The sequence below is a fragment of the Ruditapes philippinarum genome, unplaced genomic scaffold (genome assembly GCF_026571515.1).
Source record: "Ruditapes philippinarum isolate M1 unplaced genomic scaffold, ASM2657151v2 ctg1211_1_1_1_1, whole genome shotgun sequence".
In the NCBI taxonomy this organism is placed as follows: Eukaryota; Metazoa; Mollusca; class Bivalvia; order Venerida; family Veneridae; genus Ruditapes; species Ruditapes philippinarum.
Window position 1 is genome coordinate 72,090 of NW_026866456.1, and position 59,057 is coordinate 131,146.

The window sequence follows — 59,057 nt, forward strand, 5'->3', positions numbered from 1 at the left end:
TAGGATAAAATTTGAGTATTTCGAGTAAAGTTTATGTGAAATGACGAAGAAAATATTGGTTTTATATATTTTTTGTAAAGAAATAAAAATATATAAAAAGTTCAAATTACTACCTTTTAAAATACATTTTCAAAATCCAGAGGCATGCTGTTTAAAACACAAAATTAAATAATAATTATGCTCACACATTTTCAATTTAGTATCTGATCAAAAATAAAGAAAAATAAATTGATTTGTTCAAAGTGTCAGCATATGGTTTTAATAAACACAAATAAAATAAAGTATTCATGGTCATAAGCTATTGGTGAAATTTCCGATCAAACAAATCAGAAAACATAATTATTCACAAGTTATTGATGCATTCCGTAAGACTAAAAGCGAAAAAATGTTCATGTATCATTTGAAGGATTATTATAATATCTCTTATTAAATGTTTCTTTTACTGGATTAAAGAATAGTGTGTAGAATATAGTATCCAATTGTTTCATATTACTTAAACAATGTTTATGTTTGATTTCTTTTTAGATGTATCGGATTATACCATAAGGACACAAGTGATGAATGTTACTTGATTAACGCTATTGAAAAAGAGGAAAATTGTGCCGACTTGGATTGGAATAGCTGGAAAGCATATATGAAAACTAAAGGTAACTATAACATATTTAAAGTTTGCCAAAGCTATTCCAAATAACTAAAGTCATAGTATTGTTATCCCTTATGTTTAATTTAAACATTGTTATTGCATCTAATACATGATAAATATTTTACAAACCTTTAAAAGTAATCATGGCAATTAGCGAAGAATAAACAATATAAGAAATAGATAACTAAAAACAGGAAGAGAATTACGAAGCTGAATAATAAGAAGATAAGGAAAATATTAATATTTGTCAGCTGACAATTTAGGATTTTACCAATCACAAATATAAACAGGATAATATTCATGATGATTTTTATTTTCTTCCCCTTAAGACCTCGGCGGTTGCAGCCAATATTTATTGGTGAACAAGAAAGGTCCGGCTCGGCTGAACTTTGTTCCGAGTGATAACGACGGTATTGGTGGTATTAACGTGACGGGCTCATATGCATTTGTAAGTCAGTCTATGTTACAAATATAAACGATATTGCTTGTTCTTACAATTTTGTAAAAATTATTCTGATTACTCGCCAAACATTTCAGATTAATAATGTTCCAATTTTGCTTGTATCATTTTCTCAATTTGTATGGTTACATGGAATATAACATAAAGCTGACGTGAAACACGTCGTTGTTTCCGTCATGAATTAATGACTTCTATTAATACAGTCTCCAATGTTTTCAGAATATATTAAGAATTGTACTTCATTTTTGCGGTTATTGTTTTGTTATAAAAAGTGATTTACTCTTCCAACACCACTGCAATAAAAAGCTATAACAAGCTACAAATACTTTAAATAGCACTATATCGACATCGTAACACACACATCGAAAGTCTTATGGTGATAACGTTTTGTACGACATTAAGTAGAAAATAATAGTTTATACATAGTTTCATACTAATAAGTTGTGTCCTACTATTCTAAAATGTCGTTTATTAATGTGTTTATGCTTCTTGTATTTGTTTATGTTATGTACATTTGTTTACAGATTGGTGTACCAAAATTGTCCAGAGTTCGGGGATTTGCCATTCAAGGAAGGTGGCGAAATGAAACGTTTGACTCTTGCTGTGATGAAAGGGTGACGTATTTCTATATATTTTGTAGTACTAACTACAAAAATTGGTTCTGGGCGGACAAAAAAGCAGTAAGTACCATTTGATTAATATGGTTCAATATTTGTTTTGAAGTTTACACCTTCCTGGTATATGTAAAAAAATCAAAGGATGCTAAATGGTTTAAACCATTTCATTTTGATAAAAATATATTAACATATACATTCCTTCATTTCTTTTACCGACATATGTGCTATAATTTTTAACAGATTAAGGGAAATCAGAAGACTGATTTAGATTCGTAGTTGTTTCAGTAATTTCCAGACCAGAGGTTATAATGTCATGTTTACAATGTTCTTTACAAGCAGCATTAGTCATTATCCGGTATGTCACATTGCTACTATTTATTTTGTTGTTTGTTATTTTATTGTACAGTGCAATATCAACCTAGCCTGCGAAAAATTCAGTTTTGTCGTTTTTGATCGTTCATTAGGGATTCTGTTTTCTCTATTTAAAAGAGGTGTGAAAATTAGTTTTATTGACTTTGACAGGTAAATTATTCAGAAAAAAATGCTGTAAGTGATTTCAACATATTAAAGAAAAAAATTAATTTCAATTTCCTACATGGATCAGGTGGGGAACTTAAAACTAAAAGACACGCAAAAGATAATGTAAATATATACTCAAAAATTAACTGAAATTAAAATTGTTGTGTTATTCTTAGCTCGATTTGAGTGAAAATCGTTTCAATTTTTGGTTATTTCTTAAAATAAAAACAAAAATCTGGAAAAAGTGTGATCGCTCGAAAGCATTTTTCACAACAAATTACAGTAAACTCCAACTGTATCGATATCGCTTGTAATGATATATCGGTTATATCGATACGTTTGTCTTGGTCCCTGCCAACTTCCATTATAACCTAACGGAAGCATCCTCGCATATATCGATATCGCATGTATCGATATTTCGGATATATCGATGTGGATTTTCAACCCCAACGCACATGTATTACCTCTTAAAACGATAATTTGCTGCACAAGTTTGTTGTGGAAGAGCGGTCTCGGTCCGCTCGTTTTAATGCATAAATATCTGCTCGATTAAATACAATGACGCGGAAACATGTTCTGTGCGTACGTAAACTACCGTTTTGTTCTCAATACAGGGTGAATTCATCTCAAAAAATAAAAGCATGTTTTGGTCCTTTTTATTGTTTCCTTTCAATTAACAATTTTTCGTTGTAAATAAGTTATACATGTACATGTAGCTAAAACAGTGAACATTCAAAAATCCTAGATGTTTTAAAAATGTTAAAAGTTTGCCGGTGATTACGAAGCTAATCGTCGTGCCTTGGATGAACACAGAAATTTTATCAGTTGGGTGAAAAACTTGACAAACGTATGACACGTGAGAAAAGATCTATTCTATTGTTTGTGATAATTTGCCCCGGCCCATCCGAAAATCGATGGGATTAAAAGCTGTAAAACTGTTTGTTTTTCCCACCTAACACTACATCTAAGTTACAGCCCTGTGATCAAGGGATTATCTTTTTCATTCAAAGGCATTAACAGGTCACGTGTCCTTGACCATATTATTTCATGTCTAGACAAACATATCGATAAACAGATTAACATTCTAAAAGCCATACAATGGTTTTATGCGGCATGGAAAGATGCAACACCGACGTGTATCCAGAATTGTTTTAGAAAGGCTGGATTTATGAATCAAGCACAGCATGAAATTAATGCCGGCTCGCCACGGCGAGCCGGTATTACGTTAGGATTTTACTGAGAAACAACCTAAAACTCCGAATCCATCCGAAAATTTAATCGAAGCTTGGCTTCCAGCTTTCTATAAAAATTTATCTATCAGGGCTAGGATCCAAAATTATTTAGCCAATCAAATTTAATCTTACACTAGCGTCAAAAACCTTCAATTTTCACGCCATATTTAAAAAGCAGCAAGTATTGTTTGAGCGCAAAGATATTATGATGATTAAAAATGTTTGTTTTTCATGTATTCTTTTCAATAAATCATATCAACACTGACTTTTGATTTAGCGATTTCACCTGTTCCTCTGTAGTAAGTTTCGTTTGGTTAATTAACATAAGTGTACACTGGTTGTGTGCATTTTTTTCTATTTCCTTTTTTTCCGGTCATTTTTATCCTTTCTGGTATTTAGTGTATATATTTACTGACCGGGATCCGGGACGCCCGGACTGGCCGGGATCCGGGATCGTATAAGATATAGAAGAAAAACTTATAAACTATATTTGTGTGATTATGTCGTAATGAAAGGCCATTAAACATTAAGTTTTTTTTATTGTATGTAATGAACGTTAAATTAATTAAACTTTGGATATAAATATATTTAGAGCTATTTATCAACAAACTTAAAAATCACAATACTTATAATTATATGCCTAATTAATTGGAAAAATCAAAGACTACATTCTTGAATTGGTCAAATCCCGGCATCCCTTTATGTTTTAATGCGATCCCAGCTTTTCTGAAAACTATTCTTGAACTGGCCAATCCCTTGGATCTCTTTAGACTTTAATACGATCCCGGCTTTTCTGAAATCTATATTCTTGAACTGGTCAATTCCCGGGATCCCTATATGTTTTAATAGGATCCCGGTTTATCTGAAAAGCATCTAAGACTGGTTAGTTCCCGGGATCCCTATATTTTTTAATAGGATCCCGGCTTTTTCTGGATGAATTAATTGACAACTTGTGTTTACTTTAGGACTTGTGTCTGTCACTCATTCCAATACTAAATATCATATTACAACTTAACTTCGTATAAAGAGACATCTTTATGAATTCTACCTATCTAACATTTATTTGGTCAAGGTCAAAAGGCATATAGTAAATGTGGTAGACATAGCGACTTCATTCTATCTGTTTACATGCATCTTCATATATACTCATATTCCTCTTTGTTAAACTGAGTGAAACTGGCTTCCATAACTTTATGTCACTTTTATTTTGATGTTCGCTGAAGTATCTTCAGCTAACAGAACTGTCATTTTTACATTTAAACGCACCCCTGGAAAAAAAATTACGAAGCGAGTCGGTACTAGCTTTTTTAAAAGCTAACCTTGTTTCGGTTTATGTCAGTTTTGTGTTTATTTTGATGTGCAACTGATTTTTTATGCATTCAACATTGATATGCATAAAAAGAATAAAGTTTTGTCGTAAGTACATGATTGTCACATGTCTAGTATATAATGCTACTGCTTATACATGTTGAACGATGCAGTGCATCGTCAGTAAGCTACACACCGTCAGAAATTCGGTTGTAACGATATTCGGATATATCGATATAGTTTTGTATGTCCCCTGAATATCGTTATAAGCGGAGTTTACTGTAACATGAAAATTTCAGACTCGGTTTGATTGAGTCTGTACATCATGAGAAAAAATAGAAGGTGCAACATCCCTTACGCCCTAGCACTGGCTTGAGCGGTACGCGATTATCACTTTGAAGTGTTGGAATCCATGATCCCAAAATACCAGAAAAATACAACAGCACTGAAATGAAGAACTGAAATGAAGAATTAAAAATCTTGAAAAAGTGTGATCCCTCGGAAGCATCAATCTGTAAAAAATTGCATGGAATTGCAAACTCAGAAAACTAGAAGACTCAGACTCAGAAACTTACATGCCATTGTGAAAAAAAAACAGAATAAGTAAATGATCTGAGATTTTGCACACAATTTATTGATCCAGAACTACATAAAATTTAATATCGATTTTAAGGAACTATTTCCAGTCGCATAATGTAAAAACAAAATCTTAGTGGAGTCCATTTAATGGACTTAACCTTTGACTGATTGACGCAATGGTTCTAAACCCAATATGACTCGATGACTCACACCATAATTAGTGTATTTTAACCTTTATTAGCAGTTAATCTCAGGTCGCCGATACCTTTATCAAACTTGCAATATTTATCTGAAAATAAATATTTTATATCGTTTCAGCGATTTGAAGGTAATGTGATTCCGGACGCCGGAAATGAGATAGTAATCAATGTGTTCCAGAACGCCTGTGGAAGCGCAGATACTTAGCGTTGTATCCCGCAGGTTTACCATGGACAAAAGATCATGCGTTTTGATGTTGATTGGTTGTGATTTATGACGTGACACATTTTAATAATCCTCTTATATACGGCTTGGGTGCTGGAAATATTTTCACTCCAACGCCTTTATACAAATCTAGTGTCGCTGTGCTACATTTGCTTACTTTATTACTAAGGCAGATGAATTGAATAACGACTTTTAAAAGTGCCATAAATGTTCTTTAAAAATGTGAAGTTTTCAAATTCAATAAAATGACATGAACGTATGCAATTATGTTATAGGTTAGTGTTCAATAGCAATTAGAAAGTTTGAGTTAAATTGGTCAAAGACATATCATAGACAATATCATAAAATTTTTAAATTTATTAAAAATTTGTAAACTGATTATAATGTTTTGAATAAACCCAAATAATTTAAATTGCCCATTGCGTCATTTGTAATTGGTTTTAGCATCAAATATAAACCTTTTTTTTTAATAAAACTGACTGTAAAATTTTCCTTTTTGTTTCTTAAGATAAATTTTAAAAACAAAAAGAGGGGGTTTTAAAACAAATTTTTATTCCTACAGCAAAAATGTAACTTATTAAAAACATCATTTTTAACACAATGGTATATTTAAATGAAAGTTTCTGTTTGATTGAAAAATTTTCTTATTTCATCAGGTATGCTTTAGCTTTTTCTCAGACTTTTAAATATGTTTGAATAAACTCGTATTGAAATCAAATTGTGTTGATACATTAACGGGCAAGGATTCTGGGAAAAAACGAAATTTGATACACATATTTTAAAATTTTAAATTTAAAAATTTTTTTGTTTTTTTTTTTTTTTTCCCCCAAAACTTTTCAGAACTTAAATTTTTTTGGGAATAACCCCAAAATTTTTACACTTTTTTTTAAAGCGTCCTTTTCCAAAGAACCCCAAATCTCTTTAAAAACAAGAAGAAATTTTCTTGACGTCATTTGGTATATTGGCTTTTTGATGTTGTGCTTGATATCGTGTAACAATACGCTTGATTGTTCTATCTGATTGATCGAGGAATTTTGTGAAGCGTGTTACAATTAATAAATATTTATGACTGATTAAAACGTATTGAATAAACCTTTTGACATTATTCTCAACTGAACAGCATTTTTTTCATTTATGTAATACCTAAGTAATATTTATAGCTACGTCATTTGTTTTGTTTTCAGCATCTACATGACTTTTTTATTCCTAGGCCTTAAATGACTTTTTGTGCTTCTTTAGATGCTAATAGGTACATTAACCCTCTTTTTTCCTCTACAATAATAACGTATTAAGAACATCTTACAGACACATTTTGTTAGCTAAAATGAAAGTTTCGGTTTGATTTAACGATTGTCTTATTTCATCAGGTATGCTGCTTGCTGGTTTTTTTTTTTTTTTTTTTTTTTGGTTTTTGTTTTGTTGTTGTTGTTGTTGCTGCTGCTGCTGGGGGTTGTTGTTGCTTTTTCTCATTTTTTCTCTTTATTAGATTTTTTTGTCAGACTTTTATACATATTTGAATAAACTCTTAATGAAATCTAATTGTGTTGATACATTAATATGGCAACCGTATTTTATAGACATAGTTTGTATGGACTGTAATTTTTGTTTCTATTTTTTCCCATGCCTATCCAAAACGTTTCAGAATTTAATACTTTTTTTAATAAGCACATGTATACATGTTTTTTTCAAATGCGTACATCAAAACATGTAATTAAAGAATCCCATCTCTGACAACGCTTATGTGACATCGTTAATATTCAAAATAAAATGCTTTTGTTTCTCCTTGTAACGCCTTTCTTGAAAGTCAAAAAGGACTCAAAGCGCTTATCTATTTGAAGTCCATCACTTCATAACCGTATTTATTTTCCTCTCCAGGACTAAATTGTTTTACAAACAATATATAACACACGAAGGAACGAACTTCTTAAAACACATAAAGTATGCTAAAACATGTTAGTTAATTAAAACGCTTACAAAAACATTTTGGAAACAGAACGCTACGAAGAACTGTGTGCAGATTATTGTCCAAACTAACATGATTAATTGCCCTTCAATTATAAATACAAAAGGTTCATTGAGCGTAGAAGAAGTTTTCCTGACGTAATTTTGGTTTATCGACTTTTGTATAACAACACACTTGATTGTTTTATCTGCATGATCGGTGAATTGTGTGAAGCTTTTTACGATAAATAATATCGATGACTGATTATAACGTATTTGAAATAAGGTTCAATTCTCTGAACTTGATAGGTGCTGTCTTGGAAGGCAGGTAAATACTTAATTTAGTGGTTTATAACCATTTAAATTAAAAGAAAAGCAATTAACATTAAATGTTAACCCTTCCGTATCATGTTGCTGTGTGTAGATTCATGTGCTGTCGTGATGTCTGTATACATTTTCAGGTTCTGTGGAAATTAAGTACAGCCGGATCGTCACAGCTCGAATTAGTTACTTGCAAGTGTAATTATTGTCTGACAAAAAAACTGTTTCTTTGTTTTAAACAATAGTTGACATGTTGCAGTCAGCAAAGTACTAGTAGGTATGCAGTTCTGCAGATAACATTCATAGGGCCCGATTTATGTTACACCCAGGGTTGGGCTCGTGTCTTGTTCCACATGTATAAATACTGTTTGTTGTTGTATATTTTTTGTGTTAAGCCATTTGTATTTTGCGACAGCTCAATCAACATGAGCAGTGGACAAGTTTTGCCAAACACTTAATAACTAATAATAAATATTAGATTAACAAGTTCTAGTATTTTTGAAGTTGGTCAATGGCAACTAATGTAATTAATATCCATTCTTTACCCATTAAGAACTCAAATGAAAACTCTGTGTCTGTTTTTCTTTGTTGTTTGTACTTCATACTGCCTTCCTCAATACTTTGTGATTAGTCTATGTCTGATTGTTTTTACTTCGTACGGCCTGTCCCAATAACACCTTTAAAGTCCGACAATAAGGACATGTAAACATATTATCTTTTATACATGTAAAATAGTCTTTAAACACTCAATGTTTTAGTAAACTTGTAAGCCTAACTTTTGAATAAGAATTGAATCCAGCTGGCTTCACAGAAATTTGTTCTCTCAATAACACGAAAAGGCCCCAAAAGAAGTCACCATATGACCTTTATAGATCATGTGTGCACTATAAAACCCCGTTTAGTAAAGCAGTAAGAAGTCATTAACTGGGTAGGTTGTTTAACTTTGAATCATTTTAAATAAATAAGACGGTTTTTTTTTTGGGGGGGGGGGGGGGGGGGGGGGGGAATGAAAAACGAAAAATATAATTTACCTTTCAGAATTTCTTAAATATTAACTAATTCTTATTTAGAAAATTTTCAAGCAGCCTTCAATTTTTTTGCATTTACAATAATGTTATGTTTTTAATGGAAAAAGTTCAACCCTTTGGAAAACAAACTCAGGAGTACTGCGGCAACCAGGCCTTTGCTTTTAGCAAAACTGTCTGGGTAGGTGCGTGTTCCATTTTCCTCAGTGCTGGACAATATTTATTCTAAAAGTTCTCAATAATATTGAAAATAAGTTTCAGAAAAAAGTGGCGTTCCTGTTAAAACTCATAAAGACGCATCCACATACAGAGTTAAAGGTACTAAAATAGAAATGATATATGTAAAGTCATTTGCACCTTGGGCTTTGATCCAAAATAAATATGGCGAGTAGGACTTTCAATGTGCATCTGTACATAAATTTTAAGGTTCCTAGCTCATTTTTTAGATTTTGATGATGAGAAGTTAAATGTTTTCATAATTACAGATCCCCAAATATCAAAACTTTTTATTTTTTACTAAACCTGTGTGAGTTTGATATAGATTAAAGTAATAAGGTACATTTGCCTTCCAAAACTTTTATTCCTACATGCAAAGACACTAAACGAATCTATGTCAATGTACTTTGATTTAAATTGCGAATTTTATATTAAATTTGTTATTTACAGGTCCTAGTGATCCTGCAAGATCTAGCTCATCACATGTACGTTCTCAAGCTCCTGTAACTTTTTATTATAGCTCCACGGATGTCTTTGATCATTAAGCTTTGTGTATTATCATTCTTGTAATTTGCATCATGCAGACATAATAACTCTGTTACATTTTCATAAATCAAATGTCAGGTGATGTGACACAGTCGTATAATTTTGTTGGTAAACAAATTATATTTCAGTTCTAGCTATTGTTTTAATGAAATAATAGATATTTAACGAAATCTTGTATTTCATTCATGCAGTTTATTTGAAGGGAGACAACCCTGGCATGACATAATGTTCATATGTATACTAGTTTTGCCCTTTACATACCAGGTGTCCTTGGAAGAATTTTAAGTTAATTTCTATCATAAAGTATATAATAAAAACTTGTTAACAGTCTAAAGTAAATTAGCCATAACGGTTTATGATATTATACATATATGTAACTGCTAATCGTATACTATTGTCAATTGTCTGGAATATAAAATGTTTTATACAGCCATAGACATAATACTGCCAAACCTATTTACCCTAAGTTAAGCATTTCTAAGAGTTATTTTTATTGTTCCCTGTGCTAAAAACTCACATATACTATACGTACATAACTATTCAAACATATTTTACTAAAAAAGGCACATATACATACATGTTAACACAGTTATAATACAATGGTATAACATATCTGGCAAAAGGGTGGACCCACAAGTTCTCTCAACATTTGCAACGGTTCTTCCTTAATGCAAAACGTTACATGAACATATTTTACAAGAATAACAAAATACACATATATAAATAGTGCTTAGTTTTCAAAAATTAGATTTAGGTTAGAAAAAAATAGAATATGATTGGTTATGCGTGTGATCTTGTTTGAATAGTATTGAACAATTGCTGACTGATTTTATATAATTTACGTTTCAATGGCTGAGGAAACATGTTCAATTGCCCAAAAATAACGAAAAACAAACAGAAGGCAACTAGAAATTAAGAAAATGAAATACATAAGGGGAAAATAATCTTGTCTGCCATTTTGCAAAGATGAAACAACAGTACATTGATATTTTTGACATTGTACTAGTTTGATTTTAAAATTTAAATTCAAAAAGCGTTCGGTTAATTTTATCAAATACTGAACAGTACAAATTATTTTAATATTATTTTCTAATAACAATTCTTCGCTTCTAACTAAAGGTAGATGGACATTTAGAGGATTATATAAACTTAATTCGTTAAAAAGACTAATTTTTCAATTCGATATTTCGGACAAGTAAACAATCAAATGTTAAAAATCAACTACAGTACAATTTGCATCATGGGACAAATGTGTAGAATGACTGAAAATTGAAGTTAAGTTACTGCATGCGTTTTTAGTAATAAAGCGAGTTTACCTTCACCTGTTGGATACCATTTTGGAGTGTGAAGGCAGAAAAGTTATCAGTGAGTTTTTAATAGATATTATTTAGATGACAAAGTTTGTACAAATCTTGTTTCTGGTTAAAAATCCTTCCATAGCAAGAAGACAAAGGCACAAAAGAAGAAGAAAATATATGAGTTCGTGTGTTTAAATTTGCAAAGATTCCTGACGTTCTTAGATCGTATGTTTTTGTGTTTTGAACTCTTTCCGGAAATATATTACTTTAATAATCAAGAACATCTCCGTTATGAATTCTACGTTTTAAACAAGTTTTTGATATGGGTTTTTCTATCTGATTGGGAGAGCAAATTAATTGCTTTATATTATACTTGAAAAAAACGTTAACGAGTTAGACCGCTTTCGATTCTGAGTACCCCATGCTGTATTTTATCTAGCGTATCATTTTAGTAATTTTCACCCATCCCATACTACAAGTGCTAAAAGAGGTCTAAGAAATGAAATATAAATTTGGTTTATGGCTTCTCTATTTTTCAGTTTTCTCAGTTTACCTAATAATTTAGAAGCAGATAATGTTATATTCTAATATAATCGTGTCATTTTCTAGTAAAATTAAATGTTAAACCTCAATGTTTGCGGCGATTTTTGTTGGGTGGTAAGTAAAAAGTTTTGTTAGGATTAAAATTAACAAGCCATTTTAGATCATAAGTTTATTAAAATTAAATAATAATTAATATTTCCGTCAAGATCGAAGAAGACGATGTTGTGCAAGACAAAGATGTGTAGTCTACAAAAAAAAGTGAATAATACATAATACATTTTCTATAACATTATAAACTTACTCAAGGAAAATAGATGCCCAAGTATTAACCCTTTGTGGACCCCTGCGTTAACAGTCAGTGGTTATGATATGGAAGACCCTACAAAGACTTTTTGACTTTACTATTTTGATTACTTTCCATCCATTTTAATAAATTACCTTTAATACCATCTTTTTAAAGTTCTAGAAGTGAAACCCTGCGCGATACTCTCTTAAATGCTTTTGAAATGTGACAAAAAAACTGCAGACTGAAGTAAATGTTCTATCAGCGACAGATTTAACTATTTGGTGGTATATATCTAATAATTGAAACATCGTTGAACAACCATAAAGAAACCACCACTGTTTCGACTAAATTAATTTGTTGGCTATTTAATAATTACAGATAGGTTTATAAACAATTCCTCCCATTAATTTCCTTTTACACTTTAATTATGAAATCGGACGATAATTTGATTTGAATTGCTATCACCTTTCCTAAAAAGAAGTATAACGATTGCGGATTTCCATGTGGAAGGGAATATACAATCAGCTAGGGACCGATTTAGTAATAAACAGAGATGTTTACAGGTAGTACTACATTTGTTTTAAGCACTTTATGACTACCTAGACCTTCTCCTACTGTCTTATTGATATCTAAATTCCTTATTTTATCAATTTTATTTCGTTTTCGTTTAAGTACTTACATACAGACACCAGTCAGATCAAGAGGTATCTTATTGTACTTACATCTTCAAAATACTATTACTTCATCGCGTACATAAAACTGTTAAGGGAAATTAAATCTATGTGGTTTTAAATTGGAAAATTTACTAACTCTTGGAATTCAGAAGTTTGCAACTATTACATGTTTTAAAGAGCTTACAGATTTCATTCCTTTTTATTTAAAATCATTCAAATTAGGGAAAAAGTATATAAACTGCATACAAATGCTACCTATTCCAGTGTATCAAGCAGGTGCAGATTTGAGGAGAGAGAACCCGGTGCTCGCATCCTTGAAATTTTCGAAGCCAAACCAAAATATTGCAACTCTGGAAGTTTAAAAGTTACTATGATTATTTTTCACACTTGTTTTTTTTTTTTTACTTTTTTAATATATTTGATCTTAAATTATTTTTATGCTGATTGAGCTCGTAAAAGTCAATAAACATATCACTTTATAAGCTATAGTTTTTTCAAATAGACAGAAACTGACATATTATAAAGACCAAAATCTTCGTGTTCTATATTCTAACCAGTAGTGAATCAGACAGATCATTTTATATATAATACTGTAAATTTGGTAAAATGTGAAGATAAGGTCAACACTATGTTACTCCTATTAAATGTAATAGAGAGAGATAAAAATCCCTAAAGAAAGCCCAACACGGCACAATTGAAAATGTTGCAGGCTCGGTTTGATTGAGCCTGTTCATGGACGGTACTGTCAAGTGCTAACTACCGTCCACGCCCCCTAGCACCGGCTTAAGCAGAATTCAAAATGTTTACATGAACTGGTAAAACTTAGAATTTTGAAACATCCGCAGATGTGTTCATACGGCGGCTATCATGGAACCTTCAATGTGACACGTTAGTGCCATTCCATGAAAAGAAGATGTGTTTAGTAAAATATTTAAGGGGTTGAGTACATCAAAAAAACTAAGATTCACTAGTATGCCCTTTGTGTACCTTCAGACTTCAATAGAGAAAACTAGAAACCCTTAAATACGCCAAAACGACAAAATTGAAACTGCTGCAGGCATGGACCATAGTAGTAAATGCTACTTAAATTATAGATTTTCATACCTTTAAGTGTTATTTCTCTATTGTTAATCTAATCTAATCACCAAATATGGTTGGTAATAAATATGTACTAACATGTTTTTGCTAATAAATATTTGGCATGACTTGATTTAGTACTGATTGAGACTTGGTACCTGTCTATGAAATAGGAAAAGTCAGCGTAATATCTTAGCGACAAACCTTATTTAATAATGACCTGCGTGCTTTCAACTGTGACAGTTTAATCATTTCCGTTCATTAGACTACATTATTTAAAGCAAGACTTTTAACATATCGTATCTTCATCAATTTTTAATTTTAATTTACAGAAAAGTAACAATGTCGTTAAAAATATATTATTAACACTTTATACACAAAGTCCCTGGCAAAATTGATTTGCAAGCCTGAGGTAATGTAACATCACCTAGCATTTTAATCAATTTAATTGGTTGGTAATAATTTTAGACTAAATTCAAAATTTTATGATTCAGGAGAAAACTAGCTTCGACTGAAAATATTCATCTTTTAATTTCGTTTTTATACGCCTTTTTAATGTGCAATGTAATATTTAGTATAGACGATATATAATGATATGATTTATCAAGACTCCATATCTTTTGATTGTTCATAAGTAGAATCCTTTCATTATAAAACAATATTCATCTTGAATCTATTGTGTCCACATAAGATTACTTTCTATGTAAGAGGTATCACTGTTGATACACGATTTGATGCTTGTTCTGCACTAATACGAGGTTTGACCCAAACGTTTGCATATAACTTTTCAAACATAAAACAGATCGTCAGAGCGTTTTCAAACATAGTCTCATACATGCTTCAGACATGGATTTACAAATTACAGAAGGCTGAAACTTTTCAATATAGAGATAGCGGAGCAAGTCACGACATCATTTCGACATCAAATCCATATAATCTTATACAAACAGCTTTATTTGTATATCTATTAAGGCCGGCACTACACTATTTTAATGCCCCAAGATACAAAGACATACATATTTATTTATACAAAAACCATTTTAAACAGGAAACATCACTTTGATCCTGAAACAAATCAAGTTTTAAGATGACTTCTAGATCACCAGCACTTAAGTAAGCTACTTTATTATTGCCTAGGTCGGTACTGAGGATGTAAGAGGATGTAAGATATGTTGCAAATCGTATAACCAAAGACATACCGTGTCTACAATTTCCATATATGTGTAGTGTATTGCATTGCTTGCGATGGAATTCTCCAATTTAATTATTTTTATTGCAGTGTGGAAACAGAAATAAGCGATGGAATTCTCCAATTTAATTATTTTTATTGCAGTGTGGAAACAGAAATAATTTTTGTCGTTATGGCATATTGTGACAGTCCTAAAAGTTGTGCCGTGGGGTTGCGTAATTGTTTTGGGAGCAGCAAGTATGTATTATTAAAACAAAACCATTAAGTTGTATCGTTCAAATAAATGCTATTAGAAATGTGTTGACATTAACTTTTAATTAATATTGAAGTTCAAACTACTAATTTATTTATTGGAAGAAGATATGTAGCGACCGACAATATATGTATGCATATTAATTGTTTTCCTATATTTTTAGACCACGGTCTTTTTATACGCTAGTTTATGGACCTAATCAAGCTCTTCAAAAAAACATATTAAACAAGCAATAGAGTAAACAGATTTTCAAGTTAACAAAGTAGTTACTTAACATCAAACAATCAAAGAAGGAAACAAGATTTCAATATAAAATGCTTAATGTCAGTCAATCTATGTAGAGAAAAGAACGTTATAAGAATACTAAATTTCTAGAAATTATGTCTGTAAATAAAACTTCATCTAAGCTTAAATGTTTAAAACAATTATTTGTAAAATAGAGAGAAATAAGGATACCTAAAGAAAGCCCAACACGGCAAAATTGAAAACGTTGCAGGCTCGGTTTGACTGAACCTGTTTACGGACGGTACTGTCAAGTGCAAACCACCGCGCACGCCCCCCCCCCCCCCCCCTCAACAGCGGCCCAATTAACATGAACTGGTTAAAATTTAAAATTTTCAAAACACACAGAAATAAGTTTTTATTAATCAAATTTTCAATCTCTTTTTTTCAGCTTCAGGTCCACAAATGTGGAACCTCATTTATTGATAGATCATTCAATCATACAATTATGCATAATACAAATACACATCTTACAATAAATCATTAAACAGTAAAAAGGAAACATAAGATTTTCACAAAACATTTATTGTATAAATTTTAAAAATTGAAGAGATAATATAAAAAAACGTTAGAAGAAAACAATTGTTTATAATTGCATTATATATATATATATCATATTTCAAAACAGATGGGTTTTATAGAATAATTTTACTTTCATTTATATACAATTTATTATCTGGGGATTTTTTTACAATCTCGCTGTTTTTTGTTTTTGCTTTGTTTTGTTTGGTTTTTTTTTCTTACCGCAAGTTAAACTATTTACGTTCTTTGAAGAAATGTTCTGTTCATCTTCCTTGACTTCTTATCTGGCCTCATCCATTTCCTTCGTAAACTTTCTAGCATAAGCTTGCCATGCTTTGCCTCCTTGAGTTTTTGCCTTTAAGTATTTACCTCTTAAGAAAATTGTTCATGCACAAAATAGTTTTATCTCTGTTTTGTTTTTCTTCTTAATTTTTATGTACAAATTCACATTTCTTGAAAAATGAAAACCTGGCTACAATTTTTCAACTTTGACGACCGTTTTGGCTCCAATTTTGTGCACTTTGTAAAACTGTAGTTCCTCAAAATTTTCTTAGTAATTTTCAATTTGTTTGTTAAAAAAGTTTTTAATGTTTTTTTTTTCCGTTATGACAGAAGTTTCTTATGCGGCGTTATCTGTATTTAGTAAAATAAGGTTGTTTCGTATGTATTTAGATTGCAGATAAACAATTTTATCCCTTAAGCCACCATCCGTTATATCTCATTAAACACGCATTTTTCTGTTCTTTTTTTTGTATTTTCAGGGACCAATGTCAAAAGTTTTGTTTCAGATCGAGTCACAATAAACATTTTTCTCGTTTATAACAGCCTGTCGCCTTGTTGCTATGACGATTCTAAACAATTGTGTGAGTTATGGTTTGCTGAAATTTGTATCTCAATTGATCACTCAACTTTAGTCTTGACAAACTGTATGACAGAAATGAAGGTAAGGTTGTTTTTATGACTGAAACTAGTATAATTTAGAAATTTAAACTTAAAGTTATTATTTAGAATCGAGATCAAAATGCATATAAATTATTCGCATATTCGTATATTTTTGTGTTCTTATATTTAAGCAAATCAGCGTCTTAAATAATAGGAGTGCTTTGTTTCTTTCAATCATTTGATGGCGTATTCTTTTTAATAAACGCAATATAATTTTAGACATTTCATAAAGTAAAGTGGCAGAAATGGTCTTGTTATCTTAAAGAGATTCAATGTTTCTTAAAAAAATGAAGATGAAAGAACAACAATATTTCGCAATGCAATTGAGAGTTAAGCATCATGGTTTATGTTCTTTTGAAGTGACATTTACTTTAAATCTTCCAGAGCTCAAACTATTTGTGGTCTTTGACTGGAATATGTTTGTTGGTTCAAGTTGTGATAATGTCAAACGACATGAAGGCATGTTGGATGACACCTTTTGACGCATACCGGAAGTTCAAGTGTGTGAAGAGCAGCGTCATGACTCTACCTTTCAATGTGTGTGCAATGAAATGTTGCTTACAGCACCGGTAAAAATGAAAATTTATGTTTATAACTTGATTAAGGTATAATTACCATCCTATTGCTTTACCTCCGCTTTGAAGAGTATTCAAGTAGGCTAGAACTACTGTTAACTACCTTGAAAATGAGGGCCGTGGGTTCAATCCCAAGAAGGGTAATTTTTTTTTCTTTTTTTTTTTCTTTTAACATTATTTATATATCTCTCATGTCCCATTTAGAAAGAATAAAAATGTTTAATTTTGATTTTTTAATTTATAGAGATATTAATTGACTAAATTTTGCTAAATCTAGTAATAAATATGGTACCTGATATTTTCAAAGTGTAATAAAAAAATCAAAACTAGTCGGTAAACGTATTTCATAGTTTACAATATCTTTAAAAAATTCGGGCAACTTTGAAAACAGGCATTCATTTGGGTAAATTTTAAGGATTTTTTTTAATTAACCTCCCTAAGTAGGAAAATAGTCAGACACGTGGTAAAAATGGGTGGGGTAGGGTAACATTTTTATACAGTTTTCATAAATTTAAAGTAGAAACCATAATTTTGCTTATGTGGATTGTTAACTGGTACTATTTGTTTCTTACCAAAAATTAATGGGAAAACATTTTTCATTAGAATGTTATTGCAGATTATTTAAAGGTTCCTCATTTCTAACAAAAAGGGCCCTCATAGCATCCTAGCTTGACTTCAGAAAAGTGGCCATAACTTGATTTCCGTACGGTAAACTTTGTTTCAATTTTGCATACAGATGTACTTTAAGGTACATATCTGACCTATGATGTCAATTTTTTAGTTCCTTATAATGTACATTAGGGTCGTAATACCTTAAGTCAAGATGGAAAAATATAATGATTAATCAATGAAGCGTTAAAAATATGAAGGAATATATACAAGTTATTTGAAAAGATTTTATCAAACGCTGATAATAAAGAATATTTATTTTCTATTCACAATTTATCAATGACGTATTTAACAAACACTAAAAGTTAAACTATAATCACAAAGTCTTCTTAATGAAGTTATTGCCTTAAATTCAAAATTGAATAATATTTATGCTCACAAGTTCTCAATTTAGTATCTGATCAAAACAGAAAATAAAGAAAGATAAATTGACGTGGCCACGTTGTAAGCACATCATTTTAATGAAGTTTAACAAAAATAACATAAAATGTTTATGGTCTGGTCATGAGCTATTGGTGAAATTCCAATCAAACACATTAAACATTAAACGTCCTCAAACACCTAAGAAAACATAATTATTCATTTCAAATCTTAATGATGCATTATGCATTCGGTCGGTAAGACACAAACCGAAAGAAGTATTATATCTCTTACAACTCTAACGTTTACTAAATAAAAGAATATTGTATAGAATTTTATATCATTTTGAATCATATTCCCAGAAAAAAGTTAACGCATTTCAGATGTATAGGATTGTATCACAAGGAAGCAAGTGATGAATGTTACTTGATCAACGCTACTGAAAAAGAGGAAAATTGTGCCGACTTGGATTGGAATAGCTGGAAAGCATATAAGAAAACTAAAGGTAACTTTTACATATTGAAAGTTGTCAAATATATTCTAAATACTCGTAACTATAGTCATAATACTGTTACCCCTTATGTTTAGTTTAAACATTGTTATTGCATCAAAAACATATTTAATATTTTACAAATCTCTCAAAGTAATCTTGGTTATTATCGAAGACAGATGCTCAGAATAAACAATATATGAAATAGATAACTTCAGACTGGAAGAGAATTACGAAGCTGGAGAGACTAAGAAGATAAGGAAAATATTAATATTTGTCGACTGACAAATTTAGATTTTACCAAAACAAAAAGAATAATATTCATGATGATTTTTATTTTGTTCCCCTCAAGACCTTGGCGGTTGCAGCCAATATTTATTGGGTAACAAGAAAGTCCCGGCTCGGCTGAATTTTGTTCCGAGTGATAACGATGACATTGGTGGTTTTAACGTGACGGGCAAATATAAATATGTAAGTCAATCTAAGTTACAAATATAAACGATTTTGCTTACTTTACAAATATTTAGATATCAGTAGTTAGTCTGTGTTACAAATTTAAACGATATTGCTTGCATGTTCTAAAAAATTTGTAAAAATGTAATAACATTGACATTTTTATTCAGATTATTCACCATAGATTTCAGAGCAATTGTGTTTAGTATAACTTGGTTCATTTTGCTTCATCATTTTCTCCATTCGTATGTTTACATAGATTATAACATGAAGCTGACATGAAACACGTTGATCTTTCTGTCAAGAATTGATGACTTTTATTAATTCATTCTCCACTTTTTTAGTAGACATTAAGAATTGTACTTAAGATTGGCGATTATTGTTTTGTTCAAAATGATTTACTCCTCAAACACCATTGAAATAACAAGCTACATCAAGCTACAAATGTACTTTAATAAGTTCTATTTCACCATCATTACACACACACTTTAAAAGCTCGGATGATAAACCCTTTTACGACATTAGGTATAAAATAACAGTTAATACTTAGTTTCATACTAATAAATTGTGCTTAAATGCTTCTTGTATTTGTTTATAGTATGTACATTTTTTACAGACTGAATTATCAAAATTGTCCAGAGTTCGAGGATTTGCCACCCAAGGAAGGTGGCGAAATGAAACTGTTGACTCTTGTTGTGATGAAAGGGTGACATATTTCTATATATATTATAGTACTGACTACAAAAAATGGTTCTGGGCGGACAAAAAAGCAGTAAGTATCGTTTGATTAATATGGTTCAATATTTGTTTTGAAGTCTACCCTTTCCTGATATATGTAAAAAAATCAAAGGATGCGAAATGGTTTATACCATTTCATTTTGATAAAGATATATTTACATATACATCTGTCGAGGAATAGAAGTGTTATTCCTTCATTTCTTTTACCGACACGTGTGCCATCATTTTAAACAGATTAGGGAAATCAGAAGACTGATTTGGATTCGTAGTTGTTTCAGTAATTCAAGACTGGTGGTTACAATGTCATGTTAACGCTATTCTTCCCGAAGAGCATCAGTCATTGTATGGTATGTCACCTAAAGCAACTATTTGTTTTGTTGATGACTACTCCCCATCAATGGTAATGATCACCAACAGACGGAGATGATTCATGTTCTTTTGAAGTTGTTAGTATTTTGCGTATATTTTATCAATAAAAGATGGACTTAACAAGGGCGACGTATACCGAACTCAGTCCCTGACACAATCCAGCCACGTTCGTATGGTACTCAGAAGGCACCGATCCAAAAATGAGAGGGAGCAAAAAGGCTGGGAAAGGAGAGAAATTATTCGAACTTAGTTAATTTGTTAAGACGTGATGAAATGGCCATTTCAATTTTGGTGTCGTATGCATCAATTACAGGCCCCACTCTATACTCGAAGTTACTAACTTAACATACTTATATTTAAATACATTAAAATATCCCTGTGTGAGAATGCATGGCTTAGAGCCTAGATACATTGTAGTTTATATTGCAAGTTTGATCTCGATTAAAGTTTTATTAATCAGGTTTCTATTGACAACATATATGGATTAGTTTACATAAAAAGTAATGGATTCAATGCTATTAACAATCAGTAATCGATCAATCTATGATAACTGTAAGAGGTACATGTATAAATTGATTGATAACGATCAATCTTGATCGAAAAGTTATGATTAATTATACATTTCACTTGAAGAAGGTGTGGTGAAATATCATGGTTTTGTACAAATTATATATTTTATTGTACAGCGCAATATCAAACCGAGCCTGCAAAAAAATCAGTTTTGTCGTTTTTGATCGTTCTTTAGGGATTCAGGTTTGCCTTATTAAAAGAGGTGTGAAAATTAGTTTTATTGATTTTGACAGTTAAATTATTCAGACAAAATGCTGGATATGGTAACACATGATTAATGAAAAATTTTAACAACTCCATTGAGGTCAATTCCCCTGAAACACAAAATTTCAATTTCTTACATAGATCAGCCGGGGAACTTTAAACAGAAAGATATGCAAAAGATAATGTAGATATTTACTCAACAAATGATTGAAAATCACATTTTTATGTTATTTTTAGCTCGATAAGAGTGAAAAGCGTTGACACCTTTTCAATTTTGGGTCATTTATTAAAATAAACACAAGCCATTCTAGAAGAGATAAATCTGAGATGTTGCACACAAGTTATTGAACTAGACCTCCTACATCACATGTAATATTGATTTTAAGAATATATTACCTGCCCTTCGTGTCAAATACCTTAGTGGAGCCCCTTTAATAGACTTAACCTTTGCCTGGTTGACACAATGGTCCCAAACCCAATATGACTCGATGCCTTACTCCATAATTGATATTATGACATTTACTAGCAGTTGATCTCAGGTGACCGAAACCCTTATCAATCTTGCAATATTAATTTAAAAAGATATATTTTGTTTCGTTTCAGCGATTTGAAGCTAATGTGATTCCGGACGCCGGAAATGAGATAGTATTCAATGTGTTTCAGACGCCTGTGGAAGCGAGATACTTAAAGTTGTATCCCGCAGATCACCATGGACAAAAGATCGTGCGTTTTAATGTGATTGGTTGTGATTTATAACGTCACATATTTGATAATCCTCTTGGATGCCGGAAATGTTTTCACTCTAACGCCTTCATACAAATCTAGTGTTTGTGTTACTTATTCTTACTTTATTTTCAAGACAGACGAATTTTAATGACGACTTTTACATTGTCATAAATGCTCTTCAAAATGTGAAGTTTCAAATCAATAAATGACATGAATGTATTAAAATGTATATGTTTGTGTTTATTAGCCTTTACAAACAAAATAAAATTGGTCAAGACTTATTTAAGACCAATAAAATGTAGTAAATGCTTACAAATATACACTAACACATTTAGTGTTTGAAATTCTTTTTATAAAACTGTCGATTTACTAGACCGATTAAATTAAGCTCATTTACTAATGTAAATGTGTAAGGATTCATTCATACTGTAATTCTATTGGACAAAATAATTCAAAACACCTAATAATTATATCGATCTTTGCAAGTTAATTAAACTTCATTAGTTTTATTTATTATCAACAGGACGGCCATTGCTTAATTTATGTTGATTCAAGAATAACAATGAGTGTTCATCATAAAACTATAGATTCGTAACATTCAATTGGACAGTAATTCCAGAGTACATAATCGGTGTTTACTTAGGAAATAGATATAATATATCAATTTTAAGTGCATTGTTATAAATAATGCACGGTTCAAATTTAAATGTGCATGAATATAATCATGAATGCCAACATGCCTTCCAAAGCAATTGAACGATTAATCTTGTATCAATAAACTATAATATAAGATAAAATAACACCTTATACATTTTAACATGTTTATAAAAAGGGAATTGATAAAAATAATATTTTGGTGAACTTCATTGCGCTCAGAGGTTTTCCTGACATGATTTGTTGTATTAACGACATATCTTCCGTTTTTTATGCTGTAGATGACCTCGTGTAATTACATGTATCCACTTGATTGTTATTTCTTTCATGGGTTTGTAAGTAGTATCTATAATATACGAAAGCCCGGTTTGGACATTTCGACTTCATGAATTCCCGATTTCATCTTCATGAATTCCCGATTTCATCTTCACGAGTTCACGATTTCAACTTCACGAATTCACGATGTCAACTTCATGAATTCACGATTTCAACTTTATGAATTCACGATTTCAACTTCACGAATTCAACTTCATGAATTCACTATTTCAACTTCACGAATTCACGATTTCAGCTTTACGAATTCACGATTTTAACTTTACGAATTCACGATTTCAACTTCATGAATTTACGATTTCAACTTTACAAATTCACGAATTAAACTTCATGAAATTGAAATCGTGAATTCGTGAAATTAAAACCATGAATTCGTGAAATTGAAATCGTGAAATTACGAACTTGAATTCAGAAAGTTGTAATCGTGAGTTCGTGAAATTTAAATCGTGAATTCATGAAGGTGAATTCGTGAATTCATGAAGTTGTAATTGTGATTTCGTGAAGATGAAATCGTGAATTTGTGAAGTTGAAATCGTGAATTCACGAAAGTGAATTCGTGAAGTCTAAATCGTGAATTCATTAATTGAAATCGTGAGTTCATGAAAGTGAAATCGGGAATTCATGAAGCTGAAATTGTGAATTCGTGAATTCCGTATGTTGAAAACGGGAATTCGGGAAGTTAATATTGTGAAATCATGAAGATGAAATCAAGATTTCATGTGAAATCGAGATTTCATGAAGTTGAAATTGCCCTACGGGTCTTTCGTAATAACCCAGTGGTCTTTTTCGCTTTGTGTGTGTGTTTTCTTTTGTTTTGTTTTTTGTTTTTTGTTTTTTTTTCTTCAGACTTTAATGTACTATGTTTGAATACATTCTTAATGAAATATTATAACATAGCAACGATTCCGGATAAAACATAGTTTTTATGGGCTGTATTTTTTGCTGTTTTTTCACATGCCTTTCGAAAATATTTCAGAATTTACACATTTTTGAATAAGCATATTTCACAACAACGCCTATGTGATAAAGTTTATATTAATTATCAAAATGCATTTGTTTCTCCCTGTAACACATTAAAGTTTCTTGGAAGGTAGAAAGGGCGAAAATGCAAAAGTTAAATTATTAGAAGTTCATCACATCATAACGTCCTAGTATAACAAATATAACATGCCTATTATTAACATCATATCTAAATAGTACAATCATGTCGCCCATTCTACAATTATATAAAACCGTTTTTATTTACCTCTCCAGCACTAAATTGTTTTTACAAACAATGTATCAATTTGTAGCTAACACACGAAGGAACGAACTTACTTCTTAAAACACATAAAAGTATGCTAAAATAATGTTAGATAATAGTTGATTAAAACGCTTACAAACAAATCTTGGAAAGAGAAAGTTACGAAGAACTGTGTGCAGATTATCATGCAAGCCAACAAGATTAATTGCCCTTCAATCATAAATACAAAAAGTACATTGAGCCTAGAAGAGGTTTTCCTGACGTCATATGGTTTTCGACTTTTGCAAAACAATACAATTGATTATCTGATCTGTTTGATCCGAGAATTATGTGAAGAGTGTTACAATAAATAATATCTATGGCTGATTATAACGTTTTCAATGAGCCTTAAATTTTGATATTGTTCTCAACTGAAACGCATTTGTTTCATTTATGTTAACTGAGTAATATATCTAAATATAGCTGTTCATTACAATAAATAGTTTAATCTGCGTCATTTGTATTGTTTTCAACATCTGCATGACCTTGTTAATCCTTAGGCTTTTAAAGACTCCTTGTGTTTCTGTAGATGCTAATGCACAAAAAGAGTACATTAACGCTCTTTTACATGTATTCATTCTACAGATGAAAAGAAATAGTTGTAAATATTTGAATATAATATATAATATATATAACATTTCAATTAGTTAATTAAAACGACAGTTTCGGTTTGATTAAACGAGTATCTTGTTTCACCCGGAATTGAAACCTACTTTCCGATTACTGTACATAACTCTAAATATTTATTAGTCACGAACAATCACACATTTCCCAATATAAGAGCATCACTTTCATCGCGTAACATATATACTACGGTTAATTACTTTAGTAACCATTTATAACTTTGCTTAGTCAACCTTCTTGTGTCTTTCATATATTTCCTTCTAACTATAACTGGCACATCCTTAAGTTTTTATGCAATTTTTAAAGTTAAAAAATCGGAAAAAAATATTTGATACGAAATAATGATCAATTCTCTGAACTTGATAGGTGCGGTATTGGGAGGCAGGTAAATACTTAATTTAGTGGTTTATAGCCATTTAAAATAAAAGAAAAGCAATTTACATTAAATGTTAGCCCTTTCGTATCATGTTGCTGTGTGTAGATTCTGGTGCTGTCGTGGTGTCTGTATATATTTTCAGGTTCTGTGCAGGAGATACAGATGAAATAAAGTACAGCTGGAGCGTCACAGCTCGAAATAGTTACTTGCAAGTGTAATTATTGTCTGACAAAAAAACTGTTTCTTTGTTGTGATCAATAGCTGACATGTTGCAGTCAGCAAAGTACTAGTAGTTATGCAGTTCTGCAAATAACATTAAGAGCCCGATTACTGTTACCCAGGATTGGGCTCGTTCTTTTCCACATGTATAACTACTGTTTGTTGTTGTATATTTTGTGTTAAGCCATTAGTATTTTGCGGCAGCCCAATCAGCATGAGCCGTGGACAAATTTTGCTGATTTAATTAATTTCCATTCTATTCAATTAAGAACTCAAATGAAAACTTTGTGATCACTCTGTGTCTGTTTTTCTTTCTGTTTGTACTTCATACTGCCTTCCCCAATACTTTCTGATCAGTCTGTGTCGGAATGTTTGTACTTCACTCCGCCTGTCCTAATAACTCCTTTAATGTCCGTCAATAAGGATATTTAAACATATTATCTTTTATACATGCAAAATAGTCTTTAAACATTCAATTTTGTATTTAACTTGTAAGCCTAAATTTTGGATGAGGATTAAATCCAGCTGGCTACACGGAAAGTTGTTCTTCCTATGTGCCCATTAACACGAAAAGGCCCCAGAAGAAGTCATAATATGACCTTTATAGATCATGTAGGCATCATAAAACCCCGTTTAGTAAAGCAGTAAGAAGTCATTAACTGGGTAGTTTTTTTAACTTTGAATCATTTGAATAAAATGTGACGTTTTTTGGGAGGAATGAAAAACGAAAACATAATTTCACCTTCCAGCATATTAACTAATTTTTATTGAGACAATTTTCAAGCAGCCTTCCATATTTTTTGCATTTACAATAATGTTGTGGTTTTTATGCAAATAGTTCATACCTTTGGAAAAAATGAGGAATACTGCAGCACCCAGGTCTACGCTTTTAGCAAAAGCTGTCTGGGTAGGTGCGCGTTCCATTTTCCTCAGTGGCGGACAATATTTAGTTTAAAAGTCTCTATAACATTGAACATAAATTTCTGAAAAGTGGCGTTCCTGATAAACTCATAAAGACTCCTCCACATACAGAGTCTAAGTAACTGAATTGAAATGATATAAGTAAAGTCCTTTGCCCCTTAGGCTTTGAACCAAAATAAATATGTCGAGTAGGACTTATTAATGTGCATCTGTACATAAATTTTAAGGTTCCTGGATCATTTTTCTCAGATTTGATGATGGCAAGATAAATGATTTTATAATTACAGTTTCAAGTGATCAATACCTTTTATTTTTTACCTGAAATGAGTGAGTTTGACATAGATAAAGTAATAAGGTACATTTGCCTTCCAAAATTTTAATTCCTACATGCAAAAACACTAACGAATCTATGTCAATGTACTTTGATTAAATTGCGAATTTTATATTAAATTTGTTATTTACAGGTCCTAGTGATCCTGCAAGATCTAGCTCATCAATGTACGTTCTAAAGCTCCTGTTAAGTTTTATTATAGCTCACGATGTCTTTGATCATTACGCTTTGAGTATTATCATTCTTGTAATTTGCATCATGCAGACATAATAACTCTGTTACATTTTCATAAATCAAATGTCAGGTGATGTGACACAGTCGTATAATTTTGTTGGTAAACAAATTATATTTCAGTTCTAGCTATTGTTTTAATGAAATAATAGATATTTAACGAAATCTTGTATTTCATTCATGCAGTTTATTTGAAGGGAGACAACCCTGGCATGACATAATGTTCATATGTATACTAGTTTTGCCCTTTACATACCAGGTGTCCTTGGAAGAATTTTAAGTTAATTTCTATCATAAAGTATATAATAAAAACTTGTTAACAGTCTAAAGTAAATTAGCCATAACGGTTTATGATATTATACATATATGTAACTGCTAATCGTATACTATTGTCAATTGTCTGGAATATAAAATGTTTTATACAGCCATAGACATAATACTGCCAAACCTATTTACCCTAAGTTAAGCATTTCTAAGAGTTATTTTTATTGTTCCCTGTGCTAAAAACTTACATATACTACACGTACATAACTATTCAAACATATTTTTCTGAAAAAGGCACATATACATACATGTTAACACAGTTATAATACAATGGTATAACACATCTGGCAAAAGGGTGGACCCACAAGTTCTCTCAACATTTGCAACGGTTCTTCCTTAATGCGAAACGTTACATGAACATATTTTACAAGAATAACAAAATACACATATATAAATAGTGCTTAGTTTTCAAAAATTAGATTTAGGTTAGAAAAAATAGAATATGATTGGTTATGCGTGTGATCTTGTTTGAATAGTATTGAACAATTGCTGACTGATTTTATATAATTTACGTATCAATGGCTGAGAAAACATGTTCAATTGCCCAAAAATAACGAAAAACAAACAGAAGGCAACTAGAAATTAAGAAAATGAAATACATAAGGGGAAAATAATCTTGTCTGCCATTTTGCAAAGATGAAACAACAGTACATTGATATTTTTGACATTGTACTAGTTTGATTTTAAAATTTAAATTCAAAAAGCGTTCGGTAAATTTTATGAAATACTGAACAGTACTCTCGTATTATTTTCTAATAACAATTCTTTGCTTCTAACTAAAGGTAGATGGACATTTAGAGGGTTATATAAACTTAATTCGTTAAAAAGACCGATCTTTCATTTCGATATTTCAGACAAGTAAACAATCAAATGTTAAAAATCAACTACAGAACAATTTGCATCATGGGACAAATGTGTAGAATGACTGAAAATTGAAGTTAAGTTACTGCATGCGTTTTTTTTTTGAAATACAGCGAGTTTACCTTCACCTGTTGGATACCATTTTGGAGTGTGAAGGCAGAAAAGTTATCAGTGAGTTTTTAATAGATATTATTTAGATGACAAAGTTTGTACAAATCTTGTTTCTGGTTACAAATCCTTCCATAGCAAGACGACAAAGGTACAAGAGAAGAAGAAAATATATGAGTTCGTGTGTTTAAAGTTGCAAAGATTCCTGACGTTCTTAGATCGTATCTTTTTGTGTTTTGAACTCTTTCCGGAAATATATTTTTTAAATAATTAAGAACATTTCCGTTATGAATTCTATATCTTAAAATAATTTTTTTATGTATTTTTCTATCTGATTGGAAGAGCCAAATAATTTCTTTATATTATACTTGAAAAAAAGTAAACGAGTTAGACCACTTACGATTCTGACTATCCCATGCTGTATTTTATCTAGGGTATCTTTTTAGTAATTCTACACCCATCCCATACTACAGATGCTAAAAGAGGTCTAAAAAATGAAATATAAATTTGGTTATGGCTTCTCTATTAAGGGAATATTTCAGTTTCCTCAGTGTACCTAATAATTTAGAAGCAGACAATGTTATATTCTAGTATAATAGTGTCATATTCCAGTAAAATTAAATGTTAAACCTTAATTTTTGTGAATTTCAACTGGTATTTTATCAAATCTATCAATTTTTGTTGGTTGGTTAATGTTGGGTGGTAAGTAAAACGTTTTGTTTGAATTAGAATCTAGAAGCCTTTTTTAGATCATAAAGTTTATTAAAGTTAAATAATGATTAATATTTCCTTCAAGATCGAAGTCGACGATGTTGTGCAAAACAAAGACAAAGTCAATAATACATTACAATTTTTCTATAACATTATTAACATACTCAAGGAAAAATAGATGCCCAAGTATTGACCCGTTGTGGACCCCTGCGTTTACTTTCAGTGGTTGTGGTATCTGCAAAATACTATTACTTCATCTAGTATTATTGCTACCTATTCCAGTGTATAGAGCTGGTGCGGATTTTAGGAAAGAGAACCACGTGCTGGCATCCTTGAAATTTTCAAAGCCAAACCATTGCAACTCTTGAAGTGAACCAGTTACTATGATTATTTTTATACTTGTTAATTTTTTTTACGTTTTTATTATATTTGATCTTAAATCATGTTCATGCTGATTGAGCTCGCAAAAGTCAATAAACATATCATTTTATAAGCTATAGTTTTTTTAAATAGACAGAAACTGACATCTCATAAAGACCAAAATCTTTGTGTTCTATATTCTAACTAGTACTGAATCAGACAAATTATTTTATATATAATACTGTAAATTTGGTCTAATGTGAAGATAAGGTCAACACTATTTTGCGAAATTAAATACATGCATATTGCCTCTCTTCCATCAAATACTTGATGTTTGTCTTCACTACCTTGCCGCTTAATTATGTTAAAGTCAACGATTACAAAAGTCAAATAAGTTATCTAATATATTTATATCATAGAACATATTAAGTACTAAAGTCAACGATTACAAAAGTCAAATAAGTTATCTTATATATTTATATCATAGAACATATTAAGTACTATTTGGCACCAGCGTTTTTAAATGTTAGGGTGTAGAAAATCATTTTATAGCGCAATACTTATACATGATTTTTCATTTTAGGTCAGTGCAAATAAATCATTGCTCAACTGTTGTCACAATAAAATGTCAAGGGTGTAATCCTGAAACTGTTTAAGTATTCAAATGGCAAAGGAAAAGATTGATAAGAAATCAAATCAAATATTTATGAAAATGTTTTACAAGTAATTATGCTCATCAAATGAGTCTCATAACTCTGATTAAATTGTTATGCATAATATATTTGTGTTACATTCTACTAAACTAAATTGTTTGTATCCGAAGGACAGAACGGTTGAGAAAAACTTCGTGAATTCCCGATTTCTTTTTCTTGAATTCTCAATTTTAACTACGTAAATTCACGTTTTTAACATACGGAATTAACGAATACCCGATTTCAGTTCTCCATGAATTCACGCGATTTCAACTTCATGAATTCAACTACATGAATTCATTTTTTAGACTTAATGATTTCAACTTTACAAATTCAAGATTTTACAAAGTTGAAATTGTGAAGTTCAAATGGCTGGCTCGAAATTGTAAATTCATGAAGTTGACTTCATGAAGTTGAAATCTTGATTTCTTAAAGTTGATATCGGAAATTCAAGAAGTTGAAATATCACCACCGGTCTTTCTGTCTTTGTTAAGTTGTTTGTGCATTCCAAAACAAATAGCATTTTAAATTTGTTATTTTCCACTATAATATAGAGATATAGAGATAATATAAAATTACTGCATCAAGAGTAAGTCAGAATTAGTTATGTTTGTTAAATGCTCTGACGAAGATAAGCTGACTTTCCTAGTCAAAACAGAAACAATATTAAGTTTCTAACAACATAATCCGATAATGGGTTTCAGTATCTTTTTAGCTGAGTGGTAAAACAATGATTAATGCAATAGTTGACGGCTTTGATCAGAACGAACGGTAAGGTTAAACATCTATCGGAAAGTATGCTTGTTAGGCAATCTCTTTGTGCTTTATCTTCTTAGAATATTGTAGATCTAGTCAACACTGTGTTATTATATTGTGACTAAGTAGGGTACTTTGTTAGCTTTCTGCGACAAAATTCCCATTGACACAGTGCCGCTTTGAATTTATATGGTAAGTTCTCACTGCTACCAGTGGTTGATATAAGGGAAAGAGTGTTCCATGAGTTGCTTTTAACAAGACCGCTGACACGCTAACGCTAAACAGTATTGTGAAATGTGAACAGAACAGAACTTTATTGAACATCGTGCATCATTATATACAACATATTTTCAACTATAATGTACATTTTTGTGCAATCAGTCAATAAAGTCGTAGAAAACAATAATTGCAATCAAATATAATTTGGAGTTTGAGTAAAGGTGAACATATTTAAGAAGAAAAATTAAGAAAAAGACTACAAGCTGCTCTATCATCGAACATATAACATCAAAATTATAATGGTAATACCATTTTTGTAATAAAATGCTAATTTACACAAGCAGCTTATATCATTACCTTGCAGCACTGAAATAAATGTGTACATACTTAGATTTATAAAATTAAATCTTTTAATAAACAGGCATTGAATAATTGTATAACATAGTCATGCAAGAAAAAAAAAGATTTTCATCCTAAAGAACGGCATTGTCAGTACCGTTAATTTCTTTGTTTTTATTTTTAGCGTATCTACAAGTTTGTATTTTAGGTTATATACACAAGTTTTTGTAATTCGCAACATATTTTCCCAAACTTTCAAATGTATCTTTTCAATTTGTTTTAATTTAGTAAAGCCCCTTATGTCTGAGAAATAATTACAAAATGAGCCAAAAAAAGAATCAAACATCTGATATAATAACTTGCGTTTCGAACTTACGTTTTAAACTTTAAAAGCAAAATATTAAGCGCCTTTATGCCAACGTTTTTTTCCGAATATGACAATACCATTATCAAAAAATAGTATAAGTATTATTTTTGTCTACGATATCAAGCCCAGAACTATGATTATCCTATATAACTAATTCTAGATCATCTACGAACAGAGAAAAAAGTATACATATACATTACACCTTTTATCCATTTTTTATCTGGAAATGTCCATGATCTAAAATAACAATAAAAACATCAGAATTATGCGACAATTGTTTTGATGGACTAAAACATATAACGTAAGATTTTATCAATCAAATTCACAATCTCGCTGCTGCAAATTGAAACTTTTACCTTCCATGTAGAAATGTTCAGTCCATCCTTCTTGATTTCTAATCTGGCCTTATCTACTTTCTTCGGCTTTTGATCTACGTAAACTGTCTGGCATGAGCTAGCCAAGCCGGCTTCCTTAGCCTCCTTTAACTTTGAAACTAGTTTTCGCCTTTAGTATTTACCTCTTAAGGAAATAATTTTATCTCTGTAATGTTTTTTCTTTCTTTCTTTTTAGGTACAAATTCACATTCCTTGAAAAGGGAAAACATGGCTACAATGTTTCAACTATGACGACTGTTTTGCCTCAAATTCTTCGCACTCTGTCAAACTGTAGTTCCTTATCACTTTTTTAGAAATTTTCATTTTGTCTGTTAAGAAAGTTTTAAATGTGTTTTCTGTTACAACAGAAGTTTCTGTTGGGGCCTTATCTTTATAAGCAAATATAAGGTTGTTTCGCATGTATGGACATTGTAGATAAAGAACTTCGTCCCTCAACAAGTCTTTCTCTTTTTGCAATTTGATCATCTAATTATTCATAGTCCAACAGAAAAGCCACCTTCAGTTTTACCCCATTTAAGACGCATTTTTTCTGTATTTTTTGTATTTTCATTGGGCCAATGTCATTGTTTTTCATTTCTTGTTCCTCATTGTTCAATTTATGTTCAAAAATTTAAAAGTTTTGAACATTCTAAGGTAAAGAGTGAAGTGACCTCTTAATGATTTGCATTTGTCTATTATAAGGTGCATGCATAAACAGTATTTTCCTATGAAATTACTCACTATTAGCCGCTTTATAAACATTTCGTATACATAGTATATTCTACTTTTAGTAGTCACGATTCGTTTCAAATATTACAATCGGGTCACAATAAACAATTTTCTCGTTTACAGCAGCCTGACGCCTTGTTGCTATGACGCTTCCAAACAATTGTGTGAGTTATGTATCTGAAAGTTTTGTCTCAATCGATCACTCAACTCTAGTCTTGACACACTGTATGACAGAAAATGACGGTAAGGCTGTTTTTATAACTGAAAGTAGTATAATTTAGAAATTTAAACTTAAAGTTATTATTTAGAATCGAAAGCAAAATGCATGTAAATTATTCGCATATTCGTACCTTTTTGTGCTCTTGTATTTAAAGATCCTCTAACACAAACTTTTTATGGTTTATATCATGAATATGATGCTCAAATTAAGATTTATCAATTTTGTAAGTTCCAAAAAGCATTTTTTATAAAGATATTACCGAATTTAACATTTCATGTAAATAAAGGGAGGTAATAAAAAGTTTATTTTCTATAAAGTCTAAGTTAAATTTTTCAATAAGAAATGATGCATATATTTTAATGATTACATTATAATATGTACAAATAATGGCAGTACATATTTTACATATTCTCCGATGTTTGAAAATTGTTTAATAAGCAAAATTGTATACATATATATAATTTCACTTAAGTGTGGTTTACAACCTCAACTACAATAACAGGATCTTTAAGCAAATCAGCTACTTGAATAATAGGAGTGCTCAATTTCTTTAAATTATTTGATTGCGTATTCTTAAAGAGGTTCATTAAATCTTCAAAAATATTAATTCAAGATGAAAGAAAAACGATTTTTTGCAATGCAATCGGGAGTTAGTCATCATAATTCATGCTGTTTTTCAAATCTTCCAGAGCTCAAAATATTTGTGGTCTTTGACTGGAATTTGTTTCCTGGTTCGAGCTGTGATAATGTCAGACGACATGAAGGCGTGTTGGATAACGCCTTATGACTCATACCGGAAGTTCAAGTGTGTAAAGAGCAGCGTCATGACTCTACCTTTCAATATTTGTGCAATGAAATGTTGCTTACAGCATCGGTAAAAATGAACATTTATGTTTATAAGATATAATTGCCACATTTGAACAACACACATAAAAAGAATATCTTGTTTACAATTACCTAGCATATTTTGATCAAATCAAGAGAAAATATTATGATTAATCATTGAAGCGTTAGAACAAAATAATGAAGAAATATAATTACAAGTTATTTCAAAAGATTTGATCAAACGCTGATGATAAAGAATACTTATTTTTGTTCACAATTTATCAATGACGTATTTAAACAAACACAGAAAAGTAAAAAAAAAACTATGTTTAAAAAAATCTTTCTTAATATACTTTTCTAACCTTAAACACGCAATTGCATATCATTTATGCACACACGTTCTCAGTTTAGTATCAAACAGAAAGTAAAGAAAACTTAATTGATGTGACCATCAGGTAAGCAAATCGTTCAAATAAACACAAATAATATAATACAAGGGTAACATTGTCGCAAAATACGCCCGTCACCAAAGCTTTTGTCAGAGATGTCGGCATTATAGATATGCATATAGGAGATATCCTTTTGGCAATACCCGGACAATGTTTGGATATTTTATCATCTTTAGTTACCTTTACCTTGCCAATGTTAACTGAAATTACATGTGTGACACTTGTAGTCATGATAGTTTTTATTTGTGTTACATTCCATCAATAAATCATAACTTAATTGTCCCCGTGCACAAACTTTGATCTCTCTTTGTGACCTTGACTTTGGTAGTAGGGACCGGGATTATGTGCGCAATACTTAGCTTCGGAATGGTGGACATGATAATGACAATTTGTGTTTTAATTTACTAAATAAAAGAATATTGTATAGATCATTATATCATTTTGAATCATATTCCCAGAAAAAAAGTTAACGCATTTCAGATGTATAGGATTGTATCACAGGGACGCAAGCGATGAATGTTACTTGATCAACGCTATTGAAAAAGAGGAAAATTGTGCCGACTTGGATTGGATTAGCTGGAAAGCATATAAAAAAACTAAAGGTAACTATAACGTATTGAAGGTTTGCCAAAGATATTCCAAATAACTATAGTCGTAGAATATTTCTGGAGAACAAGAGAATGAGTGTTACCCTTTTAAAAGATAATAATGCGAGCGATAGCGTATATAGACGTTTAGAATTAATGAACAATGTAGGAATTAGATAAGCTTAAAGAGAAGAAAGGAATAACGAAGCTGGAAACTAAGTAGATAGATAAGATTAAAGGAACTCCACTGAGGTTTATAAGCCTAAAAGCATGAAATTTAAATTTTTCACATAGATAAACATTAGCACTTTAAACATAAATATTAATAACATATAACCAAAAATATAGTAGAAATACATTGAAAATCATATGTTTGTGCTATTCTCAGTCCGATTTGAGTGAAAAGCGTTTAAACGCTTTTCAATTTTGGGTCATTTTTCACTAATATAATAATTATTTTGGAAAAACGGAGCAAGATAATGATCTGAAATTTTGCACATAAGTTATTAGTATAGATCTACATCAAATGGAGTAATAATCTCAAAAAATTATTTCCAGTCCCGTCATGTCAAAAAACCTCAGTGGAGTCCCTTTAATATAATGTTTTGTTATTTCAAAAAAGTAATTATGAAATAAATTGAAAGAGAATACAATTTTACCGAAAAGAAAACAATGAATTATATTCATGATGATCTTTGTTTTTTTCCCTAAAGACCTCGGCGAGTGCAGCCAATATTTATTGGTGAACAAGAAGTTCCCTGCTCGGCTGAACTTTGTTCCGAGTGATAACGATGGAATTGGTGGTATTAACGTGACGGGCAACTATAAATTTGTAAGTCAATCTAAGTTACAAATATAAACGATCTTGCTAACTTTACAAATATTAAGATATCAGTAAATATTTTATTATGATTACTCGCCGTAGATTTCTGAACATTTATGTTCAGTATTACGCGCTTCATCTTGTTTGCATCATTTCGCAATTCGCATGTTAACATAAAAAATAACATAAAGCTCATATGAAAAACGTTAATTTGTGTGCGTGTCAAGTAATAATCAAATCTATCAATTCATTCCCCAATGTTTTTCCATTTTATTACAAAATACTTAAGGTTGGTGGTAATTATTTTGTTTAATCTGATTTACACTTCCATCACCATTTAGTAACAAACCATTGCAAGCTACAAATGTAGTTGATTAGCACTCTAACGCCGTCGTCACATAACTTCCATAACTTTTCAGAAAGGGTGGACGATTACCAAGAAATATAAGGGTTATGCATAATGGGTCTGAATTTGAAATAGTGAATAAATTTACATATCTTGGAATAGTTTTATCTTGTGGGGGATCTTTCGAACACACATATGATGGATTGCAAGGTCAAGCATTAATAATTATTTTCAAAATAAAGCAATACTTACAAAAATTTACTTATATAGATGTCAAACATAAAATTGAATTGTTTGACAAGTTACTTTTACCGATTTTATGTTATGGTTGTGAAATATGGGGCATGAATAAAGCTGATAAAATAGAAAATATACACACACAATTTTTTTGAAAATTTTAGGGGTAAAATTACAAACCAAGACTTATTTTGTATACGGTGATTTAGGTAGAATGCCTTCAAAACAACAAAGAATAATACAAGTTTTAAAATTCTGGTTAAAGATAATTAAATGCGATAACGTGAAACTGATTAAATGAACATACAATTTAATGCTTGAAGATATTGAACGACTAATTAGACAACGTCTTTAATAACAATTCTTGAAAATCTAGGCTTAAATCATGCACGGATATATCAAGAAGTAGGAAATGAAAACATTTTTATAACAGAAGTCAAACGAAGACTAAAAGATAATTTTATACAAACCTGAATGCCTGAAGTTGAAGCGTCACCCAGGGCCGACACATATAAACTTTATCGCTACTTTCGGTTTTTCGAAATACATAGAACAAGTCAACATCAGTAAATACCGAACTGCTTTAACAAGATTTCGTTTATCGTAACACAGATTGTATATAGAAAGTGGCAGATTGCATAAACCGCATCCAATTCCAAGAACTGAACGCAATTGTATCTTATGTAACACACTAGAAGACGAATTTCATTTCTTTTAGAATGCGAATTATATAAAGGTTTAAGAATAAGATATATAAAACAATATTTTCGAAAAAGACATTAGCATTCCAAAGTTTGTTAAAATTCTTTCTAGCGACCAAAAGCAAATAAATACCAATCTTGTGATATACTAATTTAAAACCATGGAACGCCGTAGCATAGTTTATACGAGAAGAAGGAAGAGAGTCGGTAGACGATGACAACCGGTCAGTCAGGCAGACGTCCGTCCTTAATGCTGGACTATGTGACGAGTTAAATACGAGTCACTTTTCTCCACACAATAGTATAATTTTACATTTTCTCTTGCGGAAGACTCTATTTTGATTTAAATATTATTATTGTGTGCGTGCGTGCGTGCGTGCATGCGTGCGTGTGTGTGTGAAGTTGAATACTAACGTTTACTTTTTGTATTTCAAAATCTTATTGACGATGTCTATGATAGGTGTATAACTGTTTGAAAATACTACAAAAGTAAAATTAAATGTTTTAAATGAGAATAACATAAAAGTATTTATATTTTTATTGATTGATACTGTTGTTAAACCAATTGCCTCTTATAGTTTGCAAAATGATATGGTGTGGTCATGAGTATTGTATTTACTATTTTCATGATGATACTTATCATACTTGATAAAATTAATTTCATATTTCTATTGCATGCAGTGATGATTGATATTTTTTTACGATTACGATTCACGGGCATTTGCCTTTTGTTCAATAAAATTATTTAATATGTAGATCTTTTAACGAGATAAAATAGAAAATAATTTTGTATACTTAGTTTTATTTTAATTAGTTGCGCCTTACTTAAATACCAAAATATCGTTTATTAATAAATGTGCTTAATTTACTCGTATTTGTTTATATCATGTTGTCATTGTTACAGATAAGTCTACCAAACTTTTCCAAAGTTCGGGGATTTGCAATCCTAGGAAGGTGGCGAAATGGAACTATTGACTCTTGCTGTGATGATAGGGTGACATCTTTTTATATTCACCATAGTGCTGACTATGAAGAATGGGTCTGGGCGGACAATAAAAGAGTTAGTATCGTTTTATTATTACATTGGTTCAACATTTGTTTCGAAGTTTACCCTTCCTTAACCATCTAAAACTCTGGACCAGTAAATCCTTTCTTGGAAACACACATGAACCCGCATGAATACACGATACTCAGGGACGAGATGAACTTTTGTGAAGTTGTGTTTCCTGTCTCCAAGGGTTACTAAGTTTATTTAGGTCCATTTATGAAAATATATTTTAGGCTTCTTGTGTGACACTAAAATATCCAGAGCTTAGATATAACGCATGAAGCATTCTCAAGTGGATCTCTACAAAAGTTATGTTATTCTGGGCTAAAAATGGATCTACCTTTTAGGCAATTTTTATACATATTCTTTATGTGAATATATCGTAGTCACTCGTAGTTTTCTGTACTTTGTAATGTCTCCGTTAACATGAAGCTTATTAAGTAAGTGGCATTATGCCCAAGTGAGTTAACAGGCGAAAGTCTAAAAAAGTTTTATTTTTATTATTGAACCTTTCAATTTTTAAAATTTGCTAGGAACGTACGTTGCCCAATGAAATTTCTATACATTTTCTGGAATGTTCAGTTGATAAAAAGAGTAGGACATCTTTTTATTTTATCCCATCCATTTTCAAATATCAACTGTTGATCAATCATCATTAAAACACGGTCAATTGTTTTGTGAGGTATACATGTAGTCAATTTAGTTAAATGTAATATTGGAAAAATAAGCGTAATGACCCCTGAGATATGTTTTGACTCCATCTGTTCATGCTACAGTTATGACCGACGCGTGAGCGATTATAATACATCATTTTAAAAATATTAAGAGAATTCGGAAGGCTGATTAGGATTTGTAGTATTTTCAGTAATTTCCATATTAGAGGTTATAATGTAAAGTTAAAACTGTTCTTCACCAAGAATATAAGTCAGAATATTGCACGTCACTTATGCAACCCATTCGTTTTGTTGTTGATTGTTTAATTGAATACTCCCCATAAATGGTAATGGTCATCAATAAACAGAAATGACACTGTTTTAGTTAATTTGTTTTCAATTCTTATTTTTAGATATTTTCTATCTGTCTACTAATAATAAATCATATTGAAATCGCTGATTTATATTTCCTATAACGTGATTTATCAGCCATTTTAATTTTGGTGTCGCACGGATCAAGTGTAGTTAAAATACTAAATGATGAAATTTGGTTTAAATCTCCTGTGTGAATATGCATTGCTTAGAGCCTAAGTATATTTCAGTTTCATTGCAAGTTTGATCTCCATTAAAATGTTATGAATCAGGTTTCTATTAACAACATAATTATATGGGTTCGTTTGCTTAAAAATGTAATCGATTCGAATTTGAAATATTTTGCTTTTTTTCATTAGAAATCGATCAATATTTAATTATTGTAAGAGGTGCATATATAAATTGGTTGATAATGATTTAATTGGATCTAAGTAATTATGATTAAAAATACATTTCATTTAAAGTAGGTGAGATGAAAGTTTATGTTTTTATACCAATTATATATCTAAAACTACATTTACAGTGCAATATCAAACCGAGCCTGGAACATTTTGGTCGTTTGTTAGAGATTTTAAAATAGATAATAGAAAATGAGATTAGATTTATTGATTTTGACAGTTAATCACGTTAAAATATTCAGAGAAGATGCTTGAATATGATAATACCCAATAAATGAACAACATAAATGTATTATTAAACGACTAAATCCTTGTCTGATTGATTAAATAGTCCTAAACCCGATATGACTCGATGATTTACTCCATTATCAACGTAGTATGATCTTTACTAGCAGTTGATCTCAGGTGGTCGAAACCTTTATCAAAATTATAGGCAATATCTTTTCGAAATATGTTTTATATCATTTCAGTTATTTGAGGGTAATGTGATTCCGGATGCCGGAAATGAGATTGTCGTCAATGTGTTTCAGACGCCTGTAGAAGTGAGATTCTTAGCGTTGTTTCCCGCAGATAATCAAGGGCAAAAGATCATCCGTTATGATGTGATTGGTTGTGAAATATGACATCAAACATTTGATAATTCTCTGAGGCTGAGATGCCCAAAATGTTTCAGTCTTTCGCCTAATATTATGTTTGAATTTATTGTAGTCGGATAGAATTGCAGTGTTTCAAAAGAATCATAACGCACTTACTTTTCTTGCAAATCAGATTGTTGTTATCGTTAGTTTACACGCTGTTGTAAGAAAATAATAATGAGTGTAATTACATAAATTTCCATGGAAAATTGTTTTATTAAGGTTAAAATGATTTTAAATATGGTGGCATATGGTAGAATATGCAAGAAAAAAATATCTGACATATGCTTGCAGTTCGGAACGGAATATCCGTCCCTCAGGAGCCCGCCCATTGTCAGTAACTTTGCAAGGCTTGTTACCACCCAAAGGGCGGGTCCTATCGGGAAGGCTTATTCTAACTGAACCGCAACATATGACAGATACAAAATGTATTAAAATGGTAAACCGGCTAAATTTAATCACTCAAATATATCGACAGTTTTATAAAGATATATTCAAACACTAAGTTTGATAGTGTTTGAAAGTAGGCATATACTACTTTTTTTTTCATAAATTTATTCATGATATTTACAGATAAAAATCCTACTGTGAAGCAGTAGGACCCGGTTTTTAAAAGAGAAACTTAACAAATATATACATATAAGTGAAATCTAATTACATGTACAAATGATTGTCTTTACACACATGATAAGAATCCGCAATCCCACGCAAAGCGAGTCATTGCGGACACCAAACATGGATGGGATACCTAACACAAAATTATTATAAACACATGTCTCATTCAAACATTCATGAAAGAAACATTTAACAAAATATGGAAATAGTGAAACTTTGGTATTTATAATGTCTGTATTGTTTTATAATGTCTCAATATACTGTATTAAAATCCATTTTATCAAATTAAATCAATAAAACATATGTATTTTGTGGAAACAACAGAGAGAAACCGGGTTTACAATATATGTTAGTAATAAATGATAAAAGATAAAGCTTGTATTTGCTACATTTAAAGATCCTGTATGTTTTGTGATTGATATAGTCACTGTGTGTATACCACACTTGCAAAACTTATATATGTATATATATATGCAAATAAAACAATTTGCGAATACCGAAGAATAAGTAAAATGTGAACTGCAAATATTTGTGCACATTATATTTAATCAAAAAATTATATGCATTCATTACTTATTGGAAAATTGGACTTAGAATTTATAAAAAAATAAATTTCTAATTACCTCCCTTTATTTACATAAAATGTTAAATTCGGTAATATCTTTATAAATAATCCTTATTGGATCTTACAATATTGATAATTCTTAATTTAAACATCATATTTATGAAATAAAGCCATGAAAAAATGTGTTAAAGGATCTTTAATTGGTCTTTAGTAAGCATTGACCAATTTATTTTTGTAAATGCTAATAAACGCTTACCTCGTACATAAATTCATGTATTTATTTCATTTACATGATTTATTGAATTGAAACATCAAACTCCAATGAGCATTTTTGGCATTGTAAAAGTCCTCATTATTTTTTTTATTGTCATGGTCATAAAGTAAGCAGTTTTAGTGGATTAAGTTGCCACTAAAATGTATTAAGAGCATCATACATTAGTGTGTAAAGAGATAACAACTTTCAGATATGTAAATATAGGGATAAACCAGAGGTTGCATTCTTTGAGCATAAAGCAAATAGTTATTAGTAAGAACAAAACTGAATTAAACAAATTATTTCAATTTCAAATCAGTTCATATAATTTGCCCGATTTTAAATATATATTTGCCCGATATACACATGACTGGTGCCTTTACCTAGCTTTATGACAAAGACATCATTTGATGTTAATATCAGACTACAAACAACACGCGATCAATTCTAATATAAGCAACTGCTGTATATGGAAAAAACCTAATGAAAGAATATATAATAATATTTAATGTTTTCTAAAAAATATTTGATGTGAATGATTTTGTGATATCTGTCTTCTTCAATTTATATAATTTCGTTGGAAAGTGTTTAAGGACGCCTCTAGGTAAAGTACAGAAATATTCAGATAATGTGTCATGTGTTTGTGTGCATTAATTAAAAAAAGTGATTTATATAATTATGTTAGTTCGATATGACTAAAATATTTGGGTTTGTCAAAACGACCCCGGTAAAAGCGGTAGTTGAATGATTGTAAGAAAAAACGCTAACCTAGTTCTCGCTGAGAATTTTACCAGTGTCACGTCGTCCTTATAAGGCGAGGTTACTTCTTACACATGATCTTTTCGTTCCAAACACTTAATTATCAAATTCGACTTAATACAAATAAGTGTCAAATATTGCCTGTCTGTTCAAATGAGAAAGTTGTTTGTTTTTTTTTTAATTGTAGCGATTACATTGGTCGGCAATTGATGTTGAACGCTTATATATGAATATATTTATTATGCATGCTAAATCATAACATTCATTAGATAACTTTCATACTGATAAAAAAACAACAACAATTGATTGTTAATCTATTTTTCATGACTTGCTTTGTAAGAACTGCTGTGTATGGGCAATTTGTTGTTTTTGTTGTTGATGATGATTTGGTTTTTGTTTTTTTGTTTTAACTTTTTTTTCTGTCTATATCTTGTATGATGTTCTTAGAGAAATAAAAAAAAATATAATTTACTTTTGTAGATGGTTATGCATAAACGTGGTGCACTAAACATCTTTTATTTCTACAAGAAATATGTACTTAAAAAAAAACATCATTTTGTAAAATTCATTATAAGAATTACTATCGTATCTTATACCATACTATTTCTACAAGAAGATTATGATTTGCTGTTTTTAATTGGAATAAAGAAATATAATCAGATAGCTCTGCAACTTTGAAATATTCTTCATAATTATGATCGTCTTTAAAGCTTTTATAACCCTATATTTGTAGCAAGTAAGACACTAAGACCCCTTGACTTCTCGACCCGTTGACATCTAGACCCATTGACTATTATACCCCTTGTAGGATACTTTTCGATATGAATCAAACACACATGCAAACATTTGGATTTTTACATACTTTTAAATGTTTTTTTTGTGCTCCACATAAGTCACTTAGTTATATGTGCCTGTATTTTAAGAAAGATTCTACATGTGGAAGTTAATTCCTTAATCGGAAGTATTCTCCCGATATATGTGCGTAGTATTACTACTGCAGTACCGTTTAAACGTAACAATTATTTTTTAAACATATAACTTCGCGCGTTACAAATAATCTTTGATGTTATAGAAAGCCTTTGCTAATCATTTCTACACATCTTTTATTAATATCATGTCTTGTGAAGACATAGATAAAAACGCGTATTTTCTACATTATTTCAGTTTTATTTAAGCGTATTTCTCAGAAATAATTTTAAAAAATTATGATATTCTTCTTTTTGCGCGTATATTTCTTATAATTATATCAATTTATTAAATGATAATTTATTAAATGATAATGTCCGTTTTGTGTATTGCGTAAAGGGAAGCTGTTCATCCTTGTGAGAAGGTGCAACACAGAACCTGCAACACAGTTGAGAAATGTTTCTTTTTTCCATTTACAAACTATTATCATTAATACGAAATTCATATTAATAATTCAATTGTTTCGTGTGACACAACAATTTTATATTGGAAATAAACGTTTATACTAAAACAATATTGAATTGTGTGTAATAATTTACGGCAATGTAATTATTGACAGCGTAATAGTCTACGGTAGCTGACCCCAATTGTATTACAAAATAAAAAATATCAGAATGTTAAGGAAAATAATTTAGTTGAAGATATTTTTATTGACTTGATCTATCAGATATTCACAAAATACATTTATGACGCAATGAATTAAACTCATTTTTGCAACGGTGAAAGTTAGAATAAGCGTGCTCCACACTCTATTTAATAAAGTAATTATTAACGGATTATTTTTTGATACACATTCATACATATTGACGACAAAAAAAATGAAAATGACTTTAATAAATAAGAGTACCATATATAAACACATATATAATGTGATGGTTTAACGTCATAATCTATGATACGTGATACGATTAACACATGCGCGTGCCGTAAATAATCATACTTGTGGTTGCCTTTTTCTAATCAACGTTAGTTTGTTTTTTTATCTAATTTATAGCGCAAAACGTTTGCAATATCTATCACTCATTTTTATCCATACTTTTAACTATTTAAAGCAATTTAATCAAATATGTATGCAAATGTTTGACAAGTCATCCAATTAGACAAACTCATTAATCTGATTGAAGTGATATGCTGATTCTTCTAAATTGTTGATATCTGCGATATCTGCGTAGTGGTTCGTGCAATTTAAAAACAAGCAGCATTTTTTCTAGTAATTTCCGACTACAACAGGTTGAAATTAGTGCATTGGTACTAAGAGTTATTTGTGTTCTGTTCGATACTTTGACGATGATAAACATACGTTCTAGGTCTAAACAAAATAATTGTTGTATTTCCAAAACATTAATCTGATAATATATTTCATTGTCCTTTATCGCTAAGTGGCAAATTTAGCCATGATATATAACATAGGTTAAGCATTCGATCTCAAGAACCGTTATGTTTAACATTTACTGAATAGTGTAAATGTAGGACAATACCTTTGCGATTACCCTTCATAAAACAATTTTAGAATTAGTCAAAGTGGTGTCACAATAATGTTACTAAGTAGAATATTTTGTAAAAGGGTTCTGCGACATGATTCGATTGATTGATAAAGTATCCTTGTTATATTGATATAAGAGAAAAATGTATAAAAAGATACTACATTTTGTATTGTAAGACATATTATGCTTAAATTCACTGTTAAAATCAAACAAATATGTATATTTAAATTTACCTTGTGATATCTATAGAAATACTGTATAGTAAAACACTTAATTATGAAAATCATCCTCTCATTGATATAAAGGACATTTAGATCGATCTTGTATTATGTTAGTATGTGTGTAATGTAAAGTATGAGAGTATGATTGTACAGTCAAAAAAAAGTAGTTTGTCTGTAACTTATGAACCATTTGGGATCAAGGGTCGCTTTATGCGCGTATATGCAGTTTTTAATGGTGTGATTGAAGTTAAGCTCTTTACTCAGCATAGTTTTGACCTGATGTTGCTTTAAGTGTAACATCGGAGTAGCTAAATATCCTTATAGAGCATTTACTTATTGTGTTGGTTCGAAAATCACAACAAAACAAACTAATGAAAAGCGCCTATTAGTATAAGGCCGATGTTATAATGATAGATTCTTAAGAGTTATTAAACAAGACGCACAAAATACGACATATTTACACTACTGTAAAAACATTTCATTGATTTGCATTTGTGGGCTGCAGTAATAAGGTACATGCACAAATTGTAAGTTGCTAAAAGCTAATTTCATTGTTGTCTAAACATTCCCGTATACATATATTGTATCTTTTAAAACACACGATTACGCCGTGTCACAAAAATATGCTTCTTGTTTACTGCAGCCTGATACTTTGTTGCTATGACGCTTCAAATCAATTTTTGACTTACTGTTTGCTGAAATGATAACCTCAATCACTAGACATCGATCAGCAGAAAGCAGAAATGACGGTAAGGGTAAAGATGGTTTTATTATTAAAATAATTGATCAGAGACGAGTATGGTTTGATTTGAAATTTTAACTTAAAATTTTAAACTTTAAATTATTATTAAGAACATAACTTTAAATGCAAGGTAAACTATCAGTATGTTTTATTTACATTAATTACATTTTTTGCTCTTATATTTTAGAAGAATTAGCCGCGTAAGAGTAGTAGTGCTCTTGATTTTTATCATTTGATTACATAATTATTGTCTTTGATAAACGCATTTATAATTCATGACATGCGAAAAAATAAAGAATTTAAATTTCAAAAATCTATCTTAATTTTGTTTATTGTTTCTTTTAAATGTATATTAAGATGAAAGAATAACTAATGTTTCTGCTTGTCGTTATGTCAAATTTCTCGCAATGCATTCGGGAGTTTACTATCATAATTCATGCTGTTTAGAAGTGACATTTACTTTAAATCTTCAAGAGCTTGAACTATCTGTGGTCTTTGACTGGAATATGTTTGATGGTTCTGGCTGTGATAGAGTCAGATGACATGAAGGCATGTTGGATAACACCTTCTGAGGCATACCGGAAGTACAGGTGTGTTAAGAGCAACATCACGATTCTACCATTCAATGTGTGTGCAATAACATGTTGCTTACAGCACAGGTAAGAATGATAATTCATATTTATATCCAGATGTTATTGGCGCATTTGAACACAACGTACGAAGAAGATATATAGCATATCTTATTTGTATTTGTGTAAGATGCAATTTTATCATGTAAGCTTTGAAAACAGTATTCTTCACGAGATGAACTAAAATTACATCTAACACAGCAAACAAACAATTTTTCTTTTTATTTAATGTTTAAAAACAAGTTTAATGTTTTCTAAATATTATCTTAATATTAAAATCTGTTTTCCCCACTGGTAGCCGAATTTCTCATAAAGTACAAGAATTCCTGAGATGAAAACAGTTCAACAATCAACGTAAAATGGCGATGATACCATTTTTTTATTAAAAGAATATGAATGGTCGCTTGTTTTTTTTTTAATAGAAACAAACAATTCGAGTAGAAGAAAACGTTACACCTTCCGATCTTATTCCGTTTTATATTTGTATTTGTATAAGTTATGTTTTTCACGGGAGGAAAAAAAATGTGTTTGATTCAGAGGGATATCATTTGGATTTGTTAGTCACACATCTTTTTTATAAGAAAGAAAACTTATTTGAGGATTGTTACAGACAATAAATAACTGTTTAAAGATGTGTAAAAAATTTTTAAAAAGGCTAGGAAATTGGGAAAAAGTGAAACTGTTGAAAACTGCCTTACGAACGCTGGGGTTTTTACTTATTCCTCGGCCTGAGGTTTTCATTTTGCATTAAGCAGTTATTGCTCGTAGGGTACTTAGATGTTATCAAAGACAGTTGTGCAGGTGAAAGGATTAGATCTTGTATTAAACAGACTGTAAAAATAAAAAATAAAATTTGGAAACGATTGGTAATTTGAATAAATTTAAGTTAGTTTTCTTCTTTTTATTAATTTTGAAATTTAAGTTATTTTTATCAATTTCAGTTTTGCTTTTCGGCAATTTCAGAATTGTCAGCAAAAATAAAATTAATGTACCACATCGGGAAATCTTAAAGAGTAGTCTCGTCATTCAAAAGTGTGAAATTATATTTTGATCATTTTCATTGTGAAATTATCAAACATGACTTTCTCGGATAAATCAGTAATCCAATGAAAAGCATAAAAAAGTGTTACATTTTTAAAATGACGATTTGTGGCGTGGGCCGCAAACACACATCTCAGGGCTGTATAAATGTTTTAATATTTAATGTATGTACACTTTTTAGAAACAATCTTTCTTAAATTTCTTCAAATGGATGGATATATACTTATACAAAATTATTTTAGGCTCTGGCATTAGTTCTTTGTTTTACAGCCATTGTCCACGACTTTGTTGGATTGCCCTCATATAAGAAAGAATTGATTGTTCACAGAAATCAAGCCTTTTTTATTAAACCGAGTAAATATGCAATAATAAAGAAATAATATATCCCAAACTGTGATTTTATAGCGCAATTACATCACTGTTTGGAGTTCAGATGCGAGGAATTATATCACGAGGGCGTAGGGCTCCCGAGTGATATAATTCCTCTCATCCGAACTCCAAACAGTGATGTTATCCTGCGATAAAATCACCGATTTGGATATATTATTTCGATTCTAACACAACATAAACAAATAAATGCTGCCGTACCTGCTGTTAAGCAAAATTGCGCCTGATTTGTTTCCGTTCTTGTTGTCAGCGCGTCGGATTTCATAGTGGTTACGTCACATGTACAATGATTACGTCACACGTCTAAATATAGAACGTCAAACAGTGACTCTATTGCATAATAATACACACTTTCGGTTCTTCTATGTTCAATAGGAAAAAATGCGGGTCGTGTTACATACATTTACAGGTTATGTAATACCATTTAAGTCAACACTAACTGGGATACGACGCTTTGATCTGAAATTATCTCCAACCGCTACCCCCCCCCCCCCCGAACATGTCCCTGTTACAACCGCCAAAATATAAATAAAAGTCATTTTCCTCATTCAGTATGCATTGCAACAATAATATGACATTATCAGGCGATTTCCATAATACCTGTACATGTATATAGTATTACTTATACAAGGATAGCATCTTTAACACCCTTTCAGTGAGTGATTTTATTCTACGCAAGTTAACAATCAAGTCAACCAAATCTGTATATTTTTAAAAACTTAATATTATAGATAATACCTTGCCCGGAATACTCTTCTTTTATCGTTATCAGATAGATTGTCATTTTGGGATTTATTCCGAAACAATTTGAGTATTTCGGGTAAAGTTTATGTGAAGTGACAAAGAAAATATCAGTTTTATATTTTTTGTGTAAATAAAATAAAAATAATATTTAAAAAATGTGTAGATTACTTCATTTGTTCACTTCACAATACTTTACTGTTAAAATATATTTTCAAAATCGAAATGTATGCTGCTTTAAACACAAAATTAAATAATAATTATGCTCATAAGTTTTCAATTTAGTATCTGATCAAAAACAAAAAATAAAGAAAAATAAATCGACAATTACAAGGTGTCAGCTAGTGGTATTAATAAACACAAGTAAAATAAAGTATTTATGGTCATAAGCTTTTGGCGAAATTCCGATCAAGCAAATCAGGAAACATTTAAGAATTCACAAAGTGTTGATGCATTCGGTAAGATACAAAGCGAGAGACTGTTTATGTATCATTTAAAAGATTTTTGTAATATCTCTTACAAATGTGACGTTTACTAGATAAAAGAATAGTGTGTAGAATATTGTATCCAATTGTTTGACATTACTAAAACATGTTTATGTATGACTTTATTTAGATGTATCGGATTGTACCACAAGGACACCAGTGATGAATGTTACTTGATCAACGCTATTGAAAAAGAGGAAAATTGTGCCGACTTGGATTGGACTAGCTGGAAAGCATATAAGAAAACAAAAGGTAACTATAACATATTAAGAGTTTGCCAAATATATTCTAAATGATTTCAAGAGAACAAGAAAATGATTGTTATCCCTAAAGTTTAGTTTAATCATATTTAATTGCATCAAATACATGATAAATATTATACAAACGTTTAAAAGTAATCAAGCGAATTAGCCAAGACAGACGCTCTGAAGAAACAATATATGAAATAGATAACTTAAGACAGGAAGAGATTTACGAAGCTGAAAACTAAGAACATGAGGGAAAATATAATATTTGTAAGCTGAAAAATAATTGTAAAATTTAATAAAATCAATTAAGTTTTTATCAAACAGAAAAAGAATATTATTAATGATGATTTTTATTTTCTTCCGCTTAAGACCTCGGCGGTTGCAGCCAATATTTATTGGTTCACAAGAGGGTCCAGGCTGGGCTGAACTTTGTTCCGAGTGAAAACGAAGATATTGGTGGTATTAACGTGACGCACCATTATGAATATGTAAGTCAATCTAAGTTACAAATATAAACGATATTGCTTGTTTTACAAATATTTAGATATCAGTTAATATTTTATTTTGATTACTTGATTCATTTCGTTTGTATCATTTCACAATTCGCATGTTAACATTAAATATAAAATGAAGCTTATATGAAAAACGTTAATTTTGTGTGTGTGTGTGTGTGTGTGTGTGTGCGTGCGTGCGTGCGTGCGTGCGTGTGTGTGTGTGTGTGTCAAGTAATATTTAAATCAATTAATTCATTCCTTAATGAATTTTTCATTTTACTTAAAATTGGAAATTGTACTTAAGGTTGGTGGTTTTAACTTATTTACTCTTCCAGCACATAAAGTAAAAAACCCTTGCTACAAATGTATTTTGATCAGCACTCTAACGCTGTCGTCACATAAATTCATAGCTCTGTAGATCTTTTAACGAGATAAAATCGAAAATAATGTGATATACTTTATTTATATACTAATTAGTTGCGTCTTACTAAAATACCAAAATATCGTTTATTAATGTGCTTAATTTACTCGTATTTGTTTATATAATGTAAACATTATTACAGATAACTCTACCAAACTTTTCCAAAGTTCGAGGATTTGCAATCCAGGGAAGGTGGCGAAATGGAACTTTTGACTCTTGCTGTGATGAAAGGGTGACATCTTTTTATATTCGCCATAGTACTGACCTCCAAGAATGGATCAGGGCTGACAATAACACAGTTAGTATCGTTTGTTAAGAATGTTTCAACATTTGTTCCGAAGATTACCCTTCTTTAACCAGATTCGAATGGTTTCAATCATTTCGTTTTTCATAAAAGTTATCATTTTTACGTGTATAAACATCTATCGGGGAATAGAACCACTTTTCTTCAATAAAAAGAGACAAAAAAAACCTAAGAACAAGTGTAAATAATGTTCCGATATAAGGGCCTATAAATCCTTTCTTGGAAACGCACATGCACACGCATGAATACAAGATACACAAGGATGAGGTGATCTCTTGTCAAGTTATATTACCCGTTTACAAGGGTAACTAAGTTTTTTAGGTCCATTTATGAAAATATATTTTAGGCTTCTTGTGTGAAACTAATATACCCTGAGCTGAGATATTTCGCATAAAGCATTCTAAAGTGGATCTCCTCAAAAGTTATGTTAATTTAGGCCAGAAATGGATCTCCACTTAAGTCGATTGATTTGTTTACATATACTTTAAGTAAATACTTATAATCACAATTGTCTTCAATAGCTTTTTAATAAAACATTTCAATCGCTATTTCCAATAGTTTTCTGTACTTATTATTGCCTTCGAATCGCGTAAGTGGCATTATTCCAATTTTGAGTGTACAGGCGAAAGTCTAAATAAGCTAATTTCTATTATTGAACATTTCAAGTTTTCAAATTTGCTTGGCATAAAGGATAAATAACGTACGTTGCCCAAAGAAATTTCTATAAATTTCCAAGAATGTTAAGTTTATTAAAAGAGTAGGGCAGATTCTTTTTTATCACAACCATTTTCAAATTTCAACTGTTGATCAATCATTATTACAACGGTCAATTGTTTTGTGAGGTATACATGTTGTCAATTTAGTTAAATGTAATATTGGCAATATAAGCGTAATGACACTTAAATATTTGTTTTGATTCCATCTATAAACCAGTTGAGTTAATACTACTGTTATTCCCTTATTTCCTTAACCACCACGTGTGCCATTTTAAACATCATTTTTAACAAATTAAGGGAAATATGAAGGCTGATAATTATGGAAATGTAGTAGTTTGATTAATTTCCGGACCAGGAGTTACAATATAAAGTTATAACCAAAGATATTAGACAGCGTATGGTATGTCAATTTATGCAACCCATTTGTTTTATTGCTGTTTGTTAAATTGAATATTCCCCATAAATTGTAATGATCACCTAAAAACAGAAATGATTCAGTGTTTTTCTCTCTGTTGTGTTTTGCATATATTTCATCAATGAAAGATAAACGTAAATGTGAAGGGCGACGTACACAGGACACAGCCGCCCCTCACACATTCCAGCCACGCTAGCAAAGTACTCTGAGGGCACCGAACTTTACATGAGAGAGGTCAAAAAGGCTGGGAGAGAAGAAATTCCTATTTTTAAATATTTTCTTTCCCTCTACTGTTAATCAATCATACTGAAATCGATGCTTATATAATACCTAAGATGTGATGAATTGGCCATTTCAATTTTTGTGTTGTACGGATCAATTCTTTGGTTCACTAAGTTAACATACTGATATAATACATATACAGTGCAATGGTGCAACATTTTGGTCGATTTTTAGAGATTCCGTTCTCTCTATATTAAAGAGGTTAGAAACTTAGTTAAAACTTATTTTCATATTTAATCACCTTACAAAATTCAGAAAACAAAATGCTCTTATATGATAACACCTGATCAATGAACATCATTAATTTATTATTTATCGACTAAATCCTTGTCTGATTAATAAAATAGTGCAAAACCCAGTATGACTCAATGATTTACTCCATAATCAACATATTATGACCTTTACTAGCTGTTGATCTCAGGTGGCCGAAACATTTATTTAACTTTTATTAAGCAATACTTTTTCGAAATATTTTTTTTTTTCAGCTATTTGAAGGTAATGTGATTCCGGATGCTGGAAATGAGATAGTCATCAATGTGTTTCAGACGCCTTTAGAAGTGCAAGCCTTAGCTTTTTTCCCAGAAGGTTATCATGGACAAAAGATCATCCGTTATAATGTGATTGGCTGTGAAATATGACGTCACAAATCTGATACTTCTCTGAGGCTTCGATGCCCGAGATGTTTTACTCTATCGCCTTTATACAAATCTAGTTTTTGAAATTATTTTTCAAATCAATCATAACAAATTTACTTTTCTTGCATATCAGACTGGTGTTTTCGTTAGTTTACCCATGCCGGAAATTTCATCTAGCTTGGGGTACCAGATGAGTCGCATGCTACAAAATGGAATGCTTAGGATGACGTTATTTCGCCGTTTTGAATGAACTTTTAATTTCATATGCTGTTAGATAATAGTAACGAGTGTAATGTCATAAAATGCCATGAAAACTTGTTTTATTAAAGTAAAAATAATGGTGGAAACAAGTAGAATATGCAAGAAAAATATCTGATCGTTATATCCGTCCCTTGGGAACCCGCCCAAGGGCAGTAACTCAACAAGGCTCGCTTTTCATCCAATGGGCGGGTTCCTTCGAGAAAAACTTACCTATATGAACCGCAACATATGACAGATATTATAATGGTAAACCGGCTAAATTTAATCGGTCTCATTAATCGACAGTTTTATAAAAAAAACTAAATTGGTGAGTGTTATAATTAGGCATATACTACATTTAATTTATTTTTGTAAATGCTAATAAACGCTTATCTCGTACATAATTTCATAATTGAACTGAAACATCAAACTCTAATGAGCACTTTTGGCATTGTAAAAGTCCTCATTATTTTTTATTGTCTTGGTCATAAAGTAAGCATGTGTGGTTCTTAAACAAAATAGGCCACTCAAAATCCAGTGTTTGTAAATGCGGTTTAAGTGGTTTAAGTGGCCACTAAAATGTATTAAGAACATCATACATTCGGTGTATAGAGATAATTTAAATATAGTGTTGCATTTTTTGAGCATACAGCAAATGGTTATTAATGAGAACAAAACTGAATTAAGCAAATTATTTCAATTTCAAATCAGTTCTTATAATTTGCCCGATTTTTAATACATTTGCCCGATATACACATGACAGATGACTATAGCTAGCTTTATGACATAGACATTATTTGATGCTAATTTCAGACTACAAACAACACGAGATCAAATCTAATTTAAGTAACATCTGTAAACATCTAATGAAAGAATATGTTACTGTTTATTATGTGAAATGTTAACAATTAAGAACTGAAAAAGGAAGTTACCGGTACAGAGCGACCGAGGGTTCTTTATTGTTAAAATGTCTACTAAATAAAAACTCACTAAAATTTTTAACCTCTGCTTGAACGCCTCCAGTCTAAAGAAAGTTGTTACCAATAATTCTATAAAGTGAAGGAAGCACGTTACATTTCATCTTGTCAATTACGTCAATTAATATATAATAGCAAAGATATGCTCAGTGGCAGAGTACACACCATTTAAAATTTCTTCAATGCTTTCTTAAAAAAAATTGACGTGAATAATTTTGTGATATCCGTCTTCTTTTGTATAATTCCGTTGCTGAGGGTTTAATGACACCTCTAGATAAAGTACAGAAATATATCTTAAACAATGTGTCATGTGTCTTTATGCATTAATTGAAAAATGTTTGAATGACAATCATCATCCATTTATGATTTATATAATTATGTAAGTTCAGTATGATCAAAATATATTGGTTTGTCTATTATTTAAGCAAAACGACCCCGCTATAAAAAGCGGTAGTTGGTTGATTGTAAGAAGAAATGCTGACCTAGTTCCCGCTCCGAATTTTACCAGTGTCGCGTCATCCTAATAAGGCGGGGTGTTACTTCATTCAGTTTACATATGCGCGTTATGTTCCATACTCATAATTGTCAATTTGCATGTCTATTCGATTGTTAATGGTATTCTAGAAAATTGTAGCGATTAAATTGGTCGGCAAAAGATGTTGAACGCTTATATATGAATATATTTATTATGCTGCCTATCATGACATTTATTAGATAACTTTCATACTGATAAAAAACAACAACAATGGATGGTAAATCTATTATTCATGTATATGATTATTCTCAGTTTGGGACTTGCTATGTATGTACTGCTGTGTGTGGGCATTTTGATGCTGTTTTTGTTGTTGTTGTTGTTGTTGTTGTTATTGATTTGATTTTTGTTAGTTTTGTTTGTTTACTTTTATGGGCTTTTTGTTTTGTTTTGTTTTTTTCTAATTATACATCTCATGTTTGTATCATGTATAATGTTCTGAGAGAAAAAAAAGAATTTGAATTTACTTCTGCAAATGCTAATGCACAAAAGTGGTTCTTTAACCCTCTATTATTTCTACAAGAAACATATACAATGTACTTAAAAAAGAAACATCATTTTGTTTACAGATTTGTTTAAATGAAAATAAAAGTTTCTGTTAGATTGTACGACTGTCTTATCTGATCATGTCTGCTTAATTTGCCTGTTATTGGTTTTTTTTGTGTGGGTTTTTTCTTTGTTTTTGTTTGTTCATTTTGTGGGGGGTTTTTGCGTTTTTTTTTTATTTATTTATTTTTGCGTGCGTGTGTGCGTGCGTGTGTGTGTGTTGGTGTGCGTGTGTGTGTGTGTGTGTTATCTTATTTATTATTTTGCATTGTCTGGCAGATTTTTATACATGTTTGAATAAAGCTCTTAATAAAATCTTGTTGTTTGTTGTGATACCTTTCCATTGCAACGATTTCGAATAAAAATGTATATGCAGTTGAAAAAATATATATACAGCTTGGTTAGACTGCATATTTGTGAAGTCCTGGGCAGCTCTACTCTGGTTCTGGTGACAAAGGATATTCAGAATTGGTTTCAGCCGATTAAAAGTTTAAAATCTTGAGAGATAAATGATACCAACTAAGGAAATTTCAATTCATTGAACTATGCACCTTTCCGTTTAGAAATATCAAGGTCATTGATGCGTTATATGATATATGCGGCAGGTAAACGTCATTCTATTTTTCTAATTTTATTTTTCTAATTGAACATCCCAGTCTAGAATAGTTGACGTCAGTTTATATTTCAGAATCACATAAACAGAAGTGAGAATGTCTTAAAACGCAGAATTATTTTCTTGTAATTCGAACATAGATGTATCTATAAAGGAGTAAATTGATGATCTTTTCAGTCTTTAATCTGTTCTCAGGGCAGATCACGACCAAAATCAAAGCTTGAATGAAAAAAGGGAAACCTGAAAGCAGTATGCCTACAGATTCGTGCTAATCTACATGAAAAAATTGAAAATGTATTTAAAATTATAATAATTTTTTTGTCAAGTGAACAAAGAAAGTAATTTACACATTTCAATAAAAATTCATTTGGTATGAAATTATGTTCAATTCTTATACAATCTTATAATTTGGAAAAATTAAGAAACTATTTAGTAACTATTGGCAATAGTATCATTTTCTTTACTTTTTCATATTCTATGGCTAGTTTCTTAATTTAAATGATAATGAAAAAAACCGAGATATACTTTGTATTTTCTGTTTACTTAGTATATTCATGGTCGTTTAAAATTTATTATAAGTACATATAACTAAAGAAGTCCATCTCTGACTACGCCTTGGTGACATAATTAATTTTCTTTATGTAAGTACAGTTGATTTTTCTTGTAACGCTTTTCTTGGGGACAATTTAAAGGCATACTTTGTTTAGATTTGGGTATAATACTTTTACTGCAGAAATTTATTGGAATTAAGTAGATTTTTCCTGAATTATGGCTAATTTGAAGATTAAATGAATGTATTAAATAATATGTATAAACTATGGTTGGGGAGCATTCTCTATTTCGTGTCAAATTCATTTGGTCTATTCTTATTAAACTGCAATGACACTGTGTAATCATACTGTGATTTAATACCTGTGGTGTATAGAGTTTAAAACAACATATTTTCTCCGTGTGTATTCAAAGGATGTTTATTTTACATTTCAAAAGAGATTGTAGAGTATTTCAGCTGCAAAGCAGTCGAGTCTTAGATAAGACATGTGATGTCGAATTTCTGGCGCATTACGATATTGACTGAAGCATACCCGTCCTGTCACAGCATAAAACGAGTCCTACTAGTACCGGCGTAATGATATTTTCGTGTCGTAATGCTTTCCCTTTAATTTCAACAACTGCGCAGATCTAAATAGACATTTGTCTAGGTAGCACTTTATACGGCTTTTCTAAAGGTGTGCAGTAGCACGGATTTATATTACCCATGACTGTACAAATCTGACCATTCTTTCGCTGCTTTTTTACGCGTGCGTTAAATCTCGCTTGTATTAGTTTTTTTCTAATACAAAGTGTAAGCATGAATTTGAATGGCGCAAAACACTTATTTATTTAAAGTCCATCGCTTCATAACGTCTTAATATTACAAACTTAACACGAATATTATGAACAAAACATGTGAACAATACAATTATTTTTCTCATTCTACATATATCTAAAATAATATTTATTTACCTCTCCAGCACTAAGTGCAGATAACACGCTAAGGAACGACCTTAATAAAACATATAAAAAGAACGCTTAAAAAAATGATCAACGCATATGACGCATAAGAAATCAAGGAAACAAAAAAAACTAAGAATAATAGTTTGCAATTTATGCGTAACATATTATGTCCTCACCAATATAATCAATTACCATTCAATTATATAGCAAAAGAATAGCAAAACAAAAACAAAAAAGAAAGAAGTCACTGTTTCCTAAAACAATGACACTTACTACTTATTACTACAAGAAATAAAAAAATGCAAGGTTTATATATTCAGCAAAAATTGCAAATCCTCAAGTTTGTATTGCATCTGTAAGTGTAGCTCCAAAACAAAATGTTCTTCTCAGTGTCTAGAAAAATAACAACACTAAAGGAAGAATTTAGATTGTTTGCTGGTTTATTGCTATTACCTGTACGATATAGAAGTGTAAGTAATAGCAAGGTGCAATTGAAACAAAGATTGTTTTTGTAACAACCATTTGATTAATTTAAAAGATCAATTGTTCACAGTCTTTTTGGATTTATGTTATAAGAATCGATGACAATTACGAATTTCATTGACAACAGCATTTTCTGCAGCACTTAATCATGTCTCAAACTGTATACAACACACTATAAAACGTGTAAATAAGGCATAGACCTTACATCTGGTGGCAGATATGTGCAATGTCTTATTTTCGCCAAACAAAAAAACAAAAATATCACAACGTCAACAATTTGGCGTACCTTCGCTCGGCGGGGCGTGAGACGAAAACACGAAAATACGACGGTCAACATTTTGTCGTTCTTTCTCTCGGCTCGACACCGGTCAATACACGAAAATACGACACTGTCAGCACTTTGTCGTATTTTCGTGTATTCGCCAGGCGAGCGCCCCGCTAAGCAAAAATTTGATATGGTACAAATCAGCAACCATACATTATAATTCTCGTTTTTGTTCGCAAATATTTTTCAGAATAAAAATAATATCATTAACTTGTTGCAGATTTTGTGCTACATTTAATGTTAATATAATCACGATTAAGTGGCTCTCAATGATAACAAAAATACACAACAAGAACTGGAAACACTGTCCCTCCTCCTTCACAGGAAGCCGCAAATTACTGCTTCCTGGTGAAAAAATCAAAGCTGACGCATTTGGCAAAACGTTTTGCAAAACTTTCAATTCAGTTTTATACAAAAATGTATAAAAAAAATTTTTGCAGTTGTAACTTTCTAGTTGCTAATTATCCCCCGCCGAAAGGCGGCGGGGAATATAGAAATAGTCTTCGTCCGTTCGTCCGACATTTTTTTCAGAGCAATAAATTATCTCAAAAAGTATTTGAGGTATCAACTTGAAACTTCATAGGTGGATAGATCTCATTGAGGAGGAGTGTAGTGCACAAGAATGATAACTCTACTCTGCATAATTTTTGAGTTATTGCCCTTCGTTTTTTGGGTTTTTCTTTTGTTGTTTTTTTTTTTTTCAAAATTAATTTTTGTCCAGAGCATAACTAAAAAGCCTTTGAAATATCAACATGAAACTTCATAGGTGAATGTATCTCACTCAGGAGGTGCGCAGTGCAAAGAGTGATAACTCTACCCTTCATATTTATTTAGTTATTGCCCTTTGTTATTTTTCATACTTAATTTTTCACCTGAGTGGAGCATAACTCAAAAAGTCTTTGAGATGTCAACATGAAACTTCATAGGTGTATTTATCTTATTGAGGAGGAATGCTGTGCACAAGAATGATAGCTCTACCCTTTATAATTTTTGAGTTATTGCCCTTTGTTATTTTTCATACTTTTTGTCCGGAGCTTGTCTCAAAAAATTGTAAGAGGTATCAACTTGAAACTTCATAGGTGGATAGATTTCATTGAGGAGGAGTTCAGCACACAAGAATGATAACTTTCCCTGCATTATTTTCAGTTATTGCCCTTTCTTTTTTCAGCCATCAGTATTCACAAAGGTTTCAAATCTGTTTTTATTACCAAAAGACCACTTTAAATTGAATTATTCTGTTCTACTACATATACATTCTTCCATTGAGCAAACACATTCGGCGGGGGATG

The 59,057-nt window shown here is 30.8% G+C and overlaps 3 protein-coding genes and 1 long non-coding RNA gene across 4 annotated transcripts in view; all 4 read left to right on the forward strand.

Annotated features, from left to right (window-relative positions):
* The window catches only part of LOC132732542 (uncharacterized), a 7,300-nt gene extending 1,524 nt beyond the window's left edge, over positions 1 to 5,776 (forward strand). Inside the window, exons 3-6 of the mRNA XM_060719017.1 lie at positions 526 to 647; positions 973 to 1,091; positions 1,628 to 1,783; positions 5,677 to 5,776. Coding sequence (XP_060575000.1) covers positions 526 to 647; positions 973 to 1,091; positions 1,628 to 1,783; positions 5,677 to 5,763 — 484 coding nt within the window. The 3' untranslated portion in view covers positions 5,764 to 5,776. The remainder of the gene's footprint in view (positions 1 to 525; positions 648 to 972; positions 1,092 to 1,627; positions 1,784 to 5,676) is intronic.
* Positions 5,777 to 16,782: 11,006 nt separating this feature from the next.
* LOC132732555 (uncharacterized) lies at positions 16,783 to 23,119 on the forward strand. The gene is made up of 6 exons (XM_060719037.1): positions 16,783 to 16,897; positions 17,281 to 17,465; positions 18,884 to 19,005; positions 19,343 to 19,461; positions 20,060 to 20,215; positions 21,928 to 23,119. The coding sequence occupies exons 1-6, from the start codon at positions 16,883 to 16,885 to the stop codon at positions 22,078 to 22,080; spliced, it is 750 nt and encodes a 249-aa protein (XP_060575020.1). The 5' UTR covers positions 16,783 to 16,882; the 3' UTR covers positions 22,081 to 23,119.
* An 11,715-nt stretch (positions 23,120 to 34,834) lies between these two features.
* Positions 34,835 to 40,245, forward strand: LOC132732550 (uncharacterized). The gene is made up of 4 exons (XR_009626063.1): positions 34,835 to 34,957; positions 35,656 to 35,774; positions 37,954 to 38,109; positions 39,991 to 40,245. It is a non-coding gene; the product is annotated as an uncharacterized LOC132732550 (long non-coding RNA).
* Positions 40,246 to 46,239: 5,994 nt separating this feature from the next.
* On the forward strand, positions 46,240 to 55,001 carry LOC132732554 (uncharacterized). The gene is made up of 5 exons (XM_060719036.1): positions 46,240 to 46,419; positions 49,174 to 49,295; positions 49,661 to 49,779; positions 50,349 to 50,504; positions 52,409 to 55,001. Exons 1-5 carry the CDS (start codon positions 46,274 to 46,276, stop codon positions 52,559 to 52,561), a joined length of 696 nt encoding a protein of 231 aa, XP_060575019.1. The 5' UTR covers positions 46,240 to 46,273; the 3' UTR covers positions 52,562 to 55,001.
* Positions 55,002 to 59,057: the final 4,056 nt, after the last annotated feature.

Excerpts from the sequence above, each read along its gene's own strand:
- LOC132732555 (XM_060719037.1), top strand. Across the intron at positions 17,466-18,883 it reads AAATGTTGCTTACAGCACCG|ATGTATAGGATTGTATCACA; the intron begins GTAAAAATGAAA and ends AACGCATTTCAG. Across the intron at positions 20,216-21,927 it reads TCTGGGCGGACAAAAAAGCA|CGATTTGAAGCTAATGTGAT; the intron begins GTAAGTATCGTT and ends GTTTCGTTTCAG.
- LOC132732554 (XM_060719036.1), top strand. The coding sequence starts at position 46,274 with ATGGTTCTGGCTGTGATAGAGTCAGATGACATGAAGGCATGTTGGATA. Across the intron at positions 49,296-49,660 it reads AGCATATAAGAAAACAAAAG|ACCTCGGCGGTTGCAGCCAA; the intron begins GTAACTATAACA and ends CTTCCGCTTAAG. Across the intron at positions 50,505-52,408 it reads TCAGGGCTGACAATAACACA|CTATTTGAAGGTAATGTGAT; the intron begins GTTAGTATCGTT and ends TTTTTTTTTCAG.